Source organism: Salmo trutta, chromosome 28 (genome assembly GCF_901001165.1).
Source record: "Salmo trutta chromosome 28, fSalTru1.1, whole genome shotgun sequence".
Classification (NCBI taxonomy): Eukaryota; Metazoa; Chordata; class Actinopteri; order Salmoniformes; family Salmonidae; genus Salmo; species Salmo trutta.
In genome coordinates, this window is record NC_042984.1 from 42487908 (window position 1) to 42538549 (window position 50642).

At 44.6% G+C, this 50642-nt stretch overlaps 4 protein-coding genes and 1 pseudogene across 7 annotated transcripts; 4 read left to right on the top strand and 1 right to left on the bottom strand.

Annotated features, from left to right (window-relative positions):
- Positions 1-1095: 1095 nt before the first annotated feature.
- On the top strand, positions 1096-3618 carry LOC115166287 (trafficking protein particle complex subunit 6b). Its single transcript, XM_029720147.1, has 6 exons — positions 1096-1545; positions 1635-1702; positions 2459-2576; positions 2703-2786; positions 2887-2980; positions 3308-3618. Exons 1-6 carry the CDS (start codon positions 1465-1467, stop codon positions 3337-3339), a joined length of 477 nt encoding a protein of 158 aa, XP_029576007.1. The 5' UTR covers positions 1096-1464; the 3' UTR covers positions 3340-3618.
- Positions 3619-4190: 572 nt separating this feature from the next.
- Positions 4191-13321, top strand: LOC115166286 (targeting protein for Xklp2). Of its 2 annotated transcripts, none has more exons than XM_029720145.1 (15): positions 4191-4403; positions 4767-4907; positions 5212-5359; positions 5696-5779; positions 6224-6334; positions 6639-6748; positions 6829-6974; positions 7135-7306; positions 7449-7587; positions 7863-8082; positions 8316-8585; positions 8833-8979; positions 11193-11304; positions 11698-11885; positions 12241-13321. In XM_029720145.1, exons 2-15 carry the CDS (start codon positions 4793-4795, stop codon positions 12349-12351), a joined length of 2073 nt encoding a protein of 690 aa, XP_029576005.1. In that variant the 5' UTR covers positions 4191-4403; positions 4767-4792; the 3' UTR covers positions 12352-13321. The 2 variants fall into 2 exon arrangements, with proteins under 2 accessions (XP_029576005.1, XP_029576006.1); XM_029720146.1 differs by having other exon boundaries at positions 4202-4403; positions 11719-11885.
- Positions 13322-32507: 19186 nt separating this feature from the next.
- Positions 32508-38039, bottom strand: LOC115166289 (zinc finger protein PLAGL2-like; annotated as a pseudogene).
- A 268-nt stretch (positions 38040-38307) lies between these two features.
- LOC115166290 (trafficking protein particle complex subunit 6b) lies at positions 38308-40815 on the top strand. The gene is made up of 6 exons (XM_029720151.1): positions 38308-38745; positions 38835-38902; positions 39656-39773; positions 39900-39983; positions 40084-40177; positions 40505-40815. The coding sequence occupies exons 1-6, from the start codon at positions 38665-38667 to the stop codon at positions 40534-40536; spliced, it is 477 nt and encodes a 158-aa protein (XP_029576011.1). The 5' UTR covers positions 38308-38664; the 3' UTR covers positions 40537-40815.
- A 565-nt stretch (positions 40816-41380) lies between these two features.
- On the top strand, positions 41381-49775 carry LOC115166288 (targeting protein for Xklp2-B). Of its 3 annotated transcripts, none has more exons than XM_029720148.1 (16): positions 41384-41600; positions 41959-42099; positions 42364-42504; positions 42610-42757; positions 43094-43177; positions 43622-43732; positions 44033-44142; positions 44223-44368; positions 44528-44699; positions 44842-44980; positions 45238-45466; positions 45686-45952; positions 46198-46344; positions 48552-48663; positions 49046-49233; positions 49593-49775. In XM_029720148.1, exons 2-16 carry the CDS (start codon positions 41985-41987, stop codon positions 49701-49703), a joined length of 2220 nt encoding a protein of 739 aa, XP_029576008.1. In that variant the 5' UTR covers positions 41384-41600; positions 41959-41984; the 3' UTR covers positions 49704-49775. The 3 variants fall into 3 exon arrangements, with proteins under 3 accessions (XP_029576010.1, XP_029576008.1, XP_029576009.1); XM_029720149.1 differs by having other exon boundaries at positions 41397-41600; positions 49067-49233; XM_029720150.1 differs by lacking the exon at positions 42364-42504 and having other exon boundaries at positions 41381-41600.
- The last annotated feature ends 867 nt before the right edge of the window (positions 49776-50642 follow it).

The window sequence follows — 50642 nt, forward strand, 5'->3', positions numbered from 1 at the left end:
TGGGCTGGACCGCAGAGTGAAGGAAAAGCATCCAACAAGTGCTCAGTATATGTGGGAACTCCTTCAAGACTGTTGGAAAAGCATTCCATGTGAAGCTGGTTGAGAGAATGCCAAGATTGTGCAAAGCTGTCATCAAGGCAAAGGGTGGTTACTTTGAATAATCTCAAATATAAAATGTGATTTGTTTAACACTTTTTTGGTTACTACATGATTCCATATGTTTTATTTCATTGTTCAGATGTCTTCACTATTATTCTACAATGCAGAAAATAGTCCAAATAAAGAAAAACCCTTGAATGAGTAGGTGAGTCCAAACTTTTGGCTGGTACTGTACATCTGGGGAAATAGAAGCAATTATTGGTACCATGCTTGTGTTCAAAAATAGGGATCCGCCTGATGAACATCACTTCAAATGGCTACACGGACTATTTACATTGACCCCCTTCATTATTTATTATGATTTTTGCACTGACTCTCTGCACACTCACTAGACTCTAGTCACACACTCATACATACTACAGCGACACTCCAACACACACACACACACACACACACACACACACACACACACACACACACACACACACACACACACACTAACACATAGACAGACTTTCATACCCGTTACATACGCTGCTGCTACTCTGTTTATTATCTATCCTGATTGTCTAGTCACTTTTACCCCTACCTACACGTACATACTGTAGCATATATTGTTCTTAATTTTTAACTCTGCATTGTTGGGAATGGGCTCGTAAGTAAGCATTTCGTAGTAAAGTCTACATCTGTTGTATTCGGCACATGTGACTAATACAATTTGATTTGATTTGATGCTGTCACAGACGCTACAATATTACAGATACAAAGATGAGTCCTCTATCTATCTCTATGGAAGTAGCCCATATATGCTTTTGTAACGTTGTTGCCCACATTGCCACAATGTTTCTCGTGTCTAATTGGCTAATTAACACATACATCCCCTGACATTTTTTAAACGTATGAACTGTTAAATAATAAGGAATGTAATAATAAGATTTTCATCATTTTTTATTTGTCTTTTTCGATTCCTATTCAGGCATTCTTTTGGCCGACTGTTTGCTAGTGTGAAAGAAGGACCTCTGTCAGATGTTTATTTTCATGTCTCATCGTTAAATCTTTGCGTCTCACGACTCAGTTGAGATATTTAATAATAGTAATTTATTGACGGCTAGTTAGAAATATATGTTGGCTTAAATACTCGTGGGTTCATAGAAATTTCGATTAGGTTGTGTTCTTTGCTCTACATTATTAAGTAACTGTAGAAACACACATCCCTAAATTCAAAGACGAATATATATAACATTATATATATATATATATATATATATATATATAACAAATATCTATATATGAATACTGATAGCATTTAGGGTGGCATCATCCTTACTAGCCAGAGGTGTTTGATAGGTTTGGGAATAACCAAGGATGGCAGACGAAGCCCTTTTTCAGTTTTTACACAATGAGGTGATACAGTATATATACAAATCATCTGAACATGGGGAAATGGTGAGGCCAGATTTTTTTTATGGTATTGGAACATATGGAATGTGTGTGCATAATAACTAATTATGTGATTTTATCCTCGTATCCTTTAGGAAAATGGGAGATGTATTACCAAACTGGAAAATATGGGATTCCGGGTGGGTCAGGGACTAATAGAAAGGTTTGTTGAAGCACTATGTTTGTTTTGTTTATTTATTGATACTAATAGGATAAATAATGTTGTTGTTTACCACTGTGACCACCTCCAATTATTATAATAATCACTGACATCACCAAACACAAATTATCTCCAAGGGTGATATTTTCCAACCTGATCTGTCAATGGTAATGGAACTACCCTTTTTGGGCCCCAAGTTAGATTTGATTGGGGACCCCACCCCACCTCACGAAAAAAAAAAAGTGTGATTGCCACCCCCGATAGCGGAAATACATTTACATTTTAAGGTGAATCTCTTGCAATTCTACATATTTTGCCATAAGCTGCAGAGAAATGTTAGCAATTGTATAACACATTTCATGCAATTCTACTCATTTTACCATGGGGCAGAGAAAAACCTTTGCAGTTTTACAGCCAATTTGGTGCAATTCTACCCATTTAGCCATGGGGTGGATACATATTTTTTCAGTTTAAGCTAATTTCCTGCACTTCTACACGTTTTTCCATGACTTATACCATGTTAATGATATCTGAGTGAGAGTGATTAACAAAATCAGTGGGGGTCCCCTGAAGGTCAGGGCTCCTGGGCACATACCCTGTGTGACCGGTCGGTATTTGGTCATGATTTCTACAAGTTTAGATAGCTGGCCTGGGGCCCTGGGTTGGGTGCCCCCTAGCGGCCTGGGGCCCTAAGCACCTGTTTCTGTCTGGAGCCGGCCCTGGGAACAACATCATGGTGAACATACTCTATTTCTTTAGGTTCACCAAAGACACAGCACGGTTTAAAGATGAGCTTGATGTCATGAAATTCATCTGCAAAGACTTCTGGACCTGTGTCTTCAAAAAGCAAATTGACAACCTAAGAACAAACCACCAAGTAAGGTTCAATTTTCCAATTGCACTTCAATCACCACCTCTCATGGAAATATTATGCAGTCAAATATTTTCACTGAATATATTGTCATTTTTCATGTAGTGTTGATTTCTGTGGATTATTTTTCAGGGTATTTATGTCCTGCAGGATAACAAGTTCCGGTTACTCACTCAGCTCTCTGCCGGTAAACAGTATTTGGAGCATGCCCCTAAGGTGAGGAAGCATAATGGGGGAAAAACTCACTTGTCAAGCACTATTTATACCTGGACAACTTTCACCACATGAATGGTTCTCCCTGCCCCTGTCATTGCAGTATTTGGCGTTCACATGTGGCCTGGTTAGAGGAGGGCTTTCCAACCTGGGAGTGAAGAGTATTGTCACAGCAGAGGTGTCCGTTATGCCTGCCTGTAAGGAAGACTTTTCTCTTTGGTAGAGCTTGTGAATTGAGAAATCTATTCAACATCTAACCAAACATTCCTCTATAAACAAGATATCCAGGGTTGTAAACAGTTTAATGAAAGTTAGACTTATTACAGGTATCCAGAGCTATAATGATTCTCAAGCATAACCATGCCCCAACCATTACTCAACACAGTTTAATACAACCAACCAAAAACATCAGTCAGCCCAGACTGATACAGTATGTTGTGTGTGATGTTGGTATGGGAAGAGCAAAATGATCTTGGGATATACAGTACTTTTATCCTTGTGACATATTGTTTAATTCTACACAGGTAAATTTCAGGTCATGATCCAGAAGATGTAGCACCCTCTGAAGGAAGGCATATTCACTCCAACGCCACCCAGCCCAGTTGCTTGACTTTCTTTATTGAACAAAAGCTTGAAATGTCCTGCATGCAGACATCAGTGTTGTGCCTACATATCATATGTTTTTATCAAATGTATTTGTACTATTGTTACTTATTATTGTTGATTACGATTAATGAATGCATTATTGTAACATGCACATGAATCATGTTTTTTCTTTACATCTGAAAAATATTATTTGCACTGAGTGTTGATTAAAGACCCAAGTCTATTTCAACCTTTGTATCCATATCATTTGTTGAAGTTAGACCATAGCATAGGCCTAAATAAGTAGGCCTAACATGCAAAAAAAGAGTTACTTTATTTAACAATTGATAAAGATTAGGCCTATAGAGCATGATGCTGTGCAAATGCACATGTATTATTTGCAGTTGATTGAATCCTTGCCCATCGAGTTACATTTGTTACATTGTTGATAAATTAATGATGAAAAATGATGCTCTTCAAAGAACATGGTCAAAGATTTCCCTTTCATCTGTTGTTGTTGAAACCCATTGTTACTAGAAGAGTTAGTTTTGCATGGTCCGTTGTCCCAGTTGGTGGAGTTTTATTTTGAGGACCAATGGAATGGTTTAAAATGAGTAAACCCCGCACACCCGGTGCACCGGGCCATCCAAAACGAACTCGTGCACTGTTGTAGGTTTTAGCTTTTTTGTGGGAATTGTCAATTATAATGACTTATGTGGGTTTCTTATCTAGATACATTAGTTGACTCTGTGTAAGTGTGTCTGCTAAATTAGTAAAATGTAGCTAAATGTAAGAATGTGGGCATTCAGAATCGTTACAGAAACTCCTCACGTGGCAGGAAATATAATTTGAGTTTGCAGTAATCTAGGCATGTTAAACCAATGGAAAGAGGCTGTTGATTGGCTGGTTCAAATGGGGAGGACATTTAAACGGTAACGCCGACCCTTATTTTGTTATTGCAGCACTGAAGCTAACTGACGGCTCAAGGGATTGCCACTACGGCTTGGTTGTGTTTCTAAGATACACGTTTAAAAGGTACGTTTTAATGTAGTGTATTTTTATGAACATGTTAACTATTTTTTTTATCTCATAATATACCCAGATAATTTGGATCAACAGTACAGTATCTAGCTAGTACCCCGACGTTAGCTACTGTGCGCTAGTTACTGTGCGCTAGCTTCATTACACTAACGATACCATTTCTGGTATTTTGTCTTTATATGGCTCTCTTGTGCGTCTTATGTTAACGTACTGTATATCTATCTTGTCGCTACGCAGTTAAATGTGTTCATGGGGGAAAAAAGTATCGTTTAGCGAAGTTAGCCACTGATACGTTTTCAAAACGAACTCCCATCTTAACAATTGGCCTCATGTCATGCATCAACATCTGCTTGTTAGGAGACCAACTACAGACAGCTGCTGAAATGGATGGTGAGATGGCGCAGAGTGAATCGGCTAGTCACTACGAATTTGATGCACCGTCACATGTCATTGATTTCAACGCATTAGATACGGAGGACAACGCAGACATTTGGTTTGGTGAGATATGTTCGCAAGCTTGTGCACAATATTATACAGTATTTTGGAGGAAATCCGATTTTAGAAGGTAAGGGTTTGTTAGTAAGGCAACGACTATATACAATTCCCATGGGCTGTGTAAGGATAGATCTTCCCAAGAATAATGCATGCATTTTGAAATATTGGAGCACGCTGACAAATGGGTCTGGGTGTTAAATGCTTTGGTACTTTAGACAGTTTCATGATTATCCAGGGTGTTTTCACACTTACATTCACAAGTTTGACTGACCTGTGTGTAATGTGATATATATTCTTGTTTCCACAGAGGCCCCAAGCACTTCCTTAGGACCCACAGCAGATTCCCTGAGCATGTCCTTAGCTACCCTCCCCAACATTGTCACCTCCTGGGGAAATAAGCCAGCTCCGGTAGCTGCCCTGCCAAAAAGGAAGGGACCCCCTGCCCAACCACGCAGGTATGTTGCTTCTAGAACACTCAGCTCGGCTGACATCTCGTGAGAGTTCTAAGGCTCTACATTGGTCAAATTTAGTTACTAAGGAATGTGGTTCTTCTTGAAGAACACAATTGCAGCCATCCTGTTGCATTCATGGGTGTTTGGAATTTTTATTAGCCAATTTCAAGTGGAAAGGAAAGATGGCAAACAGTTATAATGCTAAAGTAATGTTTCTTCTATAACCAGCATCAACCTGTTTAGCTGCAGACCAGTTCAGGACTAAATTAAGTTCCTATTGTATTAGACCAAGCAACTGTATGCTTCTAAGTGGTAATTTAACTTGTTTCTCCACTGAAGGGTGTCAAAGCGCAAAGAGGCAGCCTGCAATGAGGAAGAATGGCACACCGCCCCTCAAGTACCACCTGTCAAGAAGCAGAGAAGGTCAGTGAATTTATACATTTTCACTATCCTCCCGTCTGCCACAGTGTGCCTGGAATTATTAAATCTAGCCCTGGATGTGGTCATGGCAGACAGATATTCATCTTACTGTTTACAGCTCATTTCGTCAACACATCGAAGTTAGACAACTGGAGTATCTTGTCTTCCCCCTCCCACCATGGTGGAAATGTATTTTGAGATGGCTTGTTTAGCATGGTCCAAACTGTTCACTATTGGGTTTGAAATATGAAATGAATATTGGGTGTTGGTGAATGTATTACTTTTTCACATGCAGCGCTCTCCGCCTCTGCTTTGTCAACAAAACAATAATTCCTGGGCAGTGGTGCTGTTTCCCCCTACTGCAGATTCCATCTTTAATAATGAACCTTGACCAATTTGTCTTGTGGACAAAAGTAACCAGACTGTCCTGGTCTGTTCATTTGCCAGGAGCTCATCTCTGCCCCCCAGGCGCAGTCTTAGTGTCCGCACCACCGTGCGACTCAACTCAAGAGCAGCCACGCGGGCCCGGCGTGTTGCAGCAGCCCCCACCACCACACAGTATGTCATTCTGCTATCACTCATGGATTTTAATTAAAGGAGGCATGCATGACCTGATGTTGGTGCTGACAAGACTGTCAGTCCTTTAATCCATGGATACTTTAAGGAATTTGACTGGTTACATTTCCATCACTCAGTGTTATAACCCTAGCAATGACTCCTTAATCAACTAATCATGTATTGACACTGGGCTAGGACAAAAGCTTGCAAAACCCAGTGGTTCTCTAGGACCCGGATTGTGGAACACTGCATTTGAAGGTTAATATCCCTAGATTGTGTTATAACGTTTGTATGTCAACCCCAGGCATAAGAGCTCTGAGCAGCAGGAGATGGAGCGCATCAAGACTCTTCAGAAGGAAGTGGCTGACCAGCGGAAGAGGAACGAGGCCAGTTACAGGGCTGCAATGGCAGGCAGTGAGTAGCTTCAATTGTAGGAAGGAGTAATCTGTCTTCATTAAGCAGGATTTCATCTTGTCAATCATGTCGTCACTCAGGTCAGCCCCCTAAGAAGCTGACTCTGGCCACCACCGTACCCAAAGAGTTCAACTTCAGCACAGATGGACGTGTCAAGGTCGGCACCTTGGCACCGTACATGGAGTTGGACTTCACCGCTCAGCTCCGCAAGCACCCATCCTCCCCCGTAAGTAGCTAGCTTTTTTTTTGGCCACATCAGCTGCTATGGCAGTTTAAGGGATGGGTGCAACCCGAAGATATGATTTTTCCTCTTCCCTAGGTTGTCGCTTCACCCAGACATATTTGTTTCCCCTTGACGTCATCTCCTGAATTATTTTCTTTGTCAGGCCAAGGCGTCAAATGGTACCACTGTGCCCAAGCCCTTTAACCTGTCTACTGGCAGCAAGAGGAAGCTGGAGGACCCTGCCCCCTATGTGCCCATGGCCCAGCAGATTGAGCAGTTTCAGAGACGGACTCCAACCCGCTACCACCTTCGCAGTCGACAGAGCCACCAGAGGGGTGTGTATTAGCTCTAATCCAACCAGTCCTTGCTGTTATACATGACAGGCAATGGTGGCAGTCCCACGCTCTGGGGTGTGCTCACTGGATGCATGTGCATGAAGTAAAAATGGCAGCAAACGACAATGATTCTCTCATTCAGGCCCGTCGCCTGTGAAGAGTGAGCAGCTGAAGATCACCCACCCTCACACTCCTCAGCTGATGACCCGGCAGAGGTGCCGACCCACGACAGTCAAGAGCAGCGCTGAGCTTGAGGCTGAGGAACTGGAGAAACTCCAACAGTGAGTCCACACTTAAGGCTTCTTCACTCTGTTCTTCTACTGGCATGAGGGGTGGCCTATAAATAGTCGTTATTAGACTTGGTGGGTTACTTCTACCAGTGTGTACTCTACGTTACTAGAATGAAGCTGACATACATGGTCCAACGACCTTGAACCCTCTTGAAGATGATAGAAATGCATTGTATGGAACATATGATTTGTTTGAATAAGGAATTGTCTTCACTTATTCTATTTGCAACCTTCATTATCCACCCCTGTCCTGCGGTATTTTCTAGGTTTAAGTTCAAGGCCCTGGAGCTGAACAGGAGGATCCTAGAGGGGGCGCAGAACCCCAAGAAGCCCACGGTGAAGGAGTCCACGCGGCCTGAGGGCTTCCATTTGCACATGGACAAGAGGCTGACGGATCGAAATGCCAGTAAGAAGCCGGAGGAGCCCGAGGAGCAGCACACCTTCCACTCCCGCCCGCTGCCGGTTAGGATCCTAGAGGAGGTGGTGGTGAGTGCTACACGGCCAACTCTAGTTTTTACTACATTGTCATGGATTGGTAGTACATGTAGCCTGGATGCCAGTCTGTTTGCACTCTGCTCCTTATGGTATTGTCATGCCAAACAAAGAACAGAAAATGTCATATTTTGCATGCAAAACATTCTAGCTCTGGTATAATACCATGATGGTATATATGTGATGGTGCCCTTGCTAATGGGATACCCACACCTGTTGGTTTACAGGGTGTCCCAGAGAAGAAGGTGCTGTGTCCCACTGTTCCAGAGTCCCCTGCATGGGCCCTGAAGAAGAAGGTGCGCATAGACCGAAAGGTGGAGGAGGTAAAACCCCCGGCCCCGCTCAAGGCCCACGCAGCACCCCACTTTGGCCTGCCCTTCCAGCCTAAGCTCCAGGACAAGACCCAGATGGACGTGTGCCCCTTCTCCTTTGAAGAGAGGGAGTGTGAGAGAAGGCTGCTGAAAGAGAAGAGGCTGGAAGAGCTGAGGCATGAAGAGGTACTGCCTTAAGTGTTCAGTTTTCTCCTCGGGTTGCGTTTGCTATAAATTCTATTAATATGGGAAGACCTGATGAGTAGTGCCACTAGAGGGGTTACAGGAGCAGTTGCCTGTTGAGCCCTGTGTCATTAGATGGTGTGGTGCAACATTATTTTGGGATAATGAATTAAAGCCTTTCTGCTGCAAGTTGTTTAGCTAGAAAATGCTATTGTAACCAGATTGGTCAATAAAAAATTCTGAACCTCAGGTGCCCAAGTTCAAGGCCCAGCTGCTGCTGGACTTCCATGAGAGGGTCCTGCCAGAGAAGAAGGTGGCTGAGCCCACCAAGCCTGAGCCCTTCAAGCTGCTCATCGATGAGCGGGGAGCTGTCAAGCACGACCGCTGGGAGCAGATGGTAAGGCCAAGGCGGGGTCCCTGGACAACTCCGGGAGTGGTACTGACTGGCTTTATTGAATTCCTGCTCGGCTGTCAAACTGAAGATGTGGCTGAGTTCATGCCGTTTCTTTCATACTCCGACCCTATAAATAGAATAACAAGTTGTGTATTTCTGACTGGCACCGAAGTACTACATATCTGGCACAATCAGTTTATTTTTATATGTGCATCGACTACTTGCAAAATCGTATTTCCTGTCTAGGGCTGTTGCAGTGACCCTATTACTGCCACACCAGCAGTCATGACCACGGTAAAATTCTAATCTCCTGTTATGCACTCTGGGCATGCATTAGTTATACCCAGCTGGCTAACAATCATCAGGTCCTAATGGCCTGGTACTTGGGGCTCTATTGTCCCTCTAACCACTGATGTCAATGCAAATGACATTTAAAATCGCATCAGTGTGCTTTTTAAACTCGCATCACTGTGATCAATTTGAAGAAAGATGTTCAACAGGTTGAAGCTGAGTGGAAGACATGGTCGTTTCAAAGCACCTGAATTAAAATTATTGTTTCCGTTATACAACGCACAGCCTACTGCACATGGCAATAAAACAGAAAAAGAAACTGATTAAAGATATCTTTGGTACGTAATTGGTGAAGCCTAAATGAAACAAATTCAGATTTGGCTTACAATTCTAGTGAAATTGGAATAATCTGGTAATAGGGCGTTTTGCCAAATATTATCATTAATAGGCTGACGCTTTACCTTCAGCTACAGAATATCTCACCGCTGAGTTTACGTCTCCTTCATTCCTTTCTCCAGCGTGCATAGAGGGGCTGTCAACAGTTCAATCAAATGTTTCGTTGCGAGAACATGTTACTATCAATGTTTCCCAAATTTAAGCACTGGGTTGCTGCAGGAACATGGTTGGAGAGCCCATGGCATACAGAGTGTGCTGAATATGACCTGTTGTGCAGTGACATTACCGGAGTAGCTGACTTGCATGAAAAACGTACTGGTGGGAAAGTGGCCTCTATTTGCTATTCTAGTGCATATGGGTGACCATGTCTTGCCCATTTGATGACCCATTCTCAATCGAAACAAATGTTACATATTAGTAGAGACTAGATTAAATTGAGACAAGTCTGATGGGTGAAAATAGGATCACTTAACGAGCACCGCATGTGCATCCTGAGGCAAAGAATGGAGAGCAGGCTTTTTTGACTTTCTCAACTCATCAATGGCCTATAGTCGCATCATGCAGCCCATATCTTTGTATCTAACGTTTGTATCATTCACAACTAAAGTTGCCAAATAACTCAATGTAGCGTATAGGACCTGTTTCAAATTCTCACTTTTACACTCAACATAGCCGCTTCATACGTGCACCCTCTTGCTCTGGAATGGGGAAAAATATCCTTTCTATTTTATTCAGCCAAGATCAATTATATAATTCTTACTATAAAATAATGGCAAGGACATCTTGTCTGCTAAGTGAACAAGCTTAAGGCATGGCGCATAGCCAACTCCTATTCTCTTCTGAAATACATTTTCTTCATAATGTTTCTTTAGACTTGCCTAAAATAATGGATTTGATGTGATGGTGAATATTTACTTAAAATATGTCTTTCACCCTATTTTCGTGATATCCAATTAAGAGCTTGTCTCATCGCTGCAACTTCCCAACGGGCTGTGGAGATGCGAAGGTCGAGTCATGCGTCCTCAACATGACCCGCCAAACCGTATTTCTTAACACCCGCCCACTTAACCCGGAAGCCGTCTGCACCCATGTGTAGGAGTAAACACCGTTCAACTGACGACCGAAGTCAGCCTGCAGGCATCCGCCCGCAACAAGGAGTCACTAGAGCGCGATGATCCAAGTAAAGCCAAACCCGGACAACGCTGGGCCAATTGTGCACCGCCCATATGGGACTCCCGGTCACAACTGGTTGTGACACAGCCTGGGCTCGAACACTGGTCTGTACTGACGCCTCAAGTGCTGCGATGCAGTGCCTTAGACCGCTGCACCACTCGGGAGGAAACGTATTTATGAAGATGTGCCAAATGCGCACACTAGCGGCTCGTATGTGTGTAGGCCTGGAGATGCTAAACGTGTTTGTCAATTTCCATCAACCCGGAAGTCTTTTGCATGACGACAACTGGCTGACAGAATTTCATGACCGCCACAGCACTATTCCTGCCCAAGCCCCTATGTCTTGTTCTCTCCAGGTGAAGGAGGAACAGAAGCACCAGGCGGAGGCAGCCACCTTCAAAGCTCGACCAAATATGGTCACTCACAAAGAGCCGTTCATCCCCAAGAAAGAGAACCGCGCTGTCCTGGGTAAGATCACACCAGCCTCGCTCACCTCTTTCTGCACTGGCCATAGACCACAACCTTAATCCTGGAAACCTGTTGGACCTCTAACTCAACTTCTCCTCCCACCCTTTATCTAAGGGATTCCCCCACTTTTGTCACCCAGAACAGTTCTCTTGGATCTTTACCTGTCTTGAGACTCATCTCTAGCCTATTTCTTTCCCTCAACTACAAATTCCAGTCTTGTTTATCTTAGTCTCAACACTGGATCAGGGTTGCCTACTCCTTTACGTGGGCTTCGTTTGGGTAATGCTGGACTTGTGCACTCATAACCTTTTTGCCTTTACCACCTGCCAATCTTTTTAAAACACCTCGCCACCCAAACCCCTTTTCACCTCCTTTTTACTTGCCTCTCTTTAGACTACATGAGTAATTCTGTAGTTCCAGAGCGTTTCCAGCTGTCCACAGAGCGCCGCGCCAAGGAGCGGCTGGAGTTTGACCAGGCGTTGAGTGAGAAGGAGGCGCTGAGGGCTCGCATAGAGGGGGAACAGCGCAGGGAGCAGGAGGAGCGTGAGAAGGAGGACATGGCCAGGCTACGTCTAGAACAGGTAATTACACTGACCTTAGACCAGCCCCCCAGAAGTTGGTTATGTGCTTAAAATACTGTAGAGCTAAGTTGTAGCCTGGTAAGGGCTTGTCTGTATACCGCTTTTAAACCATGCTATTGAAATAAACCAGTCTCCCTCTACATGTGCTGGCTTTTGTTCCAGCACAAACACGCCTGGGTAGGGTGGCCAACCTGAACTTGTCTAAACCTTTCCTTTTCGGTTTCAAAATGTTGTGTACCCTAATCTGATACAACTGATTTATTGCTCATTAGGGCGTTTAGTATTTTTAATCGTGTGGTGGTTTGTCGGAACAGAAGCCCTGGTTGTACATGGGTGTCCTCTCTCTGTCCCTCAGGTCCACAAAGCCCAACCCGTCAGACGTTACAAACAGCTGGAGCTGAAGAAGAGCGACGTCACACTCACTGTGCCCCAGTCTCCCAACTTTTCTGATCGCTTCCGCATATGATGGATGAGAAGAAATATAGTTGTGTATATTATATAAACACTTAATTTAGTTCTATGCCTTTTATTTTATTGGTTTGAACCTTCAGCTTTAAATTTCTCTGGAAAAACCTGACTGCTCATTCCCACTATGGCCTGTACATTTCTTGCTTGTTCTGACTTGCTGTCGCTTTGATTTCGATTATGTATAATAAAGTCATGTTCTTCATGTCTTAACCTTTTAAAACACCAGGCTTTAAATGTATCTGTCTTAAGTCTTACCTGTATTTTAATTTCCTGACAAATGTAGTTTTGACTGTCTCAGCAATAAAAATGGACTTACAACATTCTCTGATACTTTTTGAATTCTGAGCTATTGCAGTGTTTCTCAACCTTTTTTCTACCAGGGACCGGTAGTCTGTGGTTTTCCCTCTGGGGGGGGGAAGCCTACAGCACTAGAACTGGGTATATAAGTGACTATCTCCAGGACCAGAGGCTGACCAACTGAGCAAGGTTTTCAACTGTTCTGCCGTGGCTATGGAACCCTGGCCTGTTTTCGACTGCTGCACCTGTCTCGAACTCAATGCTCAGATATGAAAAGCCAACTGACATTTACTCCTGAGGTGCTGATCTATTGCACTCTACAACCACTGATGTATTTGACCCTGCTGGTCATCTATGAAAGTTTGAGGATCTTGGTGTTGTACTGTTCTCTACCCGGTACAGCCAGAAGGCCAGCCCTCAGCCTGGTTTGTGCCTTCCTAGGGTGTGCCTCTTAACAAGGCACACCTGTTTTAATTTAAATAGATTCCAGGTGACTACCTCATGAAGCTGGTTGAGTGTTCAAGGCAAAGGGTGGCTACTTGGAAGAATCTTTAAAAAATTATGTTAACACTTGGTTACTACATGATTCCATATGTGTTCATTGTTTTGATGTCTTCACTATTGTACAATGTGGAAAAATAAAGAGAAGCCCTGGAATGAGGTGTGTCAAACTTTTGACTGGTACTGTATATTTTTTTGTTGGCGCAGATGGCCCAAACAATTATTTGTGCACTGCAAATTGACCACAGCTAAGCCCAAAGATATTTTCCTGAATAATTGCCTGCCCAGCATTTTTGTACATGACCCTAAGCTTGATGGGATGTTAATTGTTTACTCAGGAACTGAACCTGTGTAGAAGCAATATACTTTGTATCCTTGTATTTCCATTATCTTGGCAGTAACCTGTATGTTTAAATTCCAAAATGAAACAAGGTAACATGAAACAGCATAACCAACAAACACCAAAACAAATTGGAAAGAGTATCTGAAACAGGACGAGTATTATGGCGGAACAGTATCCGATAGTTTAGTGAGAGGCTACAAAACCAATGGGTATGCTATTTAGGAGTCTGGAAAAGTCTTTCCTAGAAGATTGGTCCAAACTGAGACAATTAGCCAAGACCCAGACATCTGGATCACCGTCTTCTGTGTACAAATACTGGCTTGATTATGTGTGCACATGCTCTCCGTCAGATAAACTGCATCTATGTCCTGCTCTTGATGTCTGTCTGGCCTATCATGCATACCTTGGTTATCTGCTACTGTTTCCCAACCCTTGGCACCCTTGCCCCTTTCTTGCCTATTTCTGGGCCATGAGGCGGTGGCTGGAAGAGATAACAGAGAAAACCAGCTCACTGCGGCTTTCTCCTCTGGACGAGACCAACCCCACTGTGACTAACCAGTACTGGTCTTTCTGCTCGTTGTGTACCTGATCTTACTTTATTCTTCCTACTCTGCCTTCTAGTGTTTTCATTGATCTAAGAGGTAGAATTTGAAGAGTGCCAACCTTTATATTTGTTGAGGGAGCTGTAACCAACTGTGCTGACTTTTGTAGCATATGTAACTAGTAACAATTTGTAGCATTTGTAACGATCACTTCCATTTCCTGAGGATAACTGTGATAACTGCCTCAAATCTGTGCCTCTGTCTTGTGTGACTCTTGCCTCTCTGCTTCTAGTCTAAAGGCTGGTTTTGCAGAGGCCTATTGAGGGCCACTGTTCGTAAATAATGGGTTCAGTGCATTGTCCGCCACCAGTCTCACTTACTACAAACCTACCTGTCCTAGAGGCCAAAGTAGATCACTTGGATGAGCTCTCCAGAGGAATAAGTGCCTGCTCCATCTGCTCCACCTGCAGTCTGCACAGCGACCAGCGAGAGGCGACAGAGAGACAGCTTGTGGCCCATTCCAGGCTGCTTGAGAACTTCAAATCAAAGTTTATTTGTCACGTGCGCCGAATACAACAGGTGTAGACCTTACAGTGAAATGTTTACTTACAGGCTCTAAACAATAGTGCGAAAAATAAAGAAAGAAAGAAATAAAACAACAGTAAAAAGACATTTGAAAATAACAGTAGCAAGGCTATATACAGACACCGGTTAGTCAGGCTTATTGAGGTAGTATGTACATGTAGGTATGGTTAAAGTGACTATGCATATATGATGAACAGAGAGTAGCAGTAGCGTAAAAAGAGGAGTTGGCGGGTGGTGGGACACAATGCAGATAGCCCGGTTAGCCAATGTGCGGGAGCACAAAGTGGTTACCTGTTCAGGAGTCATATGGCTTGGGGGTAAAAACTGTTGAGAAGCCTTTTTGTCCTAGACTTGGCACTCCGGTACCGCTTGCCATGCGGTAGTAGAGAGAACAGTCTATGACTGGGGTGGCTGGGGTCTTTGACAATTTCTAGGGCCTTCCTCTGACACCGCCTGGTGTAGAGGTCCTGGATGCCAGGCAGCTTTGCCCCAGTGATGTACTGGGCCGTACGCACTACCCTCTGAAGTGCCTTGCGGTCGGAGGCCGAGCAATTGCCGTACCAGGCAGTGATGCAACCGGTCAGGATGCTTTTGATGTTGCAGCTGTAGAACCTTTTGAGGATCTCAGGACCCATGCCAAATCTTTTTAGTTTCCTGTTGGGGAATAGGCTTTGTCGTGCCCTCTTCACGTCTTGGTGTGTTTGGACCATTCTAGTTTGTTGTTGATGTGGACACCAAGGAACTTGAAGCTCTCAACCTGCTCCATTACAGCCCCGTTGATGAGAATGGGGGCGTGCTCGGGGCTCCTTTTCCTGTAGTCCACAATCATCTCCTTAGTCTTGGTTACGTTGATGAATAGGTTGTTATTCTGGCACCACCCGGCCAGGTCTCTGACCTCCTCCCTATTGGCTGTCTCGTCGTTGTCGGTGATCAGGCCTACCAACTTGGAGAGGAGGATGAGTAAAATGCAGAGGACTTTAGAGGGCCTGACCAAAGGTAACGTGTTCAATGACACATGGAAGTATTGTATCATTATTCACAGACTTAGTTTGACTGAGCTCACTACAGGTCAAAAAGGTTGTATTTCAATGTCTCAACCAATGCCATGTGATTAATCTGAATGAAAGTTTCAAACAGCATTTGAAAGGAGATGAATAGCTGTGAAGTGGATATAAATTACAATGATTTTGCTCTCTCAATGTTGATGTTACAACAACCATCATGCTATTGTGAAAATGAGAGGCTTGTAGGAAATGTGTCCAATTTCCATTGAGGAATATTCTGTTTTGTCTTGTAAATTAGGTCTGGAGCAAAGGGGCCCCCACACCTGTGTCGTGACGTTGTATTAGTTAATGTGACGACTGTTGCTCATCGAATGATTAACGGTTTATAATTGCGTGATTAAATGAAATAAGCAATGAATCAAGCAATTATTAACTCATTAACCTGGGGCACCATGGGAACATTATTTTGATTGAATTTCTATTTCCCAAATTAACTCAAAGGATATCAGAATATCGATTTTACAACAGTCGCTAAATTAATCAATTTCCTCTACAGTCTCATTCTGAACGTCGCATAATCCGGGAATCTGCACGGACCCGGGCTTCACCAATGAGTTTACCACACCAATCTTAGTTGATTATTTATTTACTAGCAAGCTAAAATGATGATAAAAATACACATACACAAAACACAGTCTAGCTATTGATTAGGACTTAGTATAACGGGCCAACACACTATGGCGCGTGTTACCCAAAATGGGGATTTAAAAGAGAGAGAAACAAAGGAAGTACACGAGAGAAATATACATTTGGGTTCATTTGCCAGCTATGCTTATTTAAACCTAGCCTTGCCCCGAACTGCCGCTCTTATGGGTCAGAATATAATGATGTAATTAGGTGTTGGAGGTCTCAGGTGGGAAGCTCCGCGTGGGTCGTTTAGGCTTCTCAATGACGCACTTCTCCGGCGCAACTCTCTGGTTGTCCTCACGATATCAGTGTCCTTCTTGGCTAAGTGGTCTGATCCCTCACCCTTGATCTGAAAGGGGTCTTCTGAGGACAGACAGCTCTGTAGCTCAGAGCTCACAGCTTCGTACTCGAACGGTGTCGATACCACGATTTAATGGGGAGTGGAGGCTGGGTGGTTCGGCTTGAATTCACCCGCTTAGACACAGCTACTCGTCCGTAGCTCGTGTAGAAAAGATTTCTTTGTCTTCAACCTTGTGTTTCGTTTTGGGGTTCGTTGACTTTGTTAGACCTTCGCTGCAGCTTGGGGTCAATTAGTCTGATATGTTAATTCTTCACTCTCCTGTCTTATACCCTCGGGTCAGAAGTGGGTGTAACCGCCTTTAGGGCAATTCTCTGGGCGGACCAAGTAAAGGGGCAAGGCCTGGATTTGACTAAAATCCAATTTTAGACACTAACTTCACATTTCATCTTTACCAAAACATTCTGTTTGATTTGGATATTTTCCACACAACGTACAATGTATAAACATCAGGCATATACTGGGAAAACTCTTAAAGGTACAATGTTTTCATAATAACGTCATCTCTTAACCTTTAAAAACAATACAAAAGTTACATACATTTTAATATTCCACCTCTCGTCATGACCACCATTGTGGCTGACGGAAACCATTGTTCCAAAGTCCCTTTATTGCATGTTTAATGTTCTGAGGCCAGTTCTCCATTGTTAGGACAAAGGAATTTCTCTGTGGCCTAAGGTTTATTATGGGCGTGAGGTGTCATAAACCCCCACATCTTCAGACCCCTAGATCTCTCCTCCTCTGTTGGGGGTTTGGGAGATAATCTGTAGGGTGGTGGTCTCCTGTACCCTGACCTGATCAGGACAGTCATGACAGTCCCCCTCTGGTAGGTTCAACTTGGAATGATTCTGCATGTTGCAACCCACCATAAGAATGACCATCGGATGTCCTGGTCTGTGGATCATCAGAGCAGCCCCCCCCCCCCTTTGGTGGTTCACCCTGGTAGGCTTTCTGCAAGCTGTGGATCACCACCAGAATGGACCTAGGGCTCTGTGTTCCGGCCCGTCGTCCGGTTATCCCGGTTAGTGGACCTAGGCAGTAACTTGGCAGACGTTAATAACGCACAACACTCAGGCAATACATCATTACATTTCATCCCCAAACGAGCGGCGTCTTGGCTCTAAGGCTTCCTAAGTGTCAAAGGTAATGAAACGAAAAATTGGAATAAAAACATAAAAGTATACAAAATATGTCTACCACACCTTAATCATCTAATATGGACTATGTTCTATATATGTCCAAGGTCTTGGCTAAATAGCTCTATCATGGCATTGTCTCTAATGTCATGTCTAGGGTGATCCTACTTGCAGGTGGGTAGTTAAGGCACTTGGAAAAACTTGGCCCCTGAAGGCCAAAGCTTACATTAGGGACATTACTGGGCTGACCTAGTGAGTTCGGGAGAGGAGGCTGGGACTGGGCCCTGTAAGAGGGTTTCCGGATCCATTGCCAACTTTCCAAAAATCGGGATCGCTTCCGTCCCACGGGTGATCCTAGTATAAGACCTCATTAGGTCTTCCATTGCACGTGTGCGCCTGTGTACGTAGTAGGTGCACACGCCAAGGGAAATGAGACCAAGGATCATGGTAACAGTCAGGATACTGTCCGGCACCGTCCAAGAGCGGGTGACAGACCAATCTTTTGGTCTGTAGTCAGTCGGGTCGACTAACAGTGCCTCATCCAGTACGCTAAGATCAACAGTCATGGGTCCCTCGTACTGGATTTGGTATTGAATGGCTTGTGGTAACTCAAGGGAACGTTTAGCAAAAGCGTCCGGCATTTCAATCTCTGTGTCTATCCGGTCGTCGGGAAGGTGGTATAGAGCGAGGTCGTCTACGTGAATAATCGCCCCCTCTGGTACCGTAACAAAAACAGTCTGGTTGGGGAGGTTCAATTGGGTGATGGAGTCATGGCGTTCGTAAGTCATAGTGGCGGCTGCGAACGGTGTGTTGACCAACCATCGGTTCCCTACCACCTCCACTTGTGTGGTGGTGGCCCCATCCCTGGCTGTTAGTTTGGCTCTACAGCGTTCTTCGCTGGTGATAGCTTTAATACCACAAAGACGCTCAGTGTTATCCCTGACAAATGGTTTGCTAGGACAAAGGTAGTGGACATCTTTGGTTAGAGTACCCATTAGCAGGTTAGGGGTGAGATAGAAATCTGGGTTGTTTTCCTGGTAAGCTACAACTGGGGGCGTGGCAATCTTTACGTGGGTACTGTCGTGCCAAAATCCTACATTGAGAACCGTTTTCAATCTATAGATATTCTCCAGTTCAACAACCGGCAGCGTCAGTAGAAAACCCACTTCATTACGATCAACATCAACGTGTATTGGGATGGCCGACCCCAGACTATAGGCCAAATGTGATTGTAACGGCCTTAGTGTGGTTGAAGTAGCTGAGGTCAATATGTCGTGCACCATTGAGAGGGGCACTAGATATGAGGGGATTCTATTCATGGCCAAGTGGTCCATAGAAGAGCTAACTTCACAGAGAAAATCCTCCAGTAACAATCGAACCAATTGGACATGGGCAAAGTCATGGTTCATGACCTCTGCTAGCTTTCCTACAGACAGGATAGTTTTGTTCAGGAGAGTAGCGTGTGTGTTGACCACCAGAATAGTGTCCTGGAGAGACTTTCCCACATGTTGCAACCTAAGGGCCTGTGCCTTCATCTGCTGCTGGATAAGTGGCATCTCTTCAGTAATCTCCCCTAACATTCCTCTTGACTGTGGCTAGACTGACTGCGTTGACGGCAGTGGTACCTAGGGCAAATAGTGACCCTACGGCTGCCCCTATCGATAGTAGCGCCCCGACGAATCGTTTTTCTCGCCTGGGGTCAGCTAGTTCTGACTGGGTTACTGTGAACTTTTGGAGTTGGGCCAACATATGGGCAGTGTCTAGCTGGGCGTGCTTAATTGCCTGGCTGGTACAGTCAGCCCCGGCCCAACTCAAATGCGCCGCAGGTGAAATGTGTTGGCGGTACACATTCTCTGCATCTAGGCGGACATATACCCTCTGCGTGTGTACTCTGCAGTTAGTTATGAGGAGTCCTGGATCGTCGCGGAGAACGATTCCCGTAGGGGGTCCGTTCGTGATTACGTCTGCTGGGTTGGTTTTGACCAGGGCGCAGAGTGTCAGGATCATCCAAAGGAACTCCATCCTACAGAAACACATAATCAGAGATTGTTGGATTATTTCAGTTATTTGAATTCGTAAACAAAAATTGTTTTGACAACTATTTTTCTGTTTTTCTTACTTTTAATCAGTACAGCGCAGGACGATATCACTAGTGACAACAGATGTATATCTGGTAGCTGGGAAGAGAATAAAAGATATTAGGTGCAACGTACTGGTCTCCTGGAAGGGATCAGCTGAGGGTACTTAAGAATTTTCTTAGTACCTCTGGTTTTTTGCTAGGGTTTTTATCTATTCGGTGCTGGCTAGCACCCCTTCTATTCCCATGGGGGGAGTGTACAACTTGATTTGGTTCCGGTGGACCCATTTTGATGTGGCGTTTTGTCGACCTTTGCTGATTTTGATCTGGTAAGCTACAGGTGATAGCTTCACCACAATCTCGTGTGGCCCCGTCCAGTGGGGCAGGAACTTTGTTGCGACGCCCGCGGGTTTGGTGTATATGTAGTACCACACCTTATCTCCGACCTCGAACACCTGGTGTGAGGCTTTTTGTCGTAATAGGTCTTGTCACCTTCTGCACTTCTTTCCAATTGTCCTTGAGCGTACGCAAAGGTAGTCTGGAGATGGTTCCGCAAGTCGGTCACGTATTGATGAGCCGTGTAGGCGGTGGCTGCGGCGACATCTCCCGGTTGGTACAGGAGATGCAGTGGAAGGGTCATTTGCCGGCCCGTCATCATCTCAAAGGGTGTCATTCCCGTAGACCTGTTGCGTGTGGCTCTGATTGCCATCAGTACCAATGGGAGTTTGAGGTCCCAATCTTTGTGGTTGGCTGCCACATATTTCCTCAAGATTCTGACAATTGATTGGTTGCTCCTTTCTACCCCCCCGAGCTCCTAGGGTGGTACGCGATGTGGAGTTTAGCTTTGACTCCCAGGAGCTTCCACAGTTCGGTCATTACAGCTGCCGAAAAGTGGGTTCCTCTGTCGCTGTCCACGGTTTCTCCTGGCAGGCCGAAACGACTGAAAACGTGGTTTAGCAAAAGAACGGCAGTGGTTTCCGCTGTGTCATTGGTCGCCGGCAGGCACTCCACCCACTTTGTGAATGCGCAAGTCACTGTGAGGAGGTACTTGTTGCCTCTGGCAGACCTGGCAACTGGGCCGACCCAGTCGATCTGGATCGAGCTCCAGGGGTAAGACACACCCTTGCGTTGCAGGGGTGCTCTGTGAAGTGGCTTGGTGGGTTGAAACTGGCAGCAAACTAGACACCCCCTCACGTATCGTGCCACGTCTTGTTCCATGTGAGGCCAGTGGGCCACCTGTCGCAATGTTTCACATGTAGCCTTGACCCCCCTATGGCCTCCACATGGCTCGTCGTGGGCATGAGCTATCATTATCCCCCTCTGTGTTTTAGGAACCACCCACCTTCGCACGGTGTCGGTTTCTGAAACATACACCGAAAGGTCATCTACAAGTGTGAGGTGCTGTTTAGTTGCGTACAGCGAACGCAAGTCGTGTGAACCTGCCAAAGCCAGTTCGGACACTGGTTGGTTGACAGGATCCGACAGGAATGCCATCAAAGTGGCGAGGGACTCATCTTGGTGTTGCATTGCTACCAGGTCGCCATTCATGAATGAATGCGTTAGCAACACATTATGTTTGTGCGATGACGTTTTCCGTGGTGCTACATGGCTACGCGTTACCGCAGACACCATAGCTTCCTCAGTGGGTTTTTCGTCTCGAGCAGCAAACACCCAAGGGGTGCCGTGAATTGCACCAGATTTCGCCATGCTGTCAGCATGGTCGTTGCCAAGTTTGTCACGACCAGGTGATTTGGAGTGTCCCTTGACTTTCTTCCAATACACCTGTATGTCGTGTTTGGTGATGAGGTCATCACAAGCTAGAATGAGCTCTTTGTTTTTCACCTCTTTACCACTTGAAGTAGTCATGTGCTTTTGTTTCCAAAACGGCAAGTGGCATAAGAAGGTGAGTCTCGCGTAGTTTGAGTCGGTGCAGATCGCCAGTTCTGCCAATTCGTGTTTCACCGCTGTTTGCAGGGTGATCAGCACGCCAGCCACTTCTGCAAACTGGCTGGTCTTGTTGCCAAGCTGAAATTGAAGTGGTTTGCACGGAATGTCGTTGTGCCATACCAATCCCACCCCAGCTTGCAAGTGGTCTAGATGGCGGTAAAAACAGCCATCTACAAATGCGATCGGCATGTCGAGACACACGTTCTCTTCGAAATAGTGATGGTTCGAAGGCAATGGCGGAGCGATGTCACGCGGGGGTGGTCCGGAGTCGGTTTCATCGTCACCACAGTGTTGACACACCGCCAAAGCACTGCCCAAAGGCAGGTTCTTCGCTTTTGCGTAGTTGATTACTACATCATGGCTCTGCAGCGTCATGAGCCAAGCCGCTATCCTGCTGTTGTGTACAGCACCCTCACGGATTCGTTGGCTTTTCAGAAAAGTCACAGGCTGGTGACATGTTTCTATGATCACCTTTTGTCCGCCGACATAACTGGTGAAGTGTTTGATCGCCCAGACTGTCGACAGCAGCGCTTTTTCGCAGTCTGAGTATTTGTGTTCGGCGGGGTTGAGTGTTTTGCTCGCGTAAGCAACCACACGTTTGTCTTGGTCGTATTTTTGGTACAACCCAGCGCTAAGGCAGTGCTCTGAGAAACCGACTTCCAAAAAGAATGTCTTGTCTTTGTTGGGGTATACCAGGCAGGGTGCCTCGCAAAGCAGGTTTTTCAAGGAAGCCACCGCTTCGTTGTGAGTGGCATCCCAAACGAATGGGGTGTCTTTCTGAAGAAGGTGAGTCAACGGTTTTGACAAGTCGGCGTAGTTTTCGATGAATTGACGGGAGTAATTACATACTCCCAAGAAGCTGCGCACCTCGTGAAGGTTTGTAGGTCTTTTGATGTTGCGGACTGCTTGGATTCGGTTAGACTGTGGCAGGATGCCCTCGGCACCCACCAGAAGCCCAACGTAGTTTACCTTGGTCCTGCACCATTGTCCTTTCATGATGGCCAACTTAGCCCCTGCAGTCCCGAGTTGGGTGAGAACGTGGTCCATTTCATTGAGGTGATGTTACCAAGTCTCACTTCTCATGAGAACGTCGTCCACGTAAATTATCGTCCCCCTAGAGGCTGCGTCTGGCATCGCCTTGTGCAGGAAGATGTTGAACTCTGAGGGGGAGTTCGCATACCCGAATGGGCAACGATTGAACGTGAAGAGCTTGTTCGAGAAAGAGAAAGCCAACTTGTGTTGGTCACGCGGGTCGACTGTCATGGTCCAGAAACCATTTGCCACTTCGACGGTGGAGAAGTACTTGGCGTTTGCCACCTTTGGCAACTCTTGGTCGAGCTGTGTCATTGGCCAACGAGACAACGGAACCAGTTTGTTGAGTTGTCTATAGTCAATGGTAAGACGCCATTTACCCGTTGGTTTCAGAACGGGCCACACGGGAGCGCTGTACGTACTGTTACATTCCCTGATTATCCGTTTAGCTAATAAAGAATCGATAATCTCTTGTACTGCTGCGTATGCTGCGAGCGGGATTTTGTATTGTCTAACAAACGTAGGAGTTGCTCCGGGTGGCGTAGGAATACGCACCACATGGATACCCGTAACCCCGCAATCCAGCGAGTCTGTCGACCAGATCTCACTGTGTTTGTTAAACAATTCTCTCAACTGATGGCGTTCAGTGTCATTGACAAGAGCATCAGCCTCCGACAGTAGTTGTATTACCTGTGCATGGAAACCAGGATATGGTTCGGCGACATTGTACAGGTCTTCATCGGGTGGTGACGGCATGTCACTTTTGGAAGAGTCATCGGTTGTTACCTCACAAGAGTGTACTTCGCATGCAGGAGGAGACGCAATATCATCCTCCGTGACGATGGAGTATATTAACAGGTTGCTGTCAGGATCGACATCCAGCCGGAATGCCGATGTGTCGTCCAGTGGCAATACGGGAGTTAGTGCTATTGCTTTTGACTGACAAGTAAACAGCGTACCTCCCTCGCCATCTAGGTCTAGGGAGGACGGAAGAGGCCCAATCACAGGAACAACTAGTTCAAAATCATGGAAGGCGTAATCGATCAATGTTCCTAGCTGAGTGTGCCGAGGAATGGAAATATCCGCTTGAGTCAGATTTTGTACCAGGAGGTAAGTGGATCTAGCGGTTAGTTCCAACCGTGGGTTGCCATTGATAGTTAGCCCCAAGTCGAATAGTTTTGGAGAGGGTTGGAAGAACGCAGTGGTGCCTTCCATCCGGTATCCGGGCGCCAGGTTCAGTCTTACAGAAACCTCTGTGGTTCTTGCCGGTATCAACATGGCGGACTCAGTTATCGCCTTGCAAGCTTCAGGAATAGTCTGCCCGGAAGCCATTCGCACCGGGTCGAAAGACAAGGCATGTTGGTTTGGCTGCGCCAAAGACCAAAGAACTTGGTGTATGGTATCAAGTTTAACACCCAATCTTACCAAAATGTCCGCTCCCACATAGACTGTATGTGGGAGGTCCGCGACAACCAGTAGGTAGTGGGATAATTCCTTGGTTCCAATGCGGATCGATAGCGCACACACCCCTATTGCGGTGAGTGTTGTCTGGGGAGTCGTTCCCAGTGGAAATCTAAACGTTTTCGGCACAAGGGGATGGCAGTTAGCCGTTTTCGAAATTTCGTTGAACATTTCCAAACTGATTGCGGATTTTTCTGACCAGGTGGCCAGCCTGGTATCCTCAGCCATAGTGCCGTTTAGGCACACGCCCCCTATCAGAGGAGGGCGGTAAGTGTCGGCTGGTGAATCACCCAAGCCGCACAAGAAAACCACATGTTCGGTTAAGTTCCGAGTCGAACTCACATTGTCATTTGCCACAAATGGCGGGCTCATGGCCAAGTTCACAGGGTTTGCGTCAGATGCTGACGTCGGACCCACGTCGTTGCACAATGTATGGCAGGTAGCCTTGGAAGAATGCGGCGAAGTCAACGGAGTTGGCATAGGTATTTGTGACCAGATTTGATTGGTTTTCCAATCCATTAGTGGTACCAAACGGTCAATTAAATCACTCCCAATAAGCATTCGTTCGATTTCGATGCTAGTCACATACACGGTGTGTATCAGTGACACGCTTTCGAAGTTGAGTTTAAGTAGGAGAGGTTTGGTTAGGGGCGAGGTAGCTTGAGTGAAACTTCAAAGATTCGTATCGCAATGTTCCGTTTTCAACCAACGTTTTGTTGGGTCCACTGCCCTTTTTAGTTCATCCAGCAAGGTTTCGGATATGAGGGAAATTGTCGAACCCGAATCTATCAGAGCGTGACAGGTCACACAGTCCTCCAGGACTGTTCTAAGGTATGGCCTGTTCGAGTTGGTTTTTCTCGTCATATCCCTAACAAAATGGAGTGGGTTGGGAGAAAGGAGCGGTTTGTAATCTGCGTCGATTTCCAAGACAGATAAGTCACCTACGTGACCCAGTGGGTCCTCTATCGGAATGGGAGAGGAATCATCTGTTGCAAAGCTGCTTATCTCGTGCATCTCCACCTCCGTGTCCAAGTCTGTAGACAAAACCTGCGGGCTTGTGTCTAGAACGGGCGGTACCTGGACAGGGATTTGAGTGGGGGCGGGGGTAATGGAAATGTTTGCGTCCTCTTGAATTGCATGAATTTCGGCAGACTCGGTTTCCAACGATTTTACGCCTAGTCATGAAGATTTATCCTTGTCCTCTTTCTCAAATTTCTTACGATGCAGTACATCTTTTATCAGAGCTTCTATATCATTTCGGTTAGCGTTTAAATCATTGTTGAACACTTTGTTGCCCTTGTTACGCTTGTTACCCTTGTGTCCTGACCCTTTGTGAGAGTTAGGCGGAGGGGCATGTCGGCTAGGTTGATCTCTACGGGACCTGTTAGATTGGGGACGTTCATCGTAGCTATTGTTACGGCGGTGGTTGTCGGGGTGGTGGTTACTTGGTAGCCACCCCCTTTGATCGTCCTCTTTTACAGCATATGTCCCTGATGCAGCCCCTTCTAATTCGAGTGATGGTTCCCGCCTAAGCTCGAAAGTCGAGGTGTCCGGGCTCTTAGCCCGGCTTGCTTTTGATGCTTCAATAGCCGTGCTTGCCAGCTCTCGGAGCGTCGAGATTGGCAACCCGACGTGGGCAGTAGAGCCCAAGTAGTTAATGAAGTTGGGAGACATGTTTGACAGAAAAAGTTGTTTGAACGGTAATAGGTCTTCCATTCCTGTTTCAGTGACGTTCGCTTCTAAAGATAGAGCCTGTCTGCATTCGTAGCGTTTGGGTAGTCATCCAAGGCGTCCTCTATGTCTGCTAAGAATGTCTCAGTGTCGATTGACGATTTTGTCAAGGCGATCCCCGCAAAGTGCGCGGGGAGCATCTGCACTCTCCCGTGGAGAATTGTGGGCCGAGAGTCCAAGAGGAAAAGTCAAGCTGTGGTTGTGTTGGCGAGGAGGCCCCAATTCACTGTGGGCCGAATGGCCAAGAGAAAGAGGCTGAAATCTCCTGTCATCTACATTCCCTCGTTCTCTTAGCTCCGGATGTGAGCTAGGTTGCTTGGTTTGGTTGTCCCGCGATAGCGCGTGACTGTTCTGGAGTTCCTCCAGGTGATACCTAAGGGTGGTGTTATGCTGCATCGCAGATTCCACCTGGGAGTTGAGGGTGTTTATTTTCGACACGTAGGTGTCACCCTTGCTTCGCTCGGCCTCATACTTATCTGTCATGGTTTGCAGGGAGAGGTCGCGAGTGTGGAGTGAGAGATCCAGTGATGCGATGTCCTCCTTTTGTTTAGAGGTCACATTTTCCAACTTTCTCACCTGGTCTTTCTCATCCTTCATTAAATCAGCGACTTCAATGAGTTCTGCTGTTTTGTCCTCCAACTTGGTCATTGTGTTCATTAACTGATCGTCTTTGGTCTGCAGCTTTTGGAATAGAGCATTATTGCTTTGAGTGGTTTCATTCACAACTGTTTGTAGGGCATCAATTTGCTCGCCCCGTTTTCTAGCTAGCTCGTCCGATTCATCTAGTTTCGCGTGGACTTCATCGTATTTAGATTTGGCTAAACCGAGTTGTTCTTTTAGAATACGGACTTGGTCAAGAGTTTGTTCGCGTTCTTTGTTATAAGTGTTAGACAGATCTTCCGATTTATCTGTTCTCACACACAGTTCCTCAGCTAGCAGTAGCTTATCTTTTTCGGCTTTCGATGCCAGCTCCCTGGTTCTCTCCACCTGTACCTTGAACTCCCCAGCTTCCTGCTCGTGCCTCTGCTGGGCACTGAGGTACTGGTGCACTGTCCATCTCTGCTGGTGGGCATAGTTGAGGGCTAAACTGGAGAGAACCTTCACAAGGCCTCCGCCTGATGGTCTATTTTGAAGAGCGTCTGTCGCAATGTCTGCATTTTTCTCGCTTATGGCATTGAAATCTAACATTTTCAGCTCCTCGGCATAGTTAGGATTTGCATCGTTGCTGAGGTCCGCGATCAATCTTTCCGTGGGTGAAGGTCCACTGATTAGAGGGGAAATGGGTGGAAACCCATCTGATGGATTGCTCATTATTATGATTGTCAGTTATTTCAATTTACGTAATGTTTGGGGTTTTTAGTTGGAGGCTGCAAACACGATTTAACTCAGTTTGTAAACGTCAATGAATCATCAAGACTGGGTCAGTAATGTGAGTTGGTTATTACTGAACTTGCCAAAACAGGTTTAATTGATTAAATCGATTTTAATGATAAATCTAACCTGTATAGGCTATTTGGGAATTTTAATTTTAATTCACCTGAAAGAGTTGCTATCTCTAAGTTAACGTTGAAAAGTTTAACTATGTCTCATTGGTTAGAACACATTAGTTTGCGTATTATTCCAATAACCAACCTGGACAGGTAGTTTAGCAATTTAATGTATATTAAATTGAACGAGACAATGATATCCAATCAGTTGAGACTGGTTAGATATCGTACAGCATAACCTGAATTATTAAAAATAATTACTGGTGATTCTTCACCACCGGAGGTCACTGTTAACACAAGCTAAAATCGACAGGGTACCAGTGAAAATAGAATTTTACAATACTGTTAAAAAGTCTACCTAAACACCATTAAGCTGGTAAAACAGCTTTAATCTATTAATCAATTTGAATGATTAGTCAACCCCGTATAGGCTAAAGGAATTAGCTTTAATTAACCTGAAATAGTTGCTATATCTAAGTTAACGTGGAACAGTTTAACCATGTCTCATTGGTTATGGCACATTCGTGTGTGTATTATTCCCATAACCAACCTGGAAAGGTAGTGTATCAATTTAATGTATGTATAAAATTGAACAAGACAATGATATCTAATCAGTTAAGACTGGTTTGATATCCTACAGCGTAACCTGACTTATTTCACGAAAAATGACTGGCGATTCTTCGCCAGAGGTTACGGATAGCCCAAGCTGAGATCTCACAGGATTCCCGCCTAACGCGGGAATTCACTATGAACAAAGAGGAAAACAAAAATGGCTGCTCCCCTTTGTTAGCTTAGCATCTGGCGCAATGCTTAGCTTTCCTTGTGCGGGGTTTACCCCTCGCCGCACAAGGGATGTTCCCTCCAACAAGGGAACAGGTTTACTTGGTGACGTCTCACGTTCAACCCTTAACCTCTTCCCGTTACCAAACGCGAGAGGTAGAGAGATAATAACTTTGCTTCGGTCAAACGAATAGATCTACTCTAATTTCCGTAATGGCTGGCTCATATGTCCTCTGCTGTAGGAATTACTTATGACCGAGTCAGATCACTCCTGAAAGCGATCGACAGAAATAACACTACATTTGGCCCAACTAGTATTATTTCTCAGAATGCCTACATCGGCTGGTACATATGTCCTAGCTCGTAGCATTCAGTAGACCCCCCTTCACACTGGCTTTGGTCAGATATACAACAGGGGTCGTTCTCTCCCGACCAGTATCTGGGTGAAATGGAACGACACACACACACTTCTCTCCCGCACTAGTCCTGCCTATAGCTATTAATGGAATGTATATATCTTGCTACACAATTGATATGGAATAACACAACAGTGCGGCCTAGTCCTATCTTAGACTCCTCACAGGGGGCACCATATGTCGTGACGTTGTATTAGTTAATGTGACGACTGTTGCTCATCGAATGATTAACGGTTTATAATTGCGTGATTAAATGAATTAAGCAATGAATCAAGCAATTATTAACTCATTAACCTGGGGCACCATGGGAACATTATTTTGATTGAGTTTCTATTTCCCAAATTAACTCAAAGGATATCAGAATATCGATTTTACAACAGTCGCTAAATTAATCCATTTCCTCTACAGTCTCATTCTGAACGTCGCATAATCCGGGAATCTGCACGGACCCGGGCTTCACCAATGAGTTTACCACACCAATCTTAGTTGATTATTTATTTACTAGCAAGCTAAAATGATGATAAAAATACACATACACAAAACACAGTCTAGCTATTGATTAGGACTTAGTATAACGGGCCAACACACTATGGCGCGTGTTACCCAAAATGGGGATTTAAAAGAGAGAGAAACAAAGGAAGTACACGAGAGAAATATACATTTGGGTTCATTTGTCAGCTATGCTTATTTAAACCTAGCCTTGCCCCGAACTGCCGCTCTTATGGGTCAGAATATAATGATGTAATTACGTGTTGGAGGTCTCAGGTGGGAAGCTCCGCGTGGGTCGTTTAGGCTTCTCAATGACGCACTTCTCCGGCGCAACTCTCTGGTTGTCCTCACGATATCAGTGTCCTTCTTGGCTAAGTGGTCTGATCCCTCACCATTGATCTGAAAAGGGTCTTCTGAGGACAGACAGCTCTGTAGCTCAGAGCTCACAGCTTCGTACTCGAACGGTGTCGATACCACGATTTAATGGGGAGTGGAGGCTGGGTGGTTCGGCTTGAATTCACCCGCTTAGACACAGCTACTCGTCCGTAGCTCGTGTAGAAAATATTTCTTTGTCTTCAACCTTGTGTTTCGTTTTGGGGTTCGTTGACTTTGTTAGACCTTCGCTGCAGCTTGGGGTCAATTAGTCTGATATGTTAATTCTTCACTCTCCTGTCTTATACCCTCGGGTCAGAAGTGGGTGTAACCGCCTTTAGGGCAATTCTCTGGGCGGACCAAGTAAAGGGGCAAGGCCTGGATTTGACTAAAATCCAATTTTAGACACTAACTTCACATTTCATCTTTACCAAAACATTCTGTTTGATTTGGATATTTTCCACACAACGTACAATGTATAAACATCAGGCATATACTGGGAAAACTCTTAAAGGTACAATGTTTTCATAATAACGTCATCTCTTAACCTTTAAAAACAATACAAAAGTTACATACATTTTAATATTCCACCTCTCGTCATGACCACCATTGTGGCTGACGGAAACCATTGTTCCAAAGTCCCTTTATTGCATGTTTAATGTTCTGAGGCCAGTTCTCCATTGTTAGGACAAAGGAATTTCTCTGTGGCCTAAGGTTTATTATGGGCGTGAGGTGTCATAAAACCCCCACATCTTCAGACCCCTAGATCTCTCCTCCTCTGTTGGGGGTTTGGGAGATAATCTGTAGGGTGGTGGTCTCCTGTACCCTGACCTGATCAGGACAGTCATGACACCTGCCTGGGAATTTCCCAAGCCCCACCCATCGAGCCACTACCTAGGACAGCGTCTCTGCCAGGCAGGACCTCACTTGTCACTGCTAAGTTACTTTGAGTCTGTTTCCTCATTGTGTGAATGGTTAAATGTATACACTGCATGGTCTTTTACCATGTTGATAAATGTCAACATGATATACATATATAAATGTCAACATACAAATATGACCTGTAAAATATAAATAAATATATATATATATGTACCTGTAAAAAATAAATATATATTTGTATGTTTACATTTGCCTGTGAAAAAAGGTGAATAACGAGGTGCAGGCGATAAACCAGCTGAGTCATCCCAACATCCTCCAGCTCTACGAGGTCTTTGAGGCCAAGCCCCAGCTGGTGTTAATTCTGGAATAGTAATTTGCTACTATTCCTTCATATTCCCTTCTGATATTCCTTGTCATGAACTCCATTAGACTGTAGTGCTTCCCAACATTCTACATATAATTTAACAGGGATCAATATATTAACAATTCATTAATATACTTTACTGATCTCGTGAGGGGAGATTTGGTTTACTGGCAGCATACACTAAAGTACAAAATACAGACATTCAGAGACATACATACAGTAGCCAAAATCACCACAAATATGGATACATGACGAAACAAAGTGCATTACATCCATCAGATAAAAGAACACAATGGAAAGGGGAAAGGAGCAGTGGAGTTGGTCAACGTGCTGTCTGTGTGTGGCAGTGTTGAGGGTGGAGAGCTGTTTGAAAGGATCGTGGATGAGAGTACACCGCTGACCGAGGTGGATGCCATGGTGTTTGCCAAGCGGATCTGTGAAAGGGTCAGCTACATGCATCAGATGTACGTCCTCCACCTCGACCTGAAAGTGAGTATGGTGGACTCGATATGCATTGTCTCAAACCAGATTTTAAGGCCCACCACCAACTGTCACAAATGACAGACACATTTTAATCACCACTTGAAGCACTGCATGGTCACTCACCATGAATCAAAGAGGCACTCATGCATGTGTCGGTGTCATGAAAAGTAATCAATGGCTCATTTATCCACTACAATGTTTCCAACCGGAGAATATCCTTTGTGTGAATCACACTGGCCATCAGGTGAAGATTATCGACTTTGGGCTGGTCAGAAGGTAATGTCTCCTTTCTCCACAGCTCTGTGTGTTGGGGGCTTTATTGTGAGCATTGGTAGCAGCTCTCTCAAAGATAACCTTGAAAATGAATGTTCTTTCTTCCTGGGATTCAGATACAGGCCTCGGGAAAGCTCTCAATTTTAGAACCCCTGAATTTCTGGCCCCAGAGGTGGTCAACTTTGACTTTGTGTCCTTCCCCACAGACATGTGGACCTTAGGGGTCATCACTTATATGCTGCGAGTCTAATATACACTACATCAACAAAAGTATGTGATTATTACAGTTTAATAGTAATTCTTCTACCCGTTTCCCTGTTTGGCTAGAGGGCGAATAAATGCTGCAGTGTCTAAGACACCCGTGGCTCAACAACATTGCAGGGAAGGGCAGCAATATAGTACTGAAGTCCCAGGTCCTGCTGAAGAAATACCTGGCCAAGAGACTATGGAAGATCATCAGTTCAAAAGATTTCCTACACCACACATTTTACTGTGGTTCATTTTGTGGTTAGAAGACACATTGTTCCCATTACAGTAGTTGTACCGTCTTTGCACTGCAATCAACTTCATGTAAATTGATTCTGGTCTACCAGTTGATGAGATGCAGCGCAAGCTTCCTGCCTTGCTCACTGTATGTTGTAAATGTGCTTCTGACCTCTTCTGACCAGTCCAACGTACCTCTTCCGTTGGACTGCATTCTTGTAGACTTCCCTCACAATCAGTCAGAAGATCCTCAACTTGGTCTGTCTGTGTAAAATAAACTGGTGTGTGATGAAATAGTGGCTACGCTACATTATTTGACGGGTAAAATGTACATAAATGTTCTTTAATATTTGTACCTTTTCGTGTGTAAATGTATGGAAGCAAATTCTGACAATAACAAATGACATTACATCTATAGAGGAAATGTGTTCGGTAGTGAAAAATCAATCAACCTATGGGGTACTTTATTGTTCAAATTCTGACAATAACAAAATGCTTCAAAGATAATATAAGAACAATTCTTATTTTGGAACTTCTTCTACAGGGTGATGGAACAAACAGCTAGAGCGTAGTCCTAAGAGCTAACGGGGATGTTTGCCTAAATAGTAGCTAATTTTACTGCAGGCAACACCGCAATTCAATACAATAAAATCACCATTTAATATAATGGGAACTGAACTATTGTGCTAACATCCTTCCGTCAATATGCTAAGCTAACCTCAAAACAAATCTAGTACTAAAGTTCGTTGAACTGACAAAAATAAACTCTACACAATGATATGAAGAGTAACAAGTAGCTCTTTTCTGAGGTAGTCAACAGTCACGTTCCAGGCCGACTACATTGCAGACAGGTGCATTGCATCAACCAATGGTTGCATGTTACGTCATCGACTGTACAGCCGGGCATCAGATTACTATATCATATGATGTGGTTGGCAGATGTCTTAAAACACCTATCCAGGCGTTGTGAGATCTGGCAGGCATCTGCAATGTAGTCAGTCTGGAATGCGGCAAACAAGCAACAATAAACATGGGCGTGGAACAGAGATGTACATATCAGGATAGGATATAATACATGAGAACTGGTAAAAGAGACAATGTTCCAGGAGGAGATGTTATACAACATTTTCTGTACTGCCTGTTACACTTCTTGTTATATTTTTAGATTACACCGGTGACAGAATATGGCAAAATAAAATAACATATACTATAATAGTATAGAGGTACAAAGAATATGGGTCAATTAATATCACTGTGTGTTGTATCAACAAAATAAAAAGCAACTAGATTCATAAAACCTACATTTTCACTTTAGATCTAATGGCACAACTCAGAGCCAAAGTAAACTGGAAAGATATAGACCTACCCTAAGCCCACAGGACATAATTCTGTTTAGCTGTTCATCTAGGAGAGCATGTTGTTGAGGTAAAAGGAACAAACAAAAAATTTAAGACATCAATTCTCTCCTTTCATAATGTCATAAGTGCTTCAACACAGTCGAGAGTAGACATCCAAGAGGCACAACAGTAGCATTTTTTAAGACATCGGTGCGACATTTGACTGAATACAGGATACAGTCAATGATATGCAGTAATATGAAACCCATTTCAGTAACTCTCTAAAGAGGTGTTTGCCAAACCTCTCGAGTACCCCCTGCCATTCCACTTATTTGGTCTATACCAGAACAACCACAGCTGATTTAAATGGTCAACTTAAACAATAAGGCCCGGGGAGGTGTGGTATATGGCCAATATACCACGGTTAAAGGCTGATCTTATACACGACCCAACAAGGAGTGCCTGCATAGAGCCATTAGCTATGGTATATTGGCCATATACCACAAACCCCTGAGGTGCCTTAATGCTATTATAAACTGGTTACCGACATAATTAGAACAGTAAATAAATGTGTCATACCCGTGGAATACGGTCTGATATACCACGGCTTTCAGCCAATCAGCATTTAGGGCTCAAACCGCCCAGTTTATTATAGTTATCAAGCCCTTGATTACTTGATCCAGTGTGCTAATACTGTCTGGAACAGACCAAATAAGTGGAATGGGGTACTGGGAAGAGAAAACTTCTTTAAAAGGAACTTAAAAATGAAACGTGTCTAGTTTTTGTATAAATAAGCATTACACGATGACACAAAAGTACAATGTTATGCAAACTGCTGTTATATATCTAGCATAACTATTGTCATCAAAGTAAATCACATTGTTGAAAAAAAATAAAAAATCAAGATGAGTGGCAGGTGTCATGTAGTACTTATGTCCACATTGTATAGACCTGACGCAATCTTTCCAAAGTGCAACCACTTGGCCTATTTCTAACAGGTTTCAGTTAAACAACATTTGGGTTGCTAAAAGACACTCCCTATTCTCCTTCTGCTCAAGTTGATTTGAATCGGATGAGGTAATACTGATGAGGTGGTTCATTGTGTTCAACGTCATAATGGAAATTATTGCCACCGAAAGCTTTATGAGCATCGTTTTTAAAGACTGAGAACTCATGCAATTAAAAAAAACATTTTTTTTTTAAAATGCAAGCACATTGAAAGCATATACACCACATGATGAAAAGTATGTGGACACCTGCTGTCTGGAAGTTGACCGGGGCAGTTCTAGCAGGGCAGAAATTTGACAAACTGACTTGTTGGAAAGGTGGAATCCTATGACAGTGCCACATTGAAAGTCACTGAGCTCTTCAATAAGGCCATTCTACTGCCAACGTTTGTCTATGGAGATTGTATGGCTGTGTGCTCGATTCTATACACCTGTCTGCAACAGGTGTGGCGGAAATAGCCCAATACACTGATTTGAAGGGTGTCCACATACTTTTGTATATATAGTGTATGTATCACTTGTGTATTCTGGTCATTTTAGACCAGGGATGGGCAAGTGACCTGCGCATCAATGCACCAATGCATCAATGCACAAATTTGTAGAATTGCATGAAATTTGTTATAAAATTGCTAAATCTTCACTCTGCCCCATTGCAAAACGTGTTAACTTTAAAACATCCTTTTCCCCCCCTCTCCGCTGTCAAGAGGGAGACAACAAATTTTCACTTGCCCATCCCTGTTCTAAACACTCATATTGTATCGGAGGCTTTATTCATGACTATTTAAAGTGTCCCTTGGCCTGGTGTTAGGTCACATGGTATCAGGCTGCTCACTGTTGAAAGGCCTGGTAGTAGTGAGGTAGGGAGGTGGAAGTGCTCATTCCAGGGTTGCTGAACCCCTGAGGTAGCTGGTTGATGTTGTGGTTGTGGGTTCCAGGGCCCTGGGGTGTGGAGGCTGCTGGAAGGTAAGGCCTCCTGGGGCCTGAGAAGGCAGGGGACTGGAGGAGGAGGGCGGCACAGTGGAGGTGGAGCTAGAGGGGTAGCCAATCACCAGACCTCCCATACTCATATGAGCACTGTAGGGAGGCAGGCCGAACGGCAGGAAGCCCAGGAGAGGACCCAGGTCCATGTTAGCAGCGCATGACAGCTCGGCCGAGGAGAGAGCGGGGCTCCTGGACAGAATGTGGGGGTCCCCGGCCCCTGGCCCACCCTGGGCTTCTGAGAGCACCTCCCTCTGAGGAGAGGAGGAGGTAGAGGAGGCTGCGGTCAGGTGTGGGGGCAGCCCACTCTGCAGGTCCATGAGAAAGCTCTCTGTGTCAGGGTGGGGGTATGAGGTAGACCCATGCTGGTACCTGGGCATGTGGCCATAAGGCTGCTGTTGCTGCTGGGGCTGGGGGAGGTGGTGGTGGAGATGGAGATGGGGAGCGGGGTCCGGCATGTGGCGGCCCACCCCCATGGCCGTGGACAGGGAAACCTGTATGAGGGAGTGGTGGTGGTGGCCCATGCCTGGATTGGACATGGTCTGCAGGGGGTAGCTGCTGTACATGTCCATGGGGAAGGTCTCTATGGGCTCCTTTGAGGGGGGCCCCATGGCACATGACACAGGACTCTGCTCCTTTACGGGGCCAGGTGTGGTGGGGGAGGGTGGGTGTGGGGGTGGTGGGTGTGGCCTGCTGGACGTGGCTCTTCTTCAGGTGGCGTGTCAGATGGTCCCTGCGGCCAAAGCGCTGGGTACAGCGCGGGCACAGGAAGTCCCGGCGGCCCGTGTGCACCACCGCGTGGCGCCGCACATCCTTGCGGGTGTAGAAACGTCGGTCGCAATGCTCGCACGAATACTTCCTCTCCCTGATGCCGTCGGTGGCACCCCCCAGTGGCTGAGGCCTGTCGGTGTGGCTCCCTAGCAGGGTGGACTCCCCCTCCTGGAAATGGAGCTCACCAGAGAGGGAGGTGGGGGTGTGGGTGGCCAGAAGGTGGCGCCGGTAGCCTAGCTGAGTGCTGTACTGTTTGCCACACTCCTGGCATTGGAACACCTGCCTGTTGGCGTCATGGGCCTGCAGGTGGCTTTTCAGGTGCTCCTTCTGTTGGAACATCTTCTAGCAGAGGGAACAGCGCTGGGTCTTCTGCAGAAGGCAGCAGGCCATAAGCCTGAGCAGACTCATGGGGTATTTTAAGAGAGGACCTTCAAACTTGACAACCTTGGCTGCACCCTTAATGGAGAGTGGGGTGTTGAGTGCTGCTGAATGCTGTTAGTGGAGTGTTTCGTATTCTCTCCAGGCGAGGGTCTGTCCGCCTGTCTCCCTTTCCTGTGCAAGCTTCTATCAGATGGGGTGGTTCTGCAGCAGCAGCTGCCATAGCAACCCAATAGGGCCTGGGCGATGAAAGGAGAGGAGTCAAACACTCAGCCGGTAAAGCTCGGACTGGATGTGTATGAGCGTACCTGAGCTTGTGTGAGTTGTATGTGTGTGTGTGTGTGTGTGTGTGTGTGTGTGTCTCTCCAGAGGGTAATTCTTGGGTAAGTTGTGTGGTTCTTCTCCCGGTCTCATCCAGCCACACCAGCCAGAGAAGGGGTTGAATGTGAGAGGCAGCTCTGCATGATTACAGCCCTATATATAAGCACAAATAAGCACAGATCAGCCTATAGTTGTTGTGTGATGAAATGACCTACAGTCATGCTGGTGCCTGATACACCCCATGTAATAACCATAGACATATGTCATTGGTAGTAACACTGTAATTACATAGTACTTCAGTAATTACTTTGAAATTGTAATGTAATGGAGTTGCACGGTTTTTGCAATTACACAGGCGAAAAAAGGAAAACTGTCGCAATAAATTTAAGTTAAGGATTTAGTACAACTATGGTTATAATTGTGCAAGTGCTGCAGATCAACGTTCTAGTCATAGTGCCCTCTTGTGGAAATTGGGTGGCATGATGAGCCAAGGTTTTCTATATTAGAAAATTCTAGCTCTAAAACCGTCTCTGATCTCAACACAATGTAAAACAAGGTATGTTAGTGACACTTGAAAACCAATCAAGTGTCTGAATACAACGAACATATGGTTAATCATCAACTCGAGCTGCTCAACCTGTGTATGATCTTTAATGATGTGTTTCAGAAATGTGCTTTTTAAACGACTATCTAATTCACGCAACGCTAGTCAATTTGAATATATAGAGAAAACAGAAAACTCAATAAACGGGACTAGCTAATGTAATTCATGATCGAAAAAAACCGTAATGGTGGCATGTAGTGCGAAGATAAGGACTAGCATAAAAAAACTACTTTTTAACACTTGTATTCTGAACATTTGGTGAGCGCCAGCAGGAAACAGTTATGCTTTTCATTATTCCAGCTAGTAATTAAGTAATTAACAGAAATAGACATATTGCACTACTATTTGAAAACTGCAAAAGAAATTCAGCAAGTTCATGTCACGAAGTTGCTCGGCATGAGTCGAGTTTTACTATCAGGCTGGCAGACTTATATTTGGGACTTTTCTGTTCAAAATTGGCGTTAACGTACCTTTAAAACTTTCGGGAATCGGTTCTTGTTGCTTTTCTCTGAGATATTTTGTAAAAATATTTTATTATTTTCAATACAATTTGATTTGATTTGATGCTGTCACAGACGCTACAATATTACAGATACAAAGATGAGTCCTCTATCTATCTCTATGGAAGTAGCCCATATATGCTTATGTAACGTTGTTGCCCACATTGCCACAATGTTTCTCGTGTCTAATTGGCTAATTAACACATACATCCCCTGACATTTTTTAAACGTATGAACTGTTAAATAATAAGGAATGTAATAATAAGATTTTCATCATTTTTTATTTGTCTTTTTCGCTTCCTATTCAGGCATTCTTTTGGCCGACTGTTTGCTAGTGTGAAAGAAGGACCTCTGTCAGATGTTTATTTTCATGTCTCATCGTTAAATCTTTGCGTCTCACGACTCAGTTGAGATATTTAATAATAGTAATTTATTGACGGCTAGTTAGAAATATATGTTGGCTTAAATACTCGTGGGTTCATAGAAATTTCGATTAGGTTGTGTTCTTTGCTCTACATTATTAAGTAACTGTAGAAACACACATCCCTAAATTCAAAGACGAATATATATAACGTTATATATATATATATATATAACAAATATCTATATATGAATACTGATAGCATTTAGGGTGGCATCATCCTTACTAGCCAGAGGTGTTTGATAGGTTTGGGAATAACCAAGGATGGCAGACGAAGCCCTTTTTCAGTTTTTACACAATGAGGTGATACAGTATATATACAAATCATCTGAACATGGGGAAATGGTGAGGCCAGATTTTTTTTATGGTATTGGAACATATGGAATGTGTGTGCATAATAACTAATTATGTGATTTTATCCTCGTATCCTTTAGGAAAATGGGAGATGTATTACCAAACTGGAAAATATGGGATTCCGGGTGGGTCAGGGACTAATAGAAAGGTTTGTTGAAGCACTATGTTTGTTTTGTTTATTTATTGATACTAATAGGATAATTAATGTTGTTGTTTACCACTGTGACCACCTCCAATTATTATAATAATCACTGACATCATTAAACACAAATTATCTCCAAGGGTGATATTTTCCAACCTGATCTGTCAATGGTAATGGAACTACCCTTTTTGGGCCCCAAGTTAGATTTGATTGGGGTCCCCTCCCCACCTCACGAAAAAAAAGTGTGATTTCCACCCCCGATAGCGGAAATACATTTACATTTTAAGGTGAATCTCTTGCAATTCTACATATTTTGCCATAAGGTGCAGAGAAATGTTAGCAATTGTATAACACATTTCATGCAATTCTACTCATTTTACCATGGGGCAGAGAAAAACCTTTGCAGTTTTACAGCCAATTTGGTGCAATTCTACCCATTTAGCCATGGGGTGGATACATATTTTTTCAGTTTAAGCTAATTTCCTGCACTTCTACACGTTTTTCCATGACTTATACCATGTTAATGATATCTGAGTGAGAGTGATTAACAAAATCAGTGGGGGTCCCCTGAAGGTCAGGGCTCCTGGGCACATACCCTGTGTGACCGGTCGGTATTTGGTCATGATTTCTACAAGTTTAGATAGCTGGCCTGGGGCCCTGGGTTGGGTGCCCCCTAGCGGCCTGGGGCCCTAAGCACCTGTTTCTGTCTGGAGCCGGCCCTGGGAACAACATCATGGTGAACATACTCTATTTCTTTAGGTTCACCAAAGACACAGCACGGTTTAAAGATGAGCTTGATGTCATGAAATTCATCTGCAAAGACTTCTGGACCTGTGTCTTCAAAAAGCAAATTGATAACCTAAGAACAAACCACCAAGTAAGGTTAAATTTTCCAATTGCACTTCAATCACCACCTCTCATGGAAATATTATGCAGTCAAATATTTTCACTGAATATATTGTCATTTTTCATGTAGTGTTGATTTCTGTGGATTATTTTTCAGGGTATTTATGTCCTGCAGGATAACAAGTTCCGGTTACTCACTCAGCTCTCTGCCGGTAAACAGTATTTGGAGCATGCCCCTAAGGTGAGGAAGCATAATGGGGGAAAAACTCACTTGTCAAGCACTATTTATACCTGGACAACTTTCACCACATGAATGGTTCTCCCTGCCCCTGTCATTGCAGTATTTGGCGTTCACATGTGGCCTGGTTAGAGGAGGGCTTTCCAACCTGGGAGTGAAGAGTATTGTCACAGCAGAGGTGTCCGTTATGCCTGCCTGTAAGGAAGACTTTTCTCTTTGGTAGAGCTTGTGAATTGAGAAATCTATTCAACATCTAACCAAACATTCCTCTATAAACAAGATATCCAGGGTTGTAAACAGTTTAATGAAAGTTAGACTTATTACAGGTATCCAGAGCTATAATGATTCTCAAGCATAACCATGCCCCAACCATTACTCAACACAGTTTAATACAACCAACCAAAAACATCAGTCAGCCCAGACTGATACAGTATGTTGTGTGTGATGTTGGTATGGGAAGAGCAAAATGATCTCGGGATATACAGTACTTTTATCCTTGTGACATATTGTTTAATTCTACACAGGTAAATTTCAGGTCATGATCCAGAAGATGTAGCACCCTCTGAAGGAAGGCATATTCACTCCAACGCCACCCAGCCCAGTTGCTTGACTTTCTTTATTGAACAAAAGCTTGAAATGTCCTGCATGCAGACATCAGTGTTGTGCCTACATATCATATGTTTTTATCAAATGTATTTGTACTATTGTTACTTATTATTGTTGATTACGATTAATGAATGCATTATTGTAACATGCACATGAATCATGTTTTTTCTTTACATCTGAAAAATATTATTTGCACTGAGTGTTGATTAAAGACCCAAGTCTATTTCAACCTTTGTATCCATATCATTTGTTGAAGTTAGACCATAGCATAGGCCTAAATAAGTAGGCCTAACATGCAAAAAAAGAGTTACTTTATTTAACAATTGATAAAGATTAGGCCTATAGAGCATGATGCTGTGCAAATGCACATGTATTATTTGCAGTTGATTGAATCCTTGCCCATCGAGTTACATTTGTTACATTGTTGATAAATTAATGATGAAAAATGATGCTCTTCAAAGAACATGGTCAAAGATTTCCCTTTCATCTGTTGTTGTTGAAACCCATTGTTACTAGAAGAGTTAGTTTTGCATGGTCCGTTGTCCCAGTTGGTGGAGTTTTATTTTGAGGACCAATGGAATGGTTTAAAATGAGTAAACCCCGCACACCCGGTGCACCGGGCCATCCAAAACGAACTCGTGCACTGTTGTAGGTTTTAGCTTTTTTGTGGGAATTGTCAATTATAATGACTTATGTGGGTTTCTTATCTAGATACATTAGTTGACTCTGTGTAAGTGTGTCTGCTAAATTAGTAAAATGTAGCTAAATGTAAGAATGTGGGCATTCAGAATCGTTACAGAAACTCCTCACGTGGCAGGAAATATAATTTGAGTTTGCAGTAATCTAGGCATGTTAAACCAATGGAAAGAGGCTGTTGATTGGCTGGTTCAAATGGGGAGGACATTTAAACGGTAACGCCGACCCTTATTTTGTTATTGCAGCACTGAAGCTAACTGACGGCTCAAGGGATTGCCACTACGGCTTGGTTGTGTTTCTAAGATACACGTTTAAAAGGTACGTTTTAATGTAGTGTATTTTTATGAACATGTTAACTATTTTTATCTCATAATATACCCAGATAATTTGGATCAACAGTACAGTATCTAGCTAGTACCCCGACGTTAGCTACTGTGCGCTAGTTACTGTGCGCTAGCTTCATTACACTAACGATACCATTTCTGGTATTTTGTCTTTATATGGCTCTCTTGTGCGTCTTATGTTAACGTACTGTATATCTATCTTGTCGCTACGCAGTTAAATGTGTTCATGGGGGGAAAAAAGTAACATTTAGCGAAGTTAGTTTTGAAAACGTATCAGTGGCTAACTCCCATCTTAACAATTGGCCTCCTGTCATGCATCATCTGCTTGTTAGGAGACCAACTACAGACAGCTGCTGAAATGGATGGTGAGATGGCGCAGAGGGAATCGGCTAGTCGCTACGTATTTGATGCACCGTCACATGTCATTGATTTCAACGCATTAGATACGGAGGACAACGCAGACATTTGGTTTGGTGAGATATGTTCGCAAGCTTGTGCACAATATTATACAGTATTTTGGAGGAAATCCGATTTTAGAAGGTAAGGGTTTGTAAGGCAACGACTATACAATTCCCATGGGCTGTGTAAGGATAGATCTTCCCAAGAATAATGCATGCATTTTGAAATATTGGAGCACGCTGACAAATGGGTCTGGGTGTTAAATGCTTTATCACCTATTGTAACTTGCAAAGTTGTTGAATTTACACTTTATTCTTGAATCGTGTGACTTTCTGCAGACCAATGGGCTGGCCAGGATGGGGGAATGTGTTGCTACCTTGCCACCCCAATCAGAAACAATATACCATTTGGAATGACCCCTAAAACACACTTGCCCAGGATGATTGTTTCTCCCAGGGTGAAGGACAACTCTAACTCAGGTTGGTACTTTAGACAGTTTCATGATTATCCAGGGTGTTTTCACACTTACATTTACAAGTTTGACTGACCTGTGTGTAATGTGATATATATTCTTGTTTCCACAGAGGCCCCAAGCACTTCCTTAGGACCCACAGCAGATTCCCTGAGCATGTCCTTAGCTACCCTCCCCAACATTGTCACCTCCTGGGGAAATAAGCCAGCTCCGGTAGCTGCCCTGCCAAAAAGGAAGGGACCCCCTGCCCAACCACGCAGGTATGTTGCTTCTAGAACACTCAGCTCGGCTGACATCTCGTGAGAGTTCTAAGGCTCTACATTGGTCAAATTTAGTTACTAAGGAATGTGGTTCTTCTTGAAGAACACAATTGCAGCCATCCTGTTGCATTCATGGGTGTTTGGAGTTTTTATTAGCCAATTTCAAGTGGAAAGGAAAGATGGCAAACAGTTATAATGCTAAAGTAATGTTTCTTCTATAACCAGCATCAACCTGTTTAGCTGCAGACCAGTTCAGGACTAAATTAACTTCCTATTGTATTAGACCAAGCAACTGTATGCTTCTAAGTGGTAATTTAACTTGTTTCTCCACTGAAGGGTGTCAAAGCGCAAAGAGGCAGCCTGCAATGAGGAAGAATGGCACACCGCCCCTCAAGTACCACCTGTCAAGAAGCAGAGAAGGTCAGTGAATTTATACATTTTCACTATCCTCCCCTCTGCCACAGTGTGCCTGGAATTATTAAATCTAGCCCTGGATGTGGTCATGGCAGACAGCAATTCATCTTACTGTTTACAGCTCATTTCGTCAACACATCGAAGTTAGACAACTGGAGTATCTTGTCTTCCCCCTCCCACCATGGTGGAAATGTATTTTGAGATGGCTTGTTTAGCATGGTCCAAACTGTTCACTATTGGGTTTGAAATATGAAATGAATATTGGGTGTTGGTGAATGTATTACTTTGTCACATGCAGAGGTGGAGAGCGCTGCTTTGTCAACAAAACAATAATTCCTGGGCAGTGGTGCTGTTTCCCCCTACTGCAGATTCCATCTTTAATAATGAACCTTGACCAATTTGTCTTGTGGACAAAAGTAACCAGACTGTCCTGGTCTGTTCATTTGCCAGGAGCTCATCTCTGCCCCCCAGGCGCAGTCTTAGTGTCCGCACCACCGTGCGACTCAACTCCAGAGCAGCCACGCGGGCCCGGCGTGTTGCAGCAGCCCCCACCACCACACAGTATGTCATTCTGCTATCACTCATGGATTTTAATTAAAGGAGGCATGCATGACCTGATGTTGGTGCTGACAAGACTGTCAGTCCTTTAATCCATGGATACTTTAAGGAATTTGACTGGTTACATTTCCATCACTCAGCGTTATAACCCTAGCAATAACTCCTTAATCAACTAATCATGTATTGACACTGGGCTAGGACAAAAGCTTGCAAAACCCAGTGGTTCTCTAGGACCCGGATTGTGGAACACTGCATTTGAAGGTTAATATCCCTAGATTGTGTTATAACGTATGTCAACCCCAGGCATAAGAGCTCTGAGCAGCAGGAGATGGAGCGCATCAAGACTCTTCAGAAGGAAGTGGCTGACCAGCGGAAGAGGAACGAGGCCAGTTACAGGGCTGCAATGGCAGGCAGTGAGTAGCTTCAATTGTAGGAAGGAGTAATCTGTCTTCATTAAGCAGGATTTCATCTTGTCAATCATGTCGTCACTCAGGTCAGCCCCCTAAGAAGCTGACTCTGGCCACCACCGTACCCAAAGAGTTCAACTTCAGCACAGATGGACGTGTCAAGGTCGGCACCTTGGCACCGTACATGGAGTTGGACTTCACCGCTCAGCTCCGCAAGCACCCATCCTCCCCCGTAAGTAGCTAGCTTTTTTTTGGCCACATCAGCTGCTATGGCAGTTTAAGGGATGGGTGCAACCCGAAGATATGATTTTTCCTCTTCCCTAGGTTGTCGCTTCACCCAGACATATTTGTTTCCCCTTGACGTCATCTCCTGAATTATTTTCTTTGTCAGGCCAAGGCGTCAAATGGTACCACTGTGCCCAAGCCCTTTAACATGTCTACTGGCAGCAAGAGGAAGCTGGAGGACCCTGCCCCCTATGTGCCCATGGCCCAGCAGATTGAGCAGTTTCAGAGACGGACTCCAACCCGCTACCACCTTCGCAGTCGACAGAGCCACGAGAGGGGTGTGTATTAGCTCTAATCCAACCAGTCCTTGCTGTTATACATGACAGGCAATGGTGGCAGTCCCACGCTCTGGGGTGTGCTCACTGGATGCATGTGCATGAAGTAAAAATGGCAGCAAACGACAATGATTCTCTCATTCAGGCCCGTCGCCTATGAAGAGTGAGCAGCTGAAGATCACCCACCCTCACACTCCTCAGCTGATGACCCGGCAGAGGTGCCGACCCACGACAGTCAAGAGCAGCGCTGAGCTTGAGGCTGAGGAACTCGAGAAACTCCAACAGTGAGTCCACACTTAAGGCTTCTTCACTCTGTTCTTCTACTGGCATGAGGGGTGGCCTATAAATAGTAGTTATTAGACTTGGTGGGTTACTTCTACCAGTGTGTACTCTACGTTACTAGAATGAAGCTGACATACATGGTCCAACGACCTTGAACCCTCTTGAAGAGGATAGAAATGATTTGTTTGAATAAGGAATTGTCTTCACTTATTCTATTTGCAACCTTCATTATCCACCCCTGTCCTGCGGTATTTTCTAGGTTTAAGTTCAAGGCCCTGGAGCTGAACAGGAGGATCCTAGAGGGGGCGCAGAACCCCAAGAAGCCCACGGTGAAGGAGTCCACGCGGCCTGAGGGCTTCCATTTGCACATGGACAAGAGGCTGACGGATCGAAATGCCAGTAAGAAGCCGGAGGAGCCCGAGGAGCCCGAGGAGCAGCACACCTTCCACTCCCGCCCGCTGCCGGTTAGGATCCTAGAGGAGGTGGTGGTGAGTGCTACACGGCCAACTCTAGTTTTTACTACATTGTCATGGATTGGTAGTACATGTAGCCTGGATGCCAGTCTGTTTGCACTCTGCTCCTTATGGTATTGTCATGCCAAACAAAGAACAGAAAATGTCATATTTTGCATGCAAAACATTCTAGCTCTGGTATAATACCGTGATGGTGCCCTTGCTAATGGGATACCCACACCTGTTGGTTTACAGGGTGTCCCAGAGAAGAAGGTGCTGTGTCCCACTGTTCCAGAGTCCCCTGCATGGGCCCTGAAGAAGAAGGTGCGCATAGACCGAAAGGTGGAGGTAAAACCCCCGGCCCCGCTCAAGGCCCACGCAGCACCCCACTTTGGCCTGCCCTTCCAGCCTAAGCTCCAGGACAAGACCCAGATGGACGTGTGCCCCTTCTCCTTTGAAGAGAGGGAGTGTGAGAGAAGGCTGCTGAAAGAGAAGAGGCTGGAAGAGCTGAGGCATGAAGAGGTACTGCCTTAAGTGTTCAGTTTTCTCCTCGGGTTGCGTTTGCTATAAATTCTATTAATATGGGAAGACCTGATGAGTAGTGCCACTAGAGGGGTTACAGGAGCAGTTGCCTGTTGAGCCCTGTCATTAGATGGTGTGGTGCAACATTATTTTGGGATAATGAATTAAAGCCTTTCTGCTGCAAGTTGTTTAGCTAGAAAATGCTATTGTAACCAGATTGGTCAATAAAAAATTCTGAACCTCAGGTGCCCAAGTTCAAGGCCCAGCTGCTGCCGGACTTCCATGAGGTGGTCCTGCCAGAGAAGAAGGTGGCTGAGCCCACCAAGCCTGAGCCCTTCAAGCTGCTCATCGATGAGCGGGGAGCTGTCAAGCACGACCGCTGGGAGCAGATGGTAAGGCCAAGGCGGGGTCCCTGGACAACTCCAGAGTGGTACTGACTGGCTTTATTGAATTCCTGCTCGGCTGTCAAACTGAAGATGTGGCTGAGTTCATGCCGTTTCTTTCATACTCCGACCCTATAAATAGAATAACGAGTTGTGTATTTCTGACTGGCACCGAAGTACTACATATCTGGCACAATCAGTTTATTTTTATATGTGCATCGACTACTTGCAAAATCCTATTTCCTGTCTAGGGCTGTTGCAGTGACCCTATTACTGCCACACCAGCAGTCATGACCACGGTAAAATTCTAATCTCCTGTTATGCACTCTGGGCATGCATTAGTTATACCCAGCTGGCTAACAATCATCAGGTCCTAATGGCCTGGTACTTGGGGCTCTATTGTCCCTCTAACCACTCTGATGTCAATGCAAATGACATTTAAACTCGCATCACTGTGATCAATTTGAAGAAAGATGTTCAACAGGTTGAAGCTGAGTGGAAGACATGGTCGTTTCAAAGCACCTGAATTAAAATTATTGTTCCGTTATACAACGCACAGCCTACTGCACATGGCAATAAAACAGAAAAAGAAACTGATTAAAGATATCTTTGGTACGTAATTGGTGAAGCCTAAATGAAACAAATTCAGATTTGGCTTACAATTCTAGTGAAATTGGAATAGTCTGGTAATAGGGCGTTTTGTGAAATATTATCATTAATAGGCTGACGCTTTACCTTCAGCTACAGAATATCTCACCGCTGAGTTTACGTCTCCTTCATTCCTTTCTCCAGCGTGCATAGAGGGGCTGTCAACAGTTCAATCAAATGTTTCGTTGCGAGAACATGTTACTATCAATGTTTCCCAAATTTAAGCACTGGGTTGCTGCAGGAACATGGTTGGAGAGCCCATGGCATACAGAGTGTGCTGAATATGACCTGTTGTGCAGTGACATTACCGGAGTAGCTGACTTGCATGAAAAACGTACTGGTGGGAAAGTGGCCTCTATTTGCTATTCTAGTGCATATGGGTGACCATGTCTTGCCCATTTGATGACCCATTCTCAATCGAAACAAATGTTACATATTAGTAAAGACTAGATTAAATTGAGACTAGTCTGATGGGTGAAAATAGGATCACTTAACGAGAACCGCATGTGCATCCTGAGGCAAAGAATGGAGAGCAGGCTTTTTTGACTTTCTCAACTCATCAATGGCCTATAGTCGCATCATGCAGCCCATATCTTTGTATCTAACGTTTGTATCATTCACAACTAAAGTTGCCAAATAACTCAATGTAGCGTATAGGACCTGTTTCAAATTCTCACTTTTACACTCAACATAGCCGCTTCATACGTGCACCCTCTTGCTCTGGAATGGGGAAAAATATCCTTCCTATTTTATTCAGCCAAGATCAATTCTATAATTCTTACTATAAAATAATGGCAAGGACATCTTGTCTGCTAAGTGAACAAGCTTAAGGCATGGCGCATAGCCAACTCCTATTCTCTTCTGAAATTTTCTTCATGTTTCTTTAGACTTGCCTAAAATAATGGATTTGATGTGATGGTGAATATTTACTTAAAATATAAGTCTTTCACCCTATTTTCGTGATATCCAATTAAGAGCTTGTCTCATCGCTGCAACTTCCCAACGGTCTCTGGAGATGCGAAGGTCGAGTCATGCGTCCTCAACATGACCCGCCAAACCGTATTTCTTAACACCTGCCCACTTAACCCGGAAGCCGTCTGCACCCATGTGTAGGAGTAAACACCGTTCAACTGACGACCGAAGTCAGCCTGCAGGCATCCGCCCGCAACAAGGAGTCACTAGAGCGCGATGAGCCAAGTAAAGCCAAACCCTCCCCTAACCCGGACAACGCTGGGCCATTTGTGCACCGCCCATATGGGACTCCCGGTCACAACTGGTTGTGACACAGCCTGGGCTCGAACCCTGGTCTGTACTGACGCCTCAAGTGCTGCGATGCAGTGCCTTAGACCGCTGCACCACTCGGGAGGAAACGTATTTATGAAGATGTGCCAAATGCGCACACTAGCGGCTCGTATGTGTGTAGGCCTGGAGATGCTAAACGTGTTTGTTAATTAACGGTCAATTACCATCAACCCAGAAGTCTTTTGCATGATGCCAACTGGCTGACAGAATTTCATGACCGCCACAGCACTATTCCTGCCCAAGCCCCTATGTCTTGTTCTCTCCAGGTGAAGGAGGAACAGAAGCACCAGGCGGAGGCAGCCACCTTCAAAGCTCGACCAAATATGGTCACTCACAAAGAGCCGTTCATCCCCAAGAAAGAGAACCGCGCTGTCCTGGGTAAGATCACACCAGCCTCGCTCACCTCTTTCTGCACTGGCCATAGACCACAACCTTAATCCTGGAAACCTGTTGGACCTCTAACTCAACTTCTCCTCCCACCCTTTATCTAAGGGATTCCCCCACTTTTGTCACCCAGAACAGTTCTCTTGGATCTTTACCTGTCTTGAGACTCATCTCTAGCCTATTTCTTTCCCTCAACTACAAATTCCAGTCTTGTTTATCTTAGTCTCAACACTGGATCAGGGTTGCCTACTCCTTTACGTGGGCTTCGTTTGGGTAATGCTGGACTTGTGCACTCATAACCTTTTTGCCTTTACCACCTGCCAATCTTTTTAAAACACCTCGCCACCCAAACCCCTTTTTACTTGCCTCTCTTTAGACTACATGAGTAATTCTGTAGTTCCAGAGCGTTTCCAGCTGTCCACAGAGCGCCGCGCCAAGGAGCGGCTGGAGTTTGACCAGGCGTTGAGTGAGAAGGAGGCGCTGAGGGCTCGCATAGAGGGGGAACAGCGCAGGGAGCAGGAGGAGCGTGAGAAGGAGGACATGGCCAGGCTACGTCTAGAACAGGTAATTACACTGACCTTAGACCAGCCCCCCAGAAGTTGGTTATGTGCTTAAAATACTGTAGAGCTAAGTTGTAGCCTGGTAAGGGCTTGTCTGTATACCGCTTTTAAACCATGCTATTGAAATAAACCAGTCTCCCTCTACATGTGCTGGCTTTTGTTCCAGCACAAACACGCCTGGGTAGGGTGGCCAACCTGAACTTGTCTAAACCTTTCCTTTTCGGTTTCAAAATGTTGTGTACCCTAATCTGATACAACTGATTTATTGCTCATTAGGGCGTTTAGTATTTTTAATCGTGTGTGTGGTGGTTTGTCGGAACAGAAGCCCTGGTTGTACAGGAGTGTCCTCTCTCTGTCCCTCAGGTTCACAAAGCCCAACCCGTCAGACGTTACAAACAGCTGGAGCTGAAGAAGAGCGATGTCACACTCACTGTGCCCCAGTCTCCCAACTTTTCTGATCGCTTCCGCATATGATGGATGAGAAGGAATTTAGTTGTGTATATTATATAAACACTTAATTTAGTTCTATGCCTCTTCAGTGAAGCGGCATAGTTCTATGCCTTTTATTTTATTGGTTTGAACCTTCAGCTTTAAATTTCTCTGGAAAAACCTGACTGCTCATTCCCACTATGGCCTGTACATTTCTTGCTTGTTCTGACTTGCTGTCGCTTTGATTTCGATTATGTATAATAAAGTCATGTTCTTCATGTCTTAACCTTTTAAAACACCAGGCTTTAAATGTATCTGTCTTTGAAGTCTTACCTGTATTTTAATTTCCTGACGAATGTAGTTTTGACTGTCTCAGCAATAAAAATGGACTTACAACATTCTCTGATACTTTTTGAATTCTGAGCTATTGCAGTGTTTCTCAACCTTTTTTCTACCAGGGACCGGTAGTCTGTGGTTTTCCCTCTGGGGGGGGGAAGCCTACAGCACTAGAACTGGGTATATAAGTGACTATCTCCAGGACCAGAGGCTGACCAACTGAGCAAGGTTTTCAACTGTTCTGCCGTGGCTATGGAACCCTGGCCTGTTTTCGACTGCTGCACCTGTCTCGAACTCAATGCTCAGATATGAAAAGCCAACTGACATTTACTCCTGAGGTGCTGATCTATTGCACTCTACAACCACTGATGTATTTGACCCTGCTGGTCATCTATGAAAGTTTGAGGATCTTGGTGTTGTACTGTTCTCTACCCGGTACAGCCAGAAGGCCAGCCCTCAGCCTGGTTTGTGCCTTCCTAGGGTGTGCCTCTTAACAAGGCACACCTGTTTTAATTTAAATAGATTCCAGGTGACTACCTCATGAAGCTGGTTGAGTGTTCAAGGCAAAGGGTGGCTACTTGGAAGAATCTTTAAAAAATAATAATGTTAACACTTGGTTACTACATGATTCCATATGTGTTCATTGTT

What these genes read in the sequence shown, in the direction of transcription:
- LOC115166287 (XM_029720147.1), top strand. Translation starts at nt 1,465, where the DNA reads ATGGCAGACGAAGCCCTTTTTCAGTTTTTACACAATGAGGTGATACAG. An exon ending in ACCTAAGAACAAACCACCAA is followed by an intron (nt 2,577 to 2,702) that starts GTAAGGTTCAAT and finishes ATTATTTTTCAG; the next exon opens with GGTATTTATGTCCTGCAGGA. An exon ending in ATTTGGAGCATGCCCCTAAG is followed by an intron (nt 2,787 to 2,886) that starts GTGAGGAAGCAT and finishes CTGTCATTGCAG; the next exon opens with TATTTGGCGTTCACATGTGG.
- LOC115166286 (XM_029720145.1), top strand. Translation starts at nt 4,793, where the DNA reads ATGGATGGTGAGATGGCGCAGAGTGAATCGGCTAGTCACTACGAATTT. An exon ending in CCCCCTGCCCAACCACGCAG is followed by an intron (nt 5,360 to 5,695) that starts GTATGTTGCTTC and finishes TCTCCACTGAAG; the next exon opens with GGTGTCAAAGCGCAAAGAGG. An exon ending in AAGAGCTGAGGCATGAAGAG is followed by an intron (nt 8,586 to 8,832) that starts GTACTGCCTTAA and finishes TCTGAACCTCAG; the next exon opens with GTGCCCAAGTTCAAGGCCCA.
- LOC115166290 (XM_029720151.1), top strand. Translation starts at nt 38,665, where the DNA reads ATGGCAGACGAAGCCCTTTTTCAGTTTTTACACAATGAGGTGATACAG. An exon ending in ATTTGGAGCATGCCCCTAAG is followed by an intron (nt 39,984 to 40,083) that starts GTGAGGAAGCAT and finishes CTGTCATTGCAG; the next exon opens with TATTTGGCGTTCACATGTGG. An exon ending in GGTGTCCGTTATGCCTGCCT is followed by an intron (nt 40,178 to 40,504) that starts GTAAGGAAGACT and finishes AATTCTACACAG; the next exon opens with GTAAATTTCAGGTCATGATC.
- LOC115166288 (XM_029720148.1), top strand. Translation starts at nt 41,985, where the DNA reads ATGGATGGTGAGATGGCGCAGAGGGAATCGGCTAGTCGCTACGTATTT. An exon ending in CAGGGCTGCAATGGCAGGCA is followed by an intron (nt 44,143 to 44,222) that starts GTGAGTAGCTTC and finishes GTCGTCACTCAG; the next exon opens with GTCAGCCCCCTAAGAAGCTG. An exon ending in TCGACAGAGCCACGAGAGGG is followed by an intron (nt 44,700 to 44,841) that starts GTGTGTATTAGC and finishes TCTCTCATTCAG; the next exon opens with GCCCGTCGCCTATGAAGAGT.